Below are 72089 nucleotides of genomic sequence, written 5' to 3'. Positions count from 1 at the left end.
TTAACAAATTCAAACCTGAAATAAAAGACAAAGCAGTCATGGACCAGTTATAGAAAGATTTACATTTATAAAATAATGAAGTTCTTGGAAAAGTTCCTGAATTAAAAAAGAAATTGCACTCCATGATAAATGAGTACCAAGAGGAGTTCACCAATGACCAGTGTCATGTGGACAACATGACCTGGGACACGTTTAACATAAAGTTAATGCCTGGTACAAAACCAGTCAGACGAATTTCTTTTGTCTGACTTTAGTGCCAACCCTGCATGATAATCTATGGTTGCAGTTGGAAGTTTTGATCGGTGATCAAGTAATTGAACCCTCCAACTAACCCTGTGCATCACCAGGTCACAAAGAAGACAAGGAGCAGGAGGTGATGTGTAGATTTTCAATAAATTAACAGTAGACAATTCATACCCAATAGGGGTGATCAATATTGGAATTGAGCCAACTGCACACCTGAGGTTGCTGCATTTTCACTTAAAAAAATATCGCAATAAAATTTTTTTTTCAAAATAGTCCATAGGGTTGCAATTTGACGATTTAATATCGGAGAATTCACCATAAGGCCACAAAAAAAAAATTATTTTTCATTTTCATGTTATACATAATTTTCTTGAAAATTTAATGCTGAATTCAAATCTGAAAAGCGTTTAAAAAAAATTGAAAATTGAGTAAGTTAGAGCTAAAAAACTTATCAAAAACATTAACAAGTTAAAAAAAAATTGGAATTTAGTACCATTATTTGGCCATAACTTCTTTACATTTTAATATTTTTAAAAGTGATTTTTGAATCTGAATTCAGCATGAAATTTTCAAGAAAATGATGTATCACATTCATTTTTTTAAAATATTATTTTTTAGGCCTTACAGGTACAGCAATTTCTCTAATATTAAATCGTCAATCACTTAATTTAGTTTTTCAGGCACACAAGCAGCTAGCTGGAATTTAATTAAATGCGTTTCTTTTCAGGACTGAGTACCTCGGTCATCTGATTAGCACAGAGGGCATCTGCCTCATACCTGTATATGTGTCTAAGATTGTTTAGTGCCAACCCAAACCAATCTAGAACTGAACGTCAGTCAGCCCACATGACAAATCTTAAGGTTGCACTCCAAATGTAACCTTCAATCCTAACTTCATCTTTGATAGGATGCCTAACTTGAGCAGTACTAAAATAGAATATCAAATGTGTCCTTATGTATACAACTTTTATAAATTTAAAGATAAAATTTTTATGAATTCAAAATAAAATTGGCNAGCTGCTTTTCTACACACTTTCCATGATATTTTCTTGGAGGCAGGGAGGGGGGGCGTGTTAAACATTTTCCAGTTTTTTATTTTGAGTAGGACATAAAGGGGGGTATGGGACATCTGCCATCCTGCCATCATTCGCTATAAGTGAAAAAAAGATGGCTTCTGGTGTTCCTTCATTTTATACTGTTTCCCAGTTTAAGGGGGATTAAGGAAACCCATAACTGCACCCCTTATGCAAAATGGGGAGTTGTGATCCCTGAAAACTCTATTGAGAGAAATGCAACAGAGGAGATTTTTCAGAAGCGGGGAGATAAAGTTCTGCAATGTCGTCCTCAGAAATATTAAATTGTAATCCACACGGTCCTGTTGCTGGCTTGCATAGGCACACTGCATACCTAAACTTGGAACCCACAGGAGTCAGCATGCACATTTAGGATAATCTGGGAAGTTCAAGAAGTCCACACACGTCAGTATTTTATATCCCTTAAAAGATGCCAGCCCAGAAAACATGTTATTAACGCATGATTTAAACGAGTGGAAGATTTGAACGCTTAGAAAACCAAAACCACTCTAGGCCCGGAGTTCTATTTCAAATTCAAGACAATAGGCTAGAAACATGGGTTGCCACAAGGTAGGAGTTAATAGGATTGGCCTGGGCTAAAACCAAAGTGAAAGTTAGTTATCACGAAGGGTCGGAAGACAGAAGATTAACCTGTAATTCAAGGCGAATGAAAGGCTGAGAGTATGCCAGAGAGCTCTGACTTTCCATGATACATTAGAATCATTTTATTTTTACTTTTTTTACTTGTAAATATTTTTTCCTATACTCTGTAGATTTACTGACATAAGTTTTGGGCTTTAGATTTCCTTTATTTCATACCACATTTAAATGGTAACACTATATTAACATTAGTTATACATAGTTGATTTAAATCACACATAAAATATATTTAGGGCTGGACATGTTCCACGTTTTAGTCGGTTGTTCCACGTTTGTTAACGAGCTAAGCCCTTTACCTGGATCGTTTGTTTCTCATTCATTCTTTTCTAGAAAGAACAGATTCTTTTTGAGCTTAATTACTATGCTGGCCATGGGGGTTTTAAGGCAGGAGTAACTTAGTTCTTTTAAGTTTCGCAAGACATTTTTATATTTATTGTGTGACTCTTTTATAGTAATAAAGATAAAATGTTTAAAATTGCTGAGTATGTAATTGTACACAACATGTTAAAAGTATTCAGATATTTGTTTTAAGTTTAATTCAACAAATGTAATCAAAATTGTTTGAAAACAAAATTTGACAAAATACATTTTATTCGGGATGGAAAACTTTGATTTAAAGATCTAAAGACTAAAATGTAAACAATAATATGTGAGCTTCAACATTTTTAAATTTCAAAACTGGAATAAACGTTTTTTTTACTTTCTAAAATTCAGACCCTTGGAGCAACGCACAGCAGTAAGATTTGTTTAGACTCGATCCTAAATGAAACCATTTGAGCATTTGCATTATCTTTGAAAAAAGTGAATAACCTCTTCATTTCTTAAAAGGGATGTTAGCGGTATTTTAATTGACCGTTCATTTAAAAATGGCAATGCTCTTAAAAGCTTTGTCTGATCAAATATGCATTATATATTAATGTCTATAATTTTAACAACTGTTTATTTTTAATTGTGATTTCTCTTCAAACGTAACTAGCACATTTCTACTGCAGAAAAGCATTTAGACATTATCAGACTTTAACACATTTTAACCAAGAAAATGCAAAAATATCATCCACATTACTGATTAAAAAATGGTTGCACGGGTACTGTTGCAAATCGGGTATTGTAGCCATCATTGCATGGGGTTGGGTCACTTAAAATCACGCTTACAGTCCCTTTAAATGTTCTATAATATGAGACTAGAGAGTGGATTGAGAGAAAGATCTGAAATAATTAATCTTTTCTTCTTATTCTCTGGTTTGAAAACCCTGGATGTTTTATCTATTCTTTCAACCTGTGCTCACAACCTCACTTCTTACAATGGGGAAATTAACCAACAGGATGTGTACAATACACCCATAAAGACACACGGAGGGGAGAAAAGGGTTGGGCACGTTCAGACTTGTTCAACCCCTTCGTTAGCAGACAGGTAAACTCGCTTGAAAGACAAACGTTTCTTGTATCTGCTCGGTCTTAGCTAAGAACTAGCTGAACGTTCCGTTTTCAGTTCAGGATATTTTTTCTTCTTCTTTTTTAAGTTACCTTTCACTAACGATATTAATCTATCGATGTCACGAAGTGTCGTTAACGGTAAACATTTTAACAAAAATAGCAAGGGAAATCATAGTTTTTTTTTAATGCAAAATTAAAAATTAAAAATGTCGCCGTTAGTTTTTCAGTAGTTTCCATCCATGACTGACGTAAAATGTTTATTTTGATATGGATAAAAAATGTCAAGTTTATTTCTAGTTAAAAAATAAATTTCCTGAAATAAATTAAAATCTTGAAATAATTTAGATAGATTTATTTAAAGGATTAAGCTAAAAGGAGAATAAAAGATTTAAACATAAATGACGAAACAAAGAGCAATGCACATCTTCTGCAGAATATATATTGAGAATCATTTTCGAAAAACTTTTGGAAAACTTTTTTTTAAAAACTCTCAGAATAATAAAAAATAATATTTTTTTATTTATTTGCGTTAAATCGAGAACCAAGCAATTAGATAAATTTCCTAAGCCTTCAGACAAACTGCATGAATGTTTATATTTTTGTCCGAAACTATATCCTACACAATAAGATTTTGTAAACTTTGTTCTTTTTAAAAATAGTAATTCAAAGGATTTTTTGGAAAAAAATGTTACAGAGATAAAAATGAAAATTTTTAGACGCTATTTTTTACAAAAACTAAATGATTGATTTTTATACTATTCCGCCTTTTTGCCTTTTTTTCAACTTTAACGTTTAAAAAATAAATCAAAGAAAAGCATGCCCGACACTAGGATTAATTTGATATTTCTACCATTTTATTATGGAGCAGAATAACTATATTTTGGAGCAGAATATCTATATTATGTAGCATAAAAACTATATTATCAAGCAGAATAACTATATTATGGATCTGAATAACTATATTATGGAGCAGAATAACTATATTATGGAGCAGAATAACTATATTATTGAGCAGAATAACTATATTATGGAGCAGAATAACTATAAAATGACGGAAATTTCATTTTATGAAGCTTAAACATGGAAGCCTAGAAAGGTTCTGGGTCCAAATATTCTTATATAATTGATCTGAAATAAAAACTAAATTATTTTTAATGGTTTCGTTCATAATATTTTCCATTTTTAATATTTTACGTTTAAATTATATACGTAATTAAAAGCCCAATAATTGGTTTCTTTCTTTTGTTATTTGTCACTGTTTGAAGTTAACTGACATGTCACACATAAATATCTATAAAATGATAAGCCAATTAGTTCGTTCACTTATTCCTTCTCATTAAAACTTACTTGATAATGAAAACATAATGTATGTAATTTTCTTCCTTAGTTCATACGAACATTTTATAAAAATTCTGTGATCACCCCATAGTTTTCCAAAGTATACGACTCCCTACCTCGGTTCCCTTTTGGATGGTTCTTTATGATACCAAACACATACGCCGTATTTAACCTAAATTACCCCCAACTTTGGGGTAATTTTTTGTAACTCACTGTTAACAACTCAGTTATCTACATGTTACCCCTTGGTTACAACTCAGTTATTCACTATTTAACCCTGGATTACTGGTTGCAATTCAGTTATCCACACTAGTAACCCCCAGGATACTTCTCAGTTATCTACTAGTTACCCCCTCGTTACAACTCAGTTATCCACAAGTTACACGCTGGTTACAATTCAGTTATTCACTAGTTACCCCCGGTTTACAACTCAGTTATCAACTAGTTACCCCTAGTTACAATTTAGTTATTTGGTAGTTACCCCCTGGTTTCAATTCAGTTATCCTCTAGTTATCCTCTGGTTTCATTTCAGTTATCCACTAGTTACCCCTTGGTTACAATTCAGTTATCCCCTAGTTAACCCCTTGTAAGAATTCAGTTATACACAAAACCCCCTGGTTACAATTCAGTTATCGACTAGTTATCCCCTGGTTGATCAGCTCGTTACCCTTTGGTTACAACTCAGTTATTCACTTAATTTTTACCTTCTGGTTACAACTCAGTTATCCACTAGTTACCCTTTGGTCACAATTCAGTTATCCACTAGTTACCTCCTTGTTTCAACTCAGTTATCAACTCGTAACCCCCTGTTTACAACTCAGTTATCCACTTGTTACATCCAGGTTTCAATTCAACTCAGTTACTCAGTACTCAGTAGAAGAACCTAGGTGTTCTTTTACTTTTGAAAGATATATTCCAAAGACAGCATTTTCACAGCTTGACAATTAAGACCACCTGAAAGTCTTGAGAGTCTTGAGATTAATGACTATAATGAAAGATATAAAACAAGGTGAAAGCTGAAAGGTATGTCATGAAGCCTTTATTAGATTGAGTTTGTAAATCCCAGAAATGAGTGGAAAATGCAAATCAAACCCAATTAAAACCAGTAATTTGATATACATCATGATATTTTTCTAGGGGGGGGGGGTAAAAAAAAATCCTTATGTCTGCCCCTGGCGTCAAACCTTATAGAAATCCAACATATGGACCCACTACGTATGGCAACATGGCGTATTTTCCGGGAAAACATTTTTTTATATTTTTGAAAAATTAAACTATTAGTGTAAAGTAAATATAATTTTCATAAAATCCTTTTATGTAAAGGGTAAAACGGAATTTTATGAAAGCATTATTGGAGAATTTATTATTTTTATTTTTGAGAAATTTTTTTTTATAAAAATAAAACTGTAGATAGCATTTTCATCAAATATTTTTTTTAATAGTAACACGCAATTTTATGTATAACCATATAATAATTTTTTTATGTTGCCAGTACATAATAAAATCTAGGGGGACCTAAACACAGTAGAGCAAGTTTGCAGTACTAAATATAACTAATAACATTGATAATCATTAAACTATTTCGCTCCTTTAATGTCTAGGTGTTGACTTTAAAAGTCACTATATTAAAAGAAAGATATCTGAAATGGATATTTCTAACATTTATTTAAAAACGAAAGTTTTGAAATATTTGCATAAGACAGGGTTAAAATTGGTTGGTTTAGAAATTAACAAAGGAATTAATGATGAATATTTGTGGGCACTTCATGGGAGTGTTGTAGAGCTTCATGTTGGTGGAGCAGATCAACAGGAACTGGAACAACAGGGCTTATCAAAATTAGTAGGTAGAGATCGTGGCTTGTCATGCTGGCTTTGAGCGATTATGTTGTCTCTGGAATGCATGATGAACTGGGAACCCTCGGATATAAGCACGCCTGCTGTTAGCAGAGTATCTGTATCATCATCATGAAGGAGCCAAGAGGCTCCCTGTGTCGGAGCTGTTACTAGCTCAACTCTCCTAACCTGACTGAGGGGCTGGGATGTGTAGAGGGGTGGGGGGGGGACGAAGGAGCGAGGGTGACATGTGGGCGGACCGGCGGAAATAGATTCATACGTCTTGAAAATAATCAACGGCATCTGAGTTGGTAAAATCGTCTTTCTTATATTTCGAATTTGTGTTAACAAATGTGTTGAACTGTCTAGTTTGGTAATTGATATTCTGATATTTTTCCACAAATATCAAACTTTTTTATATTTGCAAAAAATATTTCGACATTTCATGAGCAGGCCATTATTCTGTCTCCAATTCTCTGAAACAATTATGTTTTCTCGGTCAACCTTTTCAAAATATGGAATATGTCAAACAAATGCCACAACCTTTTTATTATTATAGATTTATTTCGTACACAAAGATAAAATGTTACAATATTATGATAAAACAAAAACAAGAATAATAGTTGGAACAAAAATATTTAGTCATGGTTGCAATCTTAATATCAACAAAATTGTTTAGAACAAAATTCAGGAGTTTTTGAACATCCGTACTTTATAAATCCCAGAGATTTGGCCATAGAAATCATGGGCATATATATACAGGGTGTCCCACGAAACATGACAATAGTCCCAGCATATCCTGGTTTTCAAGTACCCCAGCAGAGATAGGGTTAAAAGAGGGTTTCCCAACAAGCTACTCTGACTAAATCAAGGTTTTGCAGCGGGCTCCCGACACCCCTGTATATTTTCTCTATAGCTTAGTTTTCTTTAACAAAGACGACATCTAAATATTCCGCGGGTTTACAGGATCCATTCCAGGATAAATATATAAACGGAAAAAGTAATTATAAATTGAAATAATTACAAATCAACGCAAGCTTTACAATTGAAACAATGTTTGTAAATGAAAAGATTATATTCCTTTTCTCCATTCTCACCAGGAAACACAAGACAAATGCACTTAAAAAAAAGTGTTGTGACAAAAACCAGTCACCTCCCTCTGACCCCCTTTAATACACTACCGTGGGGGGGAAGGGGTGGAGGACGTTTTGCATTCATCAGAAAAATGCCTCAAAATCAAGGTTTGGGGGTGTATAACTTATAATAGAAGGCGAATTTTTATATTTTAAAGATCAATTAACTTTTTTACTATCGACCTTAATTTTCGAGAATGTAAAATGAGAAAAAAAAATTTTGACAAATTTTAGCATTTGCTACATGATTCTTGTTTATCGATATTAATCAGTTTTTCAAAAAAAAAATTTGGAAATGTTTCTTTTATATTTCTTTAACACCGCCTCTACACCCTACTAAGTCCAATGCTTAAAGGGTTAAAACAAAATGACGTTTTTTGCACCTAACGAACCACATACTGGAATATTTTATTTTTCTTATTTCTTTCTCGATGATGGAAATTGTTAATAACAAGTTACATTTCCCTTCCAGATCCATCAATATCATGTATATCTATATAAATGGATGTTCTAAGTATATATATTGGGTGTTGCTGATATGTTTACTTCTAGTAAGATAAATTATGATATATATAGATTCATAAAAATATAATTATATACAGTCAGCCGCCCTCTACATACCAATATTATGTATCTATCTACATAAAAGGGTATACATGTATTTTTTTATCGAATACATCCGCAAAAAAACTAGAAATATTTTAGCTCTTTCTAGAATTGATAATAAGTGGGGTTTTTTATTTTGGTTGTCCTAGTTTCCTAGTTACAAATGTTGGTAAAAATTTCTCTGCCAACATAAAACATTTGATTAAAATTTCTAATGTCTGTCGCTTAACCCTATTCCTGCTGGGGGGGTAAGTTTATATACGGCTGCATAGGATGCATAGGATGCATAGATGCATAGACTTATATAAGAAATATATACAAGTTTATATACGGCTGTTATATTCTCTGTTAAGCAATGTATGTCTTAATACTTAAAACAGTTTTAATGTCTAAATCATCAAAGGTCTAAATATATGAGGCGACTCTAATATTCTTTTTTAAATTGTATAATTATAAAACATGCTAACAACTAAACAGTACCAAATATGAAAAATTTAAAAAACGTACCTGACCATAAACTGTTATAAATAGGTTTCAATTTTTCAAAAGAATTGTATAACAATTTTAGAATAACTAAAAATGCCTAAATTAAGTTAAGGAAAAAAACATGATTTCTGGGATACAATTTATATAATCTGCCTTTCTTTTTTCATGTTTTTTAAAGCTATACAAATAATAAAATAACAAATCCAATGATCGGAAGCTTGACTCTACAAACAGTAATTTATAATAATAACGAATAACATCTGATTTAGACAGAATTGCTGTGAAATTTTTAGTTGTGCGAAAAAACAGAAATAATTGTGTTAGTCATGAACTGTTATCTACTTACATTATTAAAGTTTGATTTGAACTTTTTTTCATGTGAATCATGAAGAAGTAGATTAAAGGGCTCAGGACATAATTTTAATCAACTTTTCATTTACAGAGTGTCTTTGTCTAGTCAAGGATGTAATGAGATATTATTGTTTTTCTTACTAAAAAGTGAAAATTGTAAGATATTGTTTCTATATAAATATTACTTGTGGAAAAAGCAGTAGAAATTAAGTAAAAAATGAAAGGGTACCATGTGATTCATGAATAGCCACAGTACGAACCTCACTTGAAACTACGTCTTCAGTCCAAATAACTTAAGTTTTTAAGTAGTTTTAAAAACATTTTCTTTACAAATAATACTTATTCTTGAAACTGGAAAGTTTTTTAAAATATGAATCTTTCAAAAGAATTTCTAACACTTAATTCATTTCCTCGTTTGAAGAATAATTTCAATGGAAAAAGCTTTTTATACATCAAAAAAAAGTACATGTAAGTACAAAATTTCATTACAGTTTGATGATTTTATAAAAAATTTTACAAAAATTACTCAATATATTACTATAATCTTTAATAATTAAAGGTTCCCCTCAAACATTGATTTTAAAATTCTGCAGGTTTCTGAACCCCAAAGCTTTCTAAAATATTAGTATTGCTATGAAGGTTTGGGGTTCTGGATGGGGTCTGTAAGAATAGAGATAATAACTTATACACTGTTTTAAATTTTTCTAAAACACCCCACTCCTCTGACGTCTTCTAAGAATATTTATTTTGATCCTTAATTTAACAATAATTGTCAACCAGTTTATTACATTTTTACTTAGAAGATTTATTTAGATTTATTTAACGTGAAAGCTAAATGCATATAAAAAGGCTTAAATTCTCCTGTAGTATGTTTTATTTATTTAAAAGTGTAAATTCGAATTTAAAAAAGACTCCTGGATAAAATGAGTATGAGGAAACACTATAAAAAGTTTTAGATCAGTGCTTAGCAAATAGATAAAACTATAAAAGCTCATATTTGGGTCTTGCATTAATAAAGGGAAGTTTTTTAAACAATCCGTCATCCTTGATCAGTCAATCATTGAATCATATACGCCACTTTATAAATGAAGGGTCACTTAAAAATTTCGCCTACAATCCCTTTAACAAAAGGAATGAACAACTTCATTTAAACTAAACATTAACGAAAGGATTGAATAAAGTACTAACTTCCAAAGCTCTGTTGAAATTTGGCGTTTGCGATTTCTAAGGATTTTTAAAAAGATGAGATAAATTTACAATTCTAATTGTTTTTTGTTTTTTTTCAAATACTTTTTATACATAATTTGTGAGAGGGGTGGTGGTATTTTCAATTTATTGACTGAGCATTAAAAAAATTCGAATATTTTACAGATTGTTTTAATGCCTACAAAAGACGAAGAAGGTTTCCAAAAACCTTACGTGTAAAAGAATTATTACTGGCAAGAAAAGAAGCTAGACATATTTTGACACATCAGCTCGAATTGACATTTTGTCCAATAATTAGGAAAATAATTGTCTCTCAGGAGATAGAAAAATTGTGCCAACAAGAGGAAACCAGAGTTGGTGAACATTTTGTCAATAGTATTTGAGAATTATAGTTTTTTAAAAAGGAATTGAGTCTTTGCCACAAGCTCAAATTTGCTGATCCCTGTATCTTTGCAGCTGATGGTTGAAGTTTCATACTTAGATTATATATTTATCCAGAATTCATAGTTTTAAATTTCTTCAGTCTCCGACATTGGGTTACAAAGACATAGGCAGTAGAAAATCAGAGATTATGACTCAAGTCCTTTTATAAAAAACAATACTTGAACTTTTCAGGGCCTGGTTATTTTCGTACATATTCAAAGGTCTTATATGAGAATCTATATTATATATTTTACACGTTTGGTCAACGGCCATAAATTATTAAGGTTTAACTTTTAAAAATTGAATAATTTAATTCATCATATTGAATAGCAAACTCCATAACAAAATATTGAAAATTACTGAAATGTCGATTTTTTGCAGGGTTTCTCTGATCAAATCAAATTATTCTCGTTTATTATCATTGTAATCAAAACATTAAATACACATGTTTCTCTCCATCTCGTCAGCACAACCGGGCACTGAAAAGTTGTATTTAATTACCCCTTTATTTTTATAATAATAAATAAAGCATAATCAATTATCTCATGCTTAAAGCTATTGATTTTAAATTTTTTTTCTAAAGAAGTACAAAGTTTTGGTTATTAAAGTTCTATCAACATTTTAATCCTCAAGAAGGTTGGAAATAAGTAAAAATAGCTAATTATGCTCTTCATTATGAACTCAAAAAAAGTTAAAAATTTAAAAGTTATATATTCTAAAATTAAAGCATAAATGATTTTTTATGTTTAAAATGAATTTCTTCAATAAACTAATGAAAACTATAAACTAAAAGCGTTTTCTCAACTTCACCCTTTCTTTGGAAAAGCCAAGTTTCTCTGAACTATAATTAAAGTTTGCAGAAAAGAAATAAAAATAAAGCTTGAGAAACTTAAAGAAAAATCTCAAGTATTTTTGTAAAAAGAAGTCTTGAACACATCCCAGGTTTTTCAGGATTAAACCAGTTGAATAAGAAGGGGAGGTTGGAGAGAGATATAAGGTTTTATAAATTAATTATATCTGCATACTTGAATCTTAGGTGCCAATAAAAATATTTACCCAGCTTCCAATTGAGAACAGATTGTAAATTGTTCTTGGAGCTTATCAAAGCCTAAAACTTTAAATATTAAAGAACGAAAAAATAACAATGTTCAACTCTACATAGTACATACAGTATTATCGTTATTAAATATTTTACAAAATTATTCACAGCAATATGTTACCTTATTATCTGATTTAAATCATTTTATTTCATAAAAAATCAGTTTTTTAATACTAATAAACTTGTATTTTTCTTTTGTATTTAAAAAAAAATAGACGACCGATTGAGGTGATTTTTATTCTGCAAAGAAAGAATGAATTGTGACCATTGTCTATGTAGTCATAAAGCTTTCTTTTTGCTCCGTATATTTCCTAATTTCTGGAACGGAATAGAACAGTTGTCACAAACTTTAACTTCTAACTTGATAGTGTTAAGCTTTAATATTTCAAACTTTAATCAAATGATCTAACATCACAACTCATTTTCTAAAATATCAAAGGTTTGAGACTAAAGTAATCGGCTTAAATTTAAGCCGCGGCTCAAATGATTGGTTTCACATGAAATTGTATTTGATGTTTCAAGATTTAAGCCGGCGCTCAATTGAAACCGGGTTTTTGGCGGATTCATTAAATTCGGACACAGTTCTTTTGCAAATTGCTAAAGATTGCAATAGTTTAAGATTCGTATAAGAATATAAATACGAAATACAAACTCCTGATTTTTAAAACTCCTAAAAGACAAACTCCTGATATACAATTTTCTGAAATTTAAACTCCTGAAATACAATTTCTTGAAATTCAAACTCTTGAAAGACAAAATCCTAAAAAATAATGTCTGCATGCTCGCTCCTTTCCTGTTCTAGCCATAGCAGTATCAAGAGCCGTTCATCTACCTTGTTGAGGCCGCAGCGTTTTTACCCAGTTCAATAAAATAGTTTCGGAGCTTGTAATATAGCGTTGTTAAAACTACCATATTTGTCCAATATAAAGCTGTATTCACAACATAACTTGGTCCTATTAAGAAAATAGTATTTATTAATGTAATACTATATAAAACGTGTTGTAACTTGTATTAGATTAATGTCAAAATATTGACGTTCTTCATTAGTATTCTGCTTTTATTTCCAAACCATTGGAGCCCACTGTGTTCATATTATTCATACAACATTTATTAATCTAGTAATATATTGCTAAGTAGATAAGAAAGCTTAAGTCAGTTTGCTTTTTATATAATTAATGTTCAGAAGTATATATTTATATATATATATATATATATATATGTGTATATATACATATATACATATTTATGTATATACACAAAATACATACACTTATTTATAGCAAGATATAAACAAAAAGGTGAAAAAAACAAACAGACATCCACATTACTGAGAAAAAGTATGTGTCAACTGTTGAGACCCGGACTTAGTTCTAGTTTTGACCTTAGTGACATATATTTTTTAGCCCTAAATATCTTAAGCATGCAAATTAGTGTATCCAGCGGAAGCAAACTTTTCCGAAAAAACTGCGCATAAATGTTCAAATTTACTTGCGTATTCCGCAGACTTTTTCATCAAACTTATTCCGTGAAAATTCTGCGAAACAGATTAACGTGGAATCCCGCGCAAAATGAGAAAATGTAATGCATTTAAACTGCCTACCGCCGGTTTGATTCACCGATTTAAATTCTTGATTAATCTTTAACGTTCATATCAGTGACAAATCTCATATTATTTGGTCCTTGAACAAATTTTTGTTATTAGACAAATTCAATTTTGCTAGGAAGCGTTTACATATCGTAATAGATAAATATGAATTATACTAGGTGCATAATTCATAACCTAAGCAAATGCAAATTTTCGAAAAGAAAAATTATAATGATAGTTTTTTCTCTTGAGTTTTGACACATTTCTCAAATATTGCAGCAAAATGTCAAAAATTTCAATATTTACATAATTAGATTTTAAATAAAAACTGAGTTAAATTTGCAAAAACAAAACTTTTATGTAGTTCATGTTTCTTTCCATTTTCTTGCAAGTTTTTCTGTCTTGTAATTCTAATAATGTCTCCCATTTGTCTTTTTTTTTGCATAATGTACAAGAGATAAGAAAATTCCGAGAACTCACTAAATTTTTAAAACAGGTGAGTTTTCAAAAGAATGTGGTTAATACTGAAAAAAATGAGTGAGTCACCCCAATCTGAACATAAAAAAAACATAAAAGAAAGGCGAAATGAACTAATTGCATGCCTCAATTTCTAATTTTTCAATTACCCGTATATTGGCAAAATGGATTATGGTACCCTTGATCAAAAAAAATGTATAGTTTGAAGTAATTAATTTTGTCTGTTACAAACTAAAAATATGCAGGCAAGCCGGTATACGCACATGATTCAATCTAGGTAACTGTAACTGTATCCATATTTTGTTTCCATAGTTGGGTTGGGACATCACTTAGAAAGTATTGCTCATGAAGCGGTTTAACGTTTTTGACCCTCGCAACAAAGCCATAACCCCCCTCCCCTTTTGGCTTACACTGCCAGAATCAACTTTTTTTGATTATTTGGGAAGCCATCGACAAAGAGAATCAAAACCCAGATTTATTACTTTTTTTGAAGCTATCCTTCTCAACCAATAAATCTATATTAAATTAACGAAAAGGCCGGCACATTTTTAAAAGAAAACGTAAACCTTAGACTGCAAAGTAAATAATTAGAAAATATACAAATAAAATATGAACATAATCAGTAAGCTTCTTGTCATATCTAAATATTTTAAAAACCTCATTTAAATCCAATGACGTACACTTCTAAGTTAAATGAGACTAGATATATTTTGTCTGATTCATGGGAGGGAAAATCTTGGAATAAATCTAATGCTTCTTTTACATTATGGAAAATTGGGCGGATATTTAAGTATATATTCCCCTCGTATTCCCCAACCTTTCCTCTACACTATCCCTAGAACTCAATATCAAACCTACTCCTAGCCAACCAAAAGAACACCCATAATATATTCCCCCTCCCCTCAACCACCCCTTCTATACCCCTCCAGCACTCCTCCCTCACCCCTCCCCGGCCTCCCCACCTCCACCCAAGTAATAAAAATATTTCCTCCTAGCGTATTTCCAAATTTTCTCTTTATATATTTCAAAGCTTTAATATTCCAATATTTGTAATCATAATTATAAATGTCCTTATGACCAATAACATTTTTGTTTTATCTTTTTGTTTACCTAAATTCATCAAAGTTTGAAATATCAAGTTTAAAAGATATAAAAATTAGAAAATAAGAGTTTAAACTGAGTAAGTGCACATGAATTCTAGGAGTTTTATGTGCATTCTGCATTCCATTGTTTCAAATCCTTCATTTCTGTGTGTAGAGGGGGGGAGATTTATAGATATATATTGCTACAACCGTAAATCAATATTACAGACAAAACAAATAAAGATCGAGGTCTAATGATGCCGGGATCTATTGATGAAGAATACATAAACATTATAGAAAGTACATTTTTAGAAACAAAAGAAAGAAAATCAGTTTTGGCATACATCCATACAATAATATAACAGTATTTGATGGTACACAACTAATTCAGATCTTTTAGATAGGTCAAAAAAACATTATTTTCATGTTTTACGTAGATTGTAGATAGATATAAAATTATACATATAGTTAAATATTATGTCAGATTTGAATCTATTTTTCTTCATTTTGGAAATATTGTAGATTAAATGGAAAGACAAGCTAGATGGTATTTGAGATGAAAGTATACTGTAAAAAAAACTTTAGAATTCATTTGATACCAATTAGATATTTTAACGGTGTACAGTTTTTAAAAAAGAGCATAAAGTCGTTTGTAATATTTCACCAGTTGTTTCAGTCAGCAGAATAAACGTTTTTTTTATTCTTAAATAGCATGGACAAAATATAAAGTTTTTCTCTACAAAACTGCTTTCAACATGAGTAAGATAAGTATGATGATGGTGAAATTGGAGATTTCAAATATGCAGCATCATGTTGAGCAGTTTTGTTTGCCAAATAATAAAAAAAATCAAATTAAAACAACAAATATTGAAAAAGGTGAGTTCACGAAAATGATAAGTTCAGAAATCAACTAAATTTCGAACGATGGTAATCTTATATGTCTATAATCAGAAAATGATCAAATCTTTCATCATTTGGACCGGCAAAACCCGAGTGTTGTATTAATAAGTTAGATCATGTAATGAGATTATGTAAATTTCATAACTTATTCTATAACATTTAAATATACAATGTGAATAAAAGGTCAGAATAACATTAAATAGCATGTTGACTGAAATACATTAATAGAAATTTCCGTTTAAGGCCAAATTGGTGCAAAGAACTGTACTTGTCTAAAAATAATAGCAAAAACACATTATGACATTTATTTCTATTCTTTAGAGTTTACATTACTTAATTTTGGTAAAGTTATTAAAAAATAATAAAACATTTTTATTCTTATAAATAAAAGAACGAGGAGTTGTGAGTTGAGTATATTTGACACATATACATATTTACAAGTCTAAATCAATTCTTCGGTAGAAAGTGAAAAATGATAAAATTTAAAATTATCAGTTAAAATTGGGAACTTTTGAATGAACTAAAAATCTTAACATAGAATCGGACAAGTTTAAGTTATTTTCAAGTCATTTGTAAATTAACTTATATTTAACGATCAAAGCCCTTGGAAGCGTTCGGAACTTTCAATAAAACATTGTTTAATGTTCATGTATAAACATCCTATACAACATTGTTCAATGTTAATGTATAAACGTCTCTATGAAGAATGTTCATTTTCACTTTGACATTCATTTTTCAAAGATTTACATTTTATTTATTTAAAAATGATCAGAAAAACATTTTGGCATAAATATTTTTACATGATTCTTGCTTCCTCAATCAAAGTTCTGAGTCACCAACCTTAAATACAAAAATTAACAATAATCAAGTGTGTTGGAATTACGCATGCAAAATTAATAATCTATGAAATCTAAATTTCTAAAGATTAGAAAAAGGAACCGACTACTTGCCTCAAACACAAATTTCCTAATTTGGTATTCAAACCTGAAAAACTGGTTGATTAAATATCAAAGTTTGAATTATCAAAATTTTACATCTTTAAGTTGCAAAGGAATTGACTCTTTGCCACAAACTCTGATTTTCTAATCCCAATATCTTTGGAACCCAATGTCGTAAACCTTTGATATCTCAAACTTATATTTTTTGATCTAACAAAAGTCATAGTTTGAAATTTCAAAGGTTTACGACGTTGGAATCCAAAGATATAGGGATTAGAAAATCAGAGTTTGTTGCAAATAGTCAATTCCTTTGCTTTGATTAGAAAATTCGAGTTTGAGGCAAGTGATCATGTCCTTTATAAGTTTCGGTGTCTTTAACCTGATTATCACAGACGATTTACAAGCAATCAACTGAAATACAGACCCATGGCAGACTTGAACATGCAAAAAATTCGCTAAATTCACATTTTTCGAGAATTCTTCAATCAGAATTATAGAAAATGTTTCAATAGATATATAACTTGTGTCTTTGATGTTTTTTTTGTATTCAATAAACGTTAAAACCTCTGAAACGACCGTAGGGGGGGGGGACATTTACCATTTTAATGAGACAATCGACTAGCAATGGCAAATTTTTAAGTATAAAATTTAAAAATTTAAATTAGTCAAACTTCATAAACAGGATATTTCTTATTGAACTGTAGGAGATAAAATTGCTTGCAGATTTGTAATTAACATAAAAAACATTTAAAAAGAATTGTAAATTGTTGTTTACCATCCTATTCTGACTCAACTATGATGTGAATGTTTTAATGTGAAAAATTAATAGCATCAGAAAATGTCCTAAGCATTTTTTATTTTCCTGTTGCACCCTTACCGATTCAATGAACACACATATTTTGCGAATTCCTGTGCAAAACATTCCTTGTAAAATTTAAAATGAATGATTTTTTATCAGTATTTTGCCGAAATAAAAGGCCAGCTATTGTTATGATTTATAAATTAGTGAAAAATATCTACAAACAACTCTACTTGTTTTTCTAAACTATAAAAAGAATTGAAAGATGTAGAAAGTAGGTGAAATAGAGAGCATCAGTGAATGCAAACAAGACTTTTAGATTTTAAAATAAATTCATTAATCATGACTTTGGCTTTCCCAGAACTGTAAAATATATGATAAAGACTTACTTTAAAATAAGTATTCGATAAAAAAGATACTGGGGTGAGGGGGTTGGGGAAAATTGAGAAAAGCCAATCTTTTGTATTAATCCAATTTTCCTTTTTAACATAGTTTATCAGATTTGGATTCTTCAGTTGAACATTAAAAAAATGCGAAAAAATATCTAACGGTAATATCTCAGGGAAAAAATTCGAACAATTCCGATATTTCGACTCTCTTCCGCGATTATTCTACTAACTGCCTGGTTGAATATAAAAAAGCACAACAATGCCCGCTTCTAATAAATGATAATTAAATAAACTAATAGTTTAATCTGTCCATGCATCCCTGGACTAAACAGTACTCTCTTGGTCCAGTGGATTGGTCCAAACTACAGTTCTCCTTAAGGGTTCCTAGATTTTAGTTAATAAACTAGAAAATAGAACCTATAGTTTAGAGGAATAAAGAAAAATAAAACAAATTCTAATGAAATATATTTTATGAAAAAAAAAGATTATATTTGAAATGACTATCTAAAATACTAAATAAATATTGATTGAAATTTTGATCTTTCACCAATTTCATTTCTAACAATTTTATTTTTTTATTTTTGTAATCCCCAATATACATAGTACAGAGAAACGTTTTCCTTGTTTTGTTTTCAAACAAACCTCAGTGAAAATATTAAACTCTAAAAGTAAAAACGTGAATGCCAAATGTTGTATTGAACTAAAGTACAACAACAAAAAGTAAAGTTGGAATACAATTTTCTGAATTTTAAAGATTAAAATAGTGTTGTAAAGTCAATTTTAATAGTAATTTCGTCTACATTGAATAAAGGTTTTTGCTTTTTCTTGTTGACATGAAAAAGATTTTCAAATTAACAACTATTTAAAGTTTCTTTCATAAAGTATGTCTTAATAAAAAGAAAGGAGTTAGCTATACATTGTAACAAAAAAATGGGTTAATATTTATCAAAGAAAAGTGACTAATCACTTGCTTTCAACTTTTATCATGTCTTCGCAAACTGTTGGTGTATAGATCTGATGCAATTTGATTTAGCCGAATTCAAGGTCTTTTATTTCAAAAGTCAGAAATATTAGAGTGAAAAATGATAATTAATTAAAGTTATCGTTTTTTTTTGGTCAAATATGTATTTAAATCCTAACTTTTAGAGCAATTTTTAATATTCGAATAATAAAAACTATAAAAAACTATTAAATACAGTGCTAAAAATATAAATAAAGCTAAAATACTATAAGAAAAAAGAAAATGATTAAAAATAATAATAATTGAAAAAGCATAATTTTAAGTTCTGACTGACATCTTTAAGAATAATACTGATATAATTTAAACTATTTAGTGATACAAAATGTAAATTTTTATTGAGACCAAAATATGAAATCCTACCAAAGGAGCACGGAGGTCTTCTGGAAGAGGAGACGGACAGCCTTGCAGAGTAGACGGAGAATTACAGTTTACACTAAATAGTCATATTGTTATATTATGCAATATAGATTAACCAAATGTATTAGTTGACGAAATGTAAGATTGCCCAAAATGTAACTTGGCCAACTGTAAATTGACCAAATGTATCCAGTCATGAAACACACACAGTCAAAAGATATACAACCTTGAAAGATACCATATATATTTCTTTAATTCTAGGATTTCTAAAATGGGGTTTGAAAAGAGCTTCTCATACTTTTCCTCATAAAAAGTATATCCTTATAAAAAAAAAGGTTTTATCTATTATTAATAAACATTTCTATTATATATTTTAAAACATATTTTTTTACAATACCTTGCATAAGTGACGCCTGAGTCATCCAATCTGTGCATCTGTGTGTATCCTTTCCCACGTGGTAAAGTTAGTTCAGCGTAGGTTACCTCTTGACTCTATAAAAAAAGCAATGAACTTAAAAAAAGTAAATGTAAAGCAAAAACGTGGTTTCTGTAAATTCATACTAAATTGAAATAAAAAATAGATACAAATTTAAGTGTTCATTTAATAAGAAAAGGGAAACCGGGTTAGGCATTTCTCTTAAAGGGAGTGACCGGCTCTAGACATGGTGGATGTGGTGAGAGTGCAGTACTTTAGAGAAATGTGTCAGGATTTATTTGAAACCTAAGAGACTTTTTCCAGTGTATAATTAATCAGCAAGAGCGCAAATGCAATCTTAGAAACACTCCCGAATTGTCCATTCTGGAGGGTTGGTTTTAAAAATTGGTTTGTTAAAAACAATTAACGCAAGCAATGCCGAACTTACACCTTTTATACGTTTGAGTAAAGAGAGATCGTTGTTTAAATCTCTTGAAAACCACTTGAATTCCAGTAAAACGAGGGGTAAGCTCAGTAGAGTGTGAAATTAACACAGCTGATGTGCAGTACTTTTGTCTAATGACATTACTCAATATTTTACAATAAAATTTGTTAAAGAAAAGCGTTTTCGATTATTACTGAAAATAAGTCCGATCACCTTGATAAGTCAAAGGGTTTAAGTTTACCGTTGTAAATCGTGCATTGACAATTTTGCATGAAAATTTACTTGAAATTACACTTACAGTCCCTTAAATATAGCTGTTGTTTACGTTATCGATTTGAGCATTTAGTAAACAAACAAATAACGGAACAAGTCTTTCCTTTGTTTACGGAATTTTTGTTAATGTTTAAAATGTCTGTTCGTTATGGACTGGGGGGTGCGCAGAATGCCCCCCCGATCTTTATCTAGATTAAGTCTTCATAGGGTTAAAAGAGTTATTTTACAAAAATTTTATTAATTTTTGCGTAAGGCAAAAATTTTCAAAAGTTTAAACTTTTAATTTCCCTAAATTTTCAATTACTTTCATTTATCAAATAGAACTTTGTATCACATATCATGCCGAAAAAGTTTTATTTTTGCAGGCAAACTAAACTAGCTGATTTTTCTCTCTGAATATGATAAACCCAGTAAAAAAGTATTTTTCATGAAGAACTAATTATTATTATCGTGTCAACTTGTCAAAGTAACTCAAATTCTCTCAAATAAGTTAAGTTCCATCAAATGAAAAGTAAAATTGTCAACACATCATTTAGAGTTTTCAGTTTAAGGACCAAAGGGAACTTGAGTAAACGCAAAGGAACTTATGATTGCTCGTCATAATCTCTGCATTTCAAGTTTATGTAGCTAAACAACATGATGTTGTAATCCTTAGGTGTTTTCAACTATGATTTCTGCCAGATCTACTAGTAAAACTATATAACTTAAGTTTTCTAAACAGGATGAAAGGAACCTTCATTCATTCAGGAAAATTCTTAATTTAAAGTATCCAAATGTGTTTTCTGTAAACTTTTTCCCACATCATTTCTGGGTTTCAGAACGACTCATTTGATATTTCTCTTTGTTTATTACTTTTTCGACTTTTCTTATTAAAAAGAAATCTTTGTGAAGCCTATTTAAAATATCTTTTAAAGAAAAACTGCAAGTCTTCCTTTTATATTCTGAAAATTGAGAATCTCTAAAATATATTCTGGTAGGAAATGCTAATCCAAGGAAAAGAAAATGTCTACCTTCCTTCCGCTGGTATTTGAGAAATATTTCAAGTTATGACAGAACTCGATTTATGTAGTTTCAAATATAAAATTCAAGTTGACATGAATAAATTTTACAAATCTAAGACACTTAATAGCGGCTGTGGTAATATTATATAAGTATAGGAGAATATCGCTTTTAAATTTATTTATATAAGACTTTATTTGAACATTGTTCTAGTATTGAACATAGGCTAATTTGACTAATCCTATTAAGATTAATCAAATCATATAATTCAAACTGGTTTGCGTATAGTTTAGTTTTGGAACACTACTTAGCCTAAAATAAACGAAGAATTTATAAACTTAATATTTGGGGCAAATCAATGTAAATAAGTTCATTGCCCACAATTAAACATACACCCAAACATAATTAATACTCTGATCGTACAGGACATTATAAGCAAAGTTGTCCAAATCACAGGCAGCCGTAGTACAGTTCAATTTCCGAGCTGGGTCAACCTTTCCGGTCCCAGTTGTACTGTACCTAGCTCTATGGACAAACTAGCCGGTGCAACAGGGTTGACGCGGTCAGACTTTATGCTTCATATAGGTTGAATTTACTTTTACCAAAGGGACAGATTTGTGTGAAATGTGACTAAACGAATTTGTTTTTCTGACATTTAGCTTTTTGTCAAATAAAAACGGGAGACATTTTATTAGTTGGAAAAATCATACCAGTATTTGCACGCTTTAAATGAGCGTTTTAGAAATCAAATCCTACATTTTTCAGCAGTTATACTTGAAACAGCTAAATATTAAGAAGACACAAATGTAAGTAATTAACTACTTCTGCTGAAGGCTTATATCAGGCTTAAAGCTAATTTCACAAAGCTCCCAAATCAAAGGTTTACATGGTACAGTTGCGAGCTCTAGTGGAAGAGAACTTTGTTAATTATTTATTTAATACTAAAGCTCTAACCACGTGCTTTGTTGTTCTGAAATGTAGACTTACATGTGCGGCACAGTCCTGAAAATATATCCATGCAGATTCCAGGCTACTCTTCAAACTTTCCTCGAATCGGGATGTTTTTGATGTTTTTTCGACGTGAAAAAAATTTTAGACATTTTTTAGGATACGAAGAAAAAGTAGGTTGGAAGTTGACAGAATCGTGTTATCCAGGGCTACCAAGAAAATGGAGGTGTGCAAGGTCAAACAAAGGACTGGAAACAACAAAAACTAAGCCCGGTCTTAAAAATTGATGATTGAAAAGCAAAACTTTATAAAACACTATATATAGCTTACCAATCTAGAAAGGTTGTGCCTGATTCCTCGCCCGCGGTCGTTCTCAACATCTGTTCTATTTCTCCCTGTAAATATTACCAAATATTTGTTCTATTTCTCCCTGTAAATATTACCAAATATTTGTTCTATTTCTCCCTGCAAACATTACCAAATATTGTTCTATTTCTCCCTGTACACATTACCAAATATTTGTTCTATTTCTCCCTGTAAACATTACCAAATATTGTTCTATTTCTCCCTGTAAATATTACCAAATATTGTTCTATTTCTCCCTGTAAACATTACCAAATATTGTTCTATCCCTGTAAATATTACCAAATATCTGTTCTATTTCTCCCTGCAAACATTACCAAATATTGTTCTATCCCTGTAAATATTACCAAATATTTGTTCTATTTCTCCCTGTAAATATTACCAAATATTTGTTCTATTTCTCTCTGTAAACATTAGGAAATATTTGTTCTATTTCTCCCTGTAAATAATACCAAATATTTGTTCTATTTCTCCCTGCAAATATTACCAAATATTTGTTCTATTTCTCCCTGTAAACATTACCAAATATTTGTTCTATTTCTCCCTGTAAACATTAGGAAATATTTGTTCTATTACTTCCTGTAAACATTACTAAATATTTGTTCTATTTCTCCCTGTAAACATTAGGAAATATTGTTCTATCCCTGTAAATATTACCAAGTATTTGTTCTATTTCTCTCTGTAAATAATACCAAATATGTGTTCTATTTCTCCCTGTAAATATTACCAAATATTTGTTCTACTTCTCCCTGTAAATATTACCAAATATTGTTCTATTTCTTCCTGTAAACATTACCAAATATTTGTTCTATTTCTTCCTGCAAATATTACCAAATATGTGTCCTATTTCTTCCTGTATACATTACCAAATATTTGTTCTATTTCTTCCTGTAAACATTACCAAATATTTGTTCTATTTCTTATTTCTCCGGAAATTCCTGAGAAATTCTCAGGACTTCTTCACTTAATTATCAAGTTCCGTTTTTCTCCAGTAGGTGTCTCTGAGGTTCTCTTCTATTATGCACTGCTCAAACTAAATCTGTTTTTCTTTGCATCCTTTTTGATAAAAAATGATAATTTACTTTAGAACCATCTTTTTAAAAAATATTTTGTAAATTTATTTTCTAATTTTTTTATTACTTCTTGACAATTAAGTTGTCTGAATAAACAAAATACATGACAACTTCAGTAAGATCAAAAACGACTATAACATTACTCTCAAGAAAACTCTTTAATATAACTCTGGTTTACCTATAGTGGCGTATTTAGTCTCATGAAAACTCTGGAAAGCTGCCTCTTCCTCGGCATATTCTAAATGAAAATATTTAGCATTTAAAAAATGTCTTGCCTTGGCACTACAAAATATATTTTTTTTATCACAAATATTTTTAAATGTTTTCAATAAAAGTTAAAAATTATAACTCATTGACAAACTTTTTATGCTATATTCGCAAGATTTATATTAAGTGCTGGAAACAACAATGCATTATTTCTGAAATAATATTTTCTTGAAACTGTCTTAAGAATAGTTGTAATGTATTATGTATGACGTCATAAATAAATAATTTGATTTAATTTAATTTAATTTATTTTTAGTGGTTATCAGCAGAACTAAAATTAGATCAAAATGTCATCTAAAATATTCACATATATTTGTTTCGTGTGTTTTTGATTGATAAAGAAAACGAAATTTTTGTTTTGATATTTTAAATTTCATTTAATAAAATCTTCCAAAGGAATTGACTCTTTGCCACAAACTTTTGAAAAAAATAGTCCAATTTGTTTTAAAGTATTGATTAGATTATATTCAAAGTTAAGTTTTAAAAGTTTGCTTAATTTTAATCAGAAAGTTTTCACTTGAAAAGAAAAATTGCTAAAATTTTGCTTCGTGAATAAAAATTAACTATTTCTATACAAAACAGCTTCTATATATTTTGCCAAGTTATAAATTGCTATTATTAGTTCAGCCTAAAGGGACTGAAGACGTAATTTCAGGTGATCTTATATTTAAAGAGGGGTGAATATAATGGATTCACAACGGTAAAGTAGAAGTTCAATAATGGGGAAGATATCGTCGCTGCTTGAATACTATTTTATTTTAACATTTCCTCCATTGTTTCTGCATCAGAAAATTTTCTAAGTTACAAACTAACAATGGAAATCTTATTTATCTTGATGACACAAATGATTTATGGGTAACATTTTATATGGTATATATATGCTACTCTGTGTAAGAAGAGTAACTTGAAACAATGTCATACAGTCCTTTTACGCGGAACAAAACATGTCAATAATTAATGAGAAATTAACCAAAATAAAAGATAAATTACGGAAAGCAGAAATATATGTGTATGAAAGACTTGAACAAATCTAAATTATATAATTAAAGGAAATCAGCTCAAATATAGTTCTGAAACACATGTTAATAAACGTGGGTGTCTTTAACGACTGTGAGATCGTTTATGCTAACTATTTGTATCAAAATATCATCAACGAACTGTCTATATTTTTATTATCAAAGACGATCTCAATTTTTTGTCTCACTTCATATGTTTTTGAAACACCCTGTAGGTCTTTTCGCGGTTTTAAACAAGTTCTTGTTCACCCATAGGTTTCCAATTCGAAAAAAAAGATTATAAATTTTATAGATTTATTTTGTCCTCAAAAGAATTTTTCGAAAGGGAAAAAGTGAATGGTAACATATAGAAAACATTAAATACTTATTTTTTTCTTTCTTTTAAAATAACTTAAATAACATGTAATAGACTTTAATATCATATTAACCTTATATGATTGAATTACTTTTATCAGCTTAAATAGTTGAGTTGTTCTTCTCAACTTAAATAGTTGCATGACTTTTATCAGCTGAACAGTTGCATTTCTTCTTATCAGCTTGAATAGTGGCATAATCTAATCAGCTTTAATAAGCAGCATTATTTTTCTCCACAGTATTAGTTGAATTACTTATGTCAGCTGGCTGGATTAGAATTTAATTACTTTTATCAGCTGGGTAAGTTGCATTACTTTTATTAGCTGGATTAGAATTTAATTACTTTTATCAGCTTGGTAAGTTGCTTTACTTTTATCAGCTGGAATAATTAAATTACTTTTTTTCAGCTGGAAAAGTTGCATTACTTTTATCACTGGATTCGTTAAGATACTTTTAACAGCTGGATAAGTTGCATTACTTTTATCACTGGATTAGTTGAGATACTTTTATCCGCTGGATAAATTGCATTACTTTTGTCCGCAGTATTAGTTAAATTACTTTATCAGCTCGATACGTTGCATAACTTATATAAGCTCGATAAGTTGCATTGCTTTTATCGGCTGGATAAGTTGGATTATTTTTATCGGCTGGATAAGTTGGATTATTTTTATCGGCTGGATAAGTTGCATTATTTTTATCGGCTGGATAAGTTGCATTATTTTTATTGGCTGGATAAGTTGGATTATTTTTATCGGCTGGATAAGTTGGATTATTTTTATCGGCTGGATAAGTTGGATTATTTTTATCGGCTGGATAAGTTGCATTATTTTTATTGACTGGATAAGTTGGATTATTTTTATCGGCTGGATAAGTTGGATTATTTTTATTGGCTGGATAAGTTGGATTATTTTTATCGGCTGGATAAGTTGGATTATTTTTATTGGCTGGATAAGTTGGATTATTTTTATCGGCTGGATAAGTTGGATTATTGCTGGAATAGTTGCACAAAAGTAGTTGGAATAATTTTAATCATTATATCAGCTCAAAAAATGTTCATTACTTTAATCAGCTGAAATCGTTACAATACTTTAATCAGCTAGATTAGTTGTATTAAATATCTTTTTTATCAGCTTTAATCAGCTGGATTAGTTGTATTAAATATCTCTTTTATCAGCTTTAATCAGCTGGATTAGTTGTATTAAATATCTCTTTTATCAGCTTTAATCAGCTAGATTAGTTGTATTAAATATCTCTTTTATCAGCTTGAAAAGATGCATTGCTCTTCTCTGTTGGAATATTTGATCAATTTGCATAGTTGCGAACTTTGTTACAAATGCCAAGATTATATTTACCTTTATCTGCTGGAATAACATCTGGATTGTTGAGAACTGGTTTATTGAGCTGTATATGGGTTTCAGGATAACCGGGATGTGATGCATTCTGATATCCATGAGTATATTTCAGACGCATCACAACTATTATACAGATTGCTACCAGCCCTATGCCGCTTGCAATAGCAATTAGGATTCCTAGAACTGGGGTCATCGTCATGTTTCCTGGCTGCCTGCTTGGATCAGCAACTGGAATTGTTGAATATTATTATCTGAATATTTTTAAAAAGATTGATAGCTAATTTGAATATAAGCTATGCTCGAATTTTTTAGAAATAGAAATGAGTCCATTTTCAAGGCTAGATTTATCGAAAGTAGTCGACATAATGAAACATCGCCTAATTATTACCACAAAATAATGTTTATATAGGAAACGACTTCTTTTCACAATTTCTGATTTTTTTATTTCCATATCTTTGTAAGACGATGTAGTAAACCTTTAATATTTCAAACTATGAATTCTGTTAGATCAAATTGTTTCAGCTTTAAATATATAGATTTTATACCATTCGGTTCCAAAGATATAGGAATTTTAAAATTTGGGTTTGTGGTAAGAACTAAGTTTCTTTAAGAAAGTTTTTTCAAAGATTTGAAGTTTCCGTTTTTTAAACTTAAGACTACCTAACCTACCTTTTTGATAAATACACAGGAAATAAATATGAATTATGTAATCTTTATTTTTCTATGCCATTTCGAAAAACGTTAAGGTAAAAACTGGAAATCATATGTGTTTGGTAGATTGTTGCATAAATATTTACCTATATGCCTGGGTTCATCACGAAGTGTAAATGCATGAAGAGTCATTGGTTCACTCCTGCCTTTATTATTCTTGGAGTAAACTGTTACAATATACCCTTCTCCAGGACTGCAAGAATCATCAATCATTTTAAAATTAATTTGAAGAAAAATAATCTTTATTTGAATTTAATATTAATAGTTTTTTATTTTAAATGAGTGAAAACTACAAATTAGAAACATGAAAAGGTCAGAACAAACTTAAAGCTTGTTTTGATTTTTAATTTAATGAAAATGTGACACACAATATAGGAAAAAAGGAATAATTCTCATGAATATTGCTAAATTTAAATTTAAATTTTAAGAGGAAAAAAAGCAAAAAAAAGTTGAGTTTTCTAAAAATCATTATCATAAAAACAATCCATTAAATATATTTCTCTCACACTTTCCATATGAACATTTTGTGAACTATAAAACAGAAACTTGGAAGCATAATTTATTTTAATGTCCATGTCTTCATATTCCATTTAACGTCATTAAACGGAGGAAACTAAAGTTTAAAGGGTCTTCAGCCCCACCTAACTTGATAAGTAAAATTAAAATTGTTTCTCAGTGAAATGATGAAAGAATATTTTATAATCAGAGCAGAGACAGTTTGAAGAAACCCTAATATGTTGTTTAAAATACGAAAAAAAAAATATTCCAAAATTAGAAATATTTTGTTCAAAATTATGAAGAACGTTTATAATATCTTACACATTTTTACATTTATAACATATTCGTGTTTTCAAAATATTTTTTTGTAATTTTGAAATGATTTCGACAAACTTTATTCGTTTGCTATAATCAAACAAATGTAAAAACGTAGGCCAAAAATCAATTAACTAATAAATCTCATTACAAATGAACTTTTTTCTGAACGATGGTGTCGTTCATAAAAATAAACGAAGGATATATCAACGTATGGATCTTTCAGAAAAACAAAGTAGCAATATTTTTACAAAACGATCGAGAAAAATAAAAAACGATCGTTTGCATTTTATTAATCGATAAAAACGCTAATAGTTCTTACGAACGAAAAAGCAATCACATTTTTATGGAATAAATAATTTTTCTAACAAACTAAAACACTATCGTTTTTACTGAACAAAGATTTGTTGAAACAAAATTATGAGGAAGCAATGGGATTTTTAATAAACGATTATTTCTAGCGAATTATTTTTTCAAACAAATATTTGAAAAAAGGATTATAGTTTGTTAACGAAAAAAAAGATGTAATTGAATGATTGCTCAGATAGAAACCGAGCGAAATAGATGGAAAATGAACGCTAATTTTGAAAACGAACAAATTTAAATGCTTACTGAAACGACCCCATTTGTAAAACTGTTAGAAATTTATTTTATTTTATATGCTTTTTAAACATCTATTGGGTTTCTAGAACTTTTTTTTGATTGATGCCTTAGATCTTGAATCAAGAAATATGGTTTTGATGAAGTAATGTTCTGAACCAGTGCATGGGAGTTTCCAGTTCTAATCAATATGAAGCCATTTTGATCAAAATGAAATATATTTTTAAAATTAAATTTAAAACCTTTTAAAATTTTTTATGGCTGATTTTGATAAGATTTTTTGCAGTTTATTTTTCAAAGTGACTTTCTTATTTATACTGCGTAGACTAGGAAGGAAATTGACAAAATTGAGAAATAAAATGGAAAATATCAAGATCAAACCAATTGTTGTGTATATCTAGGATCTTGGGTTAGGGAAATCAATTCTTTTAAATGGAAAATCAATTTAAATTATGTTGACAGTCCCTTTAATGACATGAAAATGGCGTGTTCCTGACAATCAGCTGATAAAGTTGTGGCAGTCCGCCATCAAATCCATGGCCACACGTGACCACCATAGAAGACAAGGTCTGACTGTGTACAGAGCAGTTGTGAAGAGGATCTGGTCTCCCTGATCAATATACTTTCATTTAATGGTTTCCTGATCAATATACTTTCATTTAATGGTTTCCTGATCAATATACTTTTATTTAATGGTTTCCTGATCAATATACTTTCATTTAATGGTTCCCTGATCAATACACTTTTATTTAATGGTTTCCTGATTAATACACTTTTATTTAATGGTTTCCTGATCAATATTCTTTCCTTTAATGGTCGCCCTGATTAATATACTTTTATTTAATGGTCGCCCTGATCAATATTCCTGATCAATACACTTTCATTTAATGGTTTCCTGATCAATACACTTTCATTTAATGGTTTCCTGATCAATATACTTTCATTTAATGGTCGCCCTGATCAATATAATTTCATTTAATGGTCGCCCTGATCAATACACTTTCATTTAATGGTTTCCTGATTAATACACTTTTATTTAATGGTTTCCTGATTAATACACTTTTATTTAATGGTTTCCTGATCAATATTCTTTCATTTAATGGTCGCCCTGATCAATATACTTTATTTAATGGTCGCCCTGATCAATATGCTTTATTTAATGGTCGCCCTGATCAATATACTTTATTTAATGGTCGCCCTGATCAATACACTTTCATTTAATGGTCGCCCTGATCAATATACTTTTATTTAATGGTCGCCCTGATTAATATACTTTTATTTAATGGTCGTATGCTTTTATTTAATGGTCGCCCTGATCAATATGCTTTCATTTTATTGTCGCCCTGATCAATATAATTTCATTTAATGGTCGCCCTGATCAATATACTTTTATTTAATGGTCGCCCTGATCAATATACTTTTATTTAATGGTCACTTTGATCAAAATTCTTTAATAAGGTTTACCTTGCATTCAACTTCAGTTTAGTATCTTTTTATTGGTTCAGAAATTTTACATAAACTTCTTTTAAATTTTTTTTCAAAACAGAAACTATAATGTCAATAAAAGCAAAAATGATAAAAACATAAAAACAATTAACCATACAGAACTGAGGAAGGTGAAATTTAGGCTTTTGGTGCCCCGCCCCCGTCTAGTGTTAAAATCAAAACGCGTTTGTTCTAATAATTGCAAAATTGAACTGGCCTTGAAAAAATGGCGTCTGATCTTAAACTTGATAATAATACTTTGACTATATAGTTCCTGACCACTTGCTTTAATCATCTACACCTAGCTCCCCCCCCCCTCACTTCTTAGAATTATACATTGTTTAAAGAAGAAAGGAATGATTGCAATTTGAATGATCTGTTGATTATAGGATTCCTCTGTTTTAAAAACAACAGAGTATAATTTAGTAATATATAAAAAGAACACGTAATAATCTATTTTTAAAGATTTTACATGAATGATTTTCATTCGCGAATTTCGAAAGAGCTTGACATTTTTTATAGTGTCTCTACATAGCTCTTGTACCCGACGTCTTTTAATGTTTGTCCTGGATATCAATTTTAGATGCTGAATTCCTGGAAATCCAAAATAAAAATTCCTAGCTCATATTTTGGGTGCTGCGGGTGTAAAATAGATAATGCAGATTTCTTTGAAATAACTTGTTTCTGCTGACGCTGTCAATATTTGCAATATTAGGAATTTTACAAAATTACATCAAATCTTCATCATTTGCAATCTCGAAATATTTTAAAAACTGAAATATATTCATTGTTTAACAATTTAAAAGCATAAGGTTTATTAAGTAGTGTCACTTTTTCGGTTTTTGGACTCTAAGATACATAAAACATGGAAAAACTGTTTTAGTTTGATCTTTTAAAAAGTTGTAAAAGCTTGTAAATTATAATTTTACTATTTTGAAATCAGTTCTCTTTGAAAAATGGCCAAACCGTCGTAAAATTCTTGTTAAAATTTGTCATTTTCATAAAACATGAACATGAATTGCAATTTGCAACTCGAAAAAACCTAAATTCAAAATTTTTGGGGTCCATAAATTACAATTTTACCAAGATGTTTTATATACAATCTGCTAAAAAGATGATTCCTTGTTCCACATGGGGAAGGATGCACTTAACTGTTCTTCAGTTAATTGCTAGTTTTATATATAAAAAAACAAGTGTCGGAATTTGCCGAGTCACACACACACCTTAGGGCTCTATACACATTGGTAAGAAGAAGCAAATTGTTGAGTACATATAAGTACCTGCAGGTATAAGATGGCAGATGTTGAGTACATATATGTACCTGCAGGTATAAGATGGAAGATGTTGAGTACATATATGTACCTGCAGGTATAAGATGGAAGATGTTGAGTACATATATGATGTACCTGCAGGTATAAGATGGAAGATACAGGGGTTTTGTTGTACACCAATAGAGTTTATCCCCCAACAAATCATACTACCGTAATCCAACTCAGTTCTGAAAATAAATCAAGTTTTTAATAAACAATTAAAAATAGTTTAAAAAAACTATTTATTAATGATTGATAAATAATAAATCTAATGAATCTGATAAATCACGAAAAAATTGATAATGAACAATTAAAATCAGAAGAACAGAGCATTTAAATTGTGAAAACAATAAAATGTTTAAGGCTTTAATATCTGGAATAATATAACGATCTGAAGGTTGAATTATGTCGTATGCCTTGTATAAAGTATCATTATATAATTTGTCGATATAATTAATTATATGCTGTAGTAGGGAACCAAAAAGTGAAATGTTTTCTGTACACACTGTGATTTAAAGGTGTCGAACTATCAAGCAAAATTCTATGAGAAATTTTCAAATTACTTCATAAAACAAATGCAAAGCTAACACAAGTGCTAAAATTTACATGTTAAGGGGAACAGAAAAGCATAAATGGCACTTAAAGGGCGACACTTCAAAATCGACCTTGTCTAAAAAAATTGATGAGCCTTTTTAAAGCAGACTGAATCTATGTGTACAGTTGTTTTTAAAATAAGGTTTCATTATTTCTGGATATCCCTGTAGATTCTTACCTTGGTGTGTATTCTATTGTGGATATAGAACCATCCACCTTTACTTTACTCTGGTCTATACTAATCCTAAATATAACAAACTTTATGATTATGCAATCCAAAAACTAATTTTCTATTCCTAATCTATTACAATCTAATTTCACAGATCTTTGATTTATGCATTATAAGTAAATAAATGTATCTCAATAAAAAAGTTTTTAATTCAAAAATGTGAGTCTGAGTGATTAGAACATGAGAGTTTGTGGCAAAGACTCATTTCCTTTGGTTTCTGGTTTATCTTCTTGAGTTTGTCTCTACCTGTTAGTGCTAGTGTTGAATGCCCAGTGAAAGCTGATCCCGGATCCAGGATTACTAACAACCTCACAGGATATTGTCGTCTTCTCAAACCTAATCAGAATAAAATTTAGATGGGCTCCTAACATCATTTCAAATTTTACATCCCCGCTTTCAATAGAAGTACATAGATTTAAGTTTTTTTTCTTTAAATAGGAAGAAAAAATATATCTATGTTTTAGAATGCAGAATAAATCGGAAAAATGCACTTTTAGATGTTTCTTTATTTAGAAAAGGAAAGATACGATAATAGTATGGGAATTGAAAGGGCAAAACTTCTTTACAAAATGCATTTAAGTGCGCACTATGCAAAGTAACATTCTGTTTGAACCTGATTTTAAAATAATGAAAATTGCGACTTAGCCAGTTAATTTATACTTTCTTCCTTTCTATTTTTGTTAATCCATAACATGTAAAGTTATTAAGATGTAATTTAAAAACCCATTAAAAAATCAGAAAAACAGAAGTTCTTCTCCTTACCATAAACACACAGGTTTATAAAATGCATGCGTATATATACACGGAAAATTGTTTAATGTAATTTTTCAAGATAAAAATAGTAGAATACTGACCTGGCAACTCCATAAACTAATTGCTGATCTTGTTTACAATATGGAGCATCTGTAACAAAATTTTTTTTATTTTTAATAAAATAGATTTTTCATTTTTTTCAAAATAATTTCCTAATTTTCGAATTTAGGATACAATTTCTTGTTTTCCTAATTTATAAAAGAGTGTTTTATGAGAAAATTTAAACAATATGATTTGGTCTTGGTTGGCCTTGGTTTGCCTCAAACACTAATTTAAACAATATGATTTGGTCTTGGTTGGCCTTGGTTTGCCTCAAACACTAATTTAAACAATATGATTCGGTCTTGGTTTGCCTCAAACACTAATTTTCTATTCCTAATATCTTTGACCTTTGATGTTAAACATTGCGTTATACTAGAACAATAAGTGAAGCTGAATTACCACAGATTTCTCAATCAAATTAACAAGGTATAGGAATAGAAAATGTGAGTTTGATTCAAAACAAACAATAGAGAATTCATGGAATGTTTGAATCGAATATAGCTTCAGAGCGAATAATAAACTATTTATGTTTGAATCATATAAACTTCAAATTTTTATTTTTTAAGTATTTCATTTTCAAAGATAAGTATTGACATCAAAAGTTAAGGTTTGATCGGTAAAGCATCCAGCCGTTTTAAAGAAAAATGGATTGGTATACAAACAAAATCAAGATGAACATTTTTAAACATATGAACCTTATAAATAATTAAAGAAATAATTTAAAAATTTTGCATTCACTTGATATTCTGGTTAGACGGTAGAATATATAATTGATATATTCAAAAATCTTTAAGTTAGCAATTTACTATCACGAAAGGAAAATATATAAAGAGAATAAGAAATATGTATTTATACTTTATTTCCTGTCAATGGACAATCCTTTGATTCTCCAGATGCAAAAAAAAAATATTTATTTTCGCAGATTTGAAAATGAATTTTGTTATTTTTCTTATTTGTGTCAAAAAGCAGATTGACCTAAATTGTGATCAATTTCCAACAATAATTCTCTAAATAATAAAATAACAATCAGCAGGAGTCTAAAACAAAATAAATCCCTCTCCATATTTCTATCCAAGGTTACGCATACAAGTTAAGACTTTAAGGAGAAACCTTAGGAAAATCACAAGTTAGTACCACCTATATGGTCGATATTTCAGGTACCCTTAGATATAGTACATTTAAACTCAAATAAATACTGAACTGCTTATATATACATATTTATATATATATTTATGCATTATAAGTAAATAAATGTATCTCAATAAAAAAGTTTTTAATCCAAAAATGTGAGTCTGAGTGATTAGAACATGAGAGTTTGTGGCAAAGACTCATTTCCTTTGGTTTCTGGTTTATCTTCTTGAGTTTTTTATATAGAAAATCGAACTAAAAAGTTAAAATATATGATTTAAATAAAGTTTTTACTCGTGAGTCATGATATTGATTTTTTATTTAATACTTTTATAGAATCAGATCTTAAACTCTTGATCTCGATATCCAATCTTCAATTTAAAGATGTTTGATCCCTCAATTAAAATTCTCTCTGCAGGGTTTGACCTGACTAAGGATATCGATGAAAAATAACATTAATCCGTACAGTTCCGCATAAGATGGATATCAATGCTTTATTCTTCAATTGAAGTTCTCTCAACAAGGGGGTGGAACAACTCAGGATATCGAAAAGGAATTAAATTAATCCATAGTTCTGCATTGCTTGATCCTGGAGTTCACAATACAAAGTTTTGTATAAATTATTTATAATTTATTGTATAAATTGAATGTTCTTATTTGAGTAAAAACTTGGTTAAGAAACAATTTAAATATTGATGTCCCGTCATAACATGCATGAAAAGTTCAAATTTTCTTCAAAACACTAATGAACAATTTATACTTTAGGATTTGATAAATAACAATAGCTACTGAAATGATATATATTATAGATATCTTATTTAATAAGTAATAATTACTGTCGCCTATTCTTCCATAATTTTTTATTTTTTGTAAAACCATGTATTCAAAAACAACCCATTTTAACTTCACCATTAACATATGTATATCTATATATATATAATATATATGAGTGTCTATTTTCAAGTAAAAATAAATAATATTAATTTTTCAAAGATTGGGATGTAAAATAGAACAAAACTAACCTATATTTCTTATATAAATACTTATCTTAATTGTAACCTATTTCATTTTTCGTGAATTCACCCTTTAATAATGACCTTGGACTTCACAATCTGATTCGGTCTTCAACAAAACCTAATCGATCAAAATAAGTGCAGAGCTGCAGAAACAATAACACGAAGAAATATAGGCCTCGTTACAAGCTAAACTTTGCTTTGCGGGAATAGAAGTATAATATATACATTGAGACTATAAGTCCTTACTTTTTGGAGCAACATTCTAACCTTGTCGAAGACAATATTTTTTGTTTTATTCGATAACCCCCTCCTCCCCCCCTCACCACCCTAAAATCTATTTATATTTAGTTATTTAGTTTTGTTTGATTGTTTGTATCCTATAAACGTCATTACTGCTGAACCAATTGGCCCCAAATTTTGTGTGGAACCTCCCGTGATCCAAGGGAAGGTTTATGAATGATCAAAATTTTAAAAAATTAGTGTTTAAAAGTTTTTTATTTTTATAAAAAATTTTATGAAATCCGCAAATTTTTGTTTTATACTGTGAAAAGAGAAGATGCTCACAGATAAAGCCACAATTAAAGTTAAAAAAGGAGATGGGCGCGAAGCACCATGAAAGCCTAGTAATAAATCTTTCAGCTTTCTAAAACGTCTTTAGAAAATAAAGTGAAAAGTTGAGAAAAGTTTGAGACATGAATTAAGGATTCGATGAGCAGTCTCAGAGAAAAGGGTCTCAACTCTATGATCTTAAACTTTTCATATTCTTCTTCTCACTTTTCATCAATAAAATAAATGTTATTTTTCCTGTTATCATTATAACAGCCTTTTTTTAATATTTTGTTTTGGTAATTTTATCTAATGAATTATGTTTAGAGAATGTTTGAAAAATTAGCTGTAAATATTGATATTTATCAATGTAAAAAGAATCAGTAAGAAAATGAACTGCATATTAAAACATTAAAACAAACTCAAAAAACGTATTTTGTGATCAACGTTCAAGCTATTCAAATTATTCAGATTCCTTTTTTTCTGTGATGTAAAGTCATACTTTAGGTCAATTAATGTCCCCTTTTAACCTTAAAATAGCTGGGGTTTTAATTAATCTATGGTCGGACTGTAGGGAGGGGGTTGTCCCGCCCAGTCTTTCCGGAAAGGAAAAAAAGTACTACAGAAAAAAGTTGTTAAAAATTTATTTTAAAAAAGACCAGTAGTTCAAACAGCCATTTTTTGTGTTAATATGTATTTGCCAATATAAAGGAATTGAGTTTTTACCACTTAAATATTATAATCCCTATAGTCTTGCAACCGAAGGGATTAAACCTTTGATATTTCAAATTTTCACTAATTAATCTATCAAAATCTATAGTTCGATATATGAAAGGTTTACAACTTTGAGATGCAAATATTTAGCGATTATAAGATAAGAGTTTGTGGCAAAAACTTAGCCCCTTTAAATTATAAAACAATCAAAAATATGATGTTGGTGAATCCAAATGTCAGAAAATAAACATAAAAAACTCATCTAGACGCGATATATTTTTTTCATGTTTAATTTAAAATTAAAGCTTTAGCCCGCGAGCAAAATATTTATTCAAACAAGTTATTTAAGCAGATTTCAATGAAGAGCGACTCATAAATCTGTAAAAGGAATTGAGTTTTTGCCACAAACTCTGATTTTCTAATTTCAATATTGTTGCAACCCAATGTCGTAGACCTTTAATATTTCAAACTATGAATGCTATTGGATCATATAATGTAAGTTTAAAATATCAAAGGTTTACATCATAAGGTTGCAAAGATATAGGTTTTACAAAAACTGAATTTGTGGCAAAGACTCAATTCCTTTAAAGAAGAAATTTAAGCAAAGAACCACAAACATATTTTTTTTAATGTCTGGACGGGAAATAAAGTATGAAAGTAAAAAGTCAAAAAAATGTATTTGAAAAAAAAAGAAAAACCATTACAAAATTTACCAAAGAAAATGCAAATTATAAAACAAGCAAAAAAATCATATTGGTGAAACCAAATGTTTACCAATGCACAATTTTTTTCTGCTTTTTAATAAAATTACATTTTCTTCTTTATCATAACTATACGTCTCAATTTGAACTTAATGCTTGGTTTAAGCTTAAGGAGTTCAAGCTTCAGCCTGGGAGCCAACAATTTCAAGAAGATTTCTTAATTAAAAAAAATTGGAATGGAAAGCAAAAATTTAAGTATTCCTAGGTTTTGTGCTTTTTATGTTGTTATAAAGCAAAACGTTCTATCAGGAGCATGAAAAAAAATTTATTTTGTGAACAAATACTTATGTAAAATGCACAGTTTCTGTGTTTCATAATCATGTTCCCTTATTGAAATCATAATATAAAATACTGGCTGAAGTGCCAGGCGCTGCCCAGGCTTATACTATTATTTATATTACCCACGCTTAGTTTAAAATTTCGAAATTTAATTAGCCTATGTTTATTATATAGATTGTATATTAATATATTTAAAGAAATACTTACATCTAACATTTAATGTAACTGGATTACTGACCCCATCTCCCTCGGTATTGTGTGCAACACATGTGTATATCCCTAAATATTCAAAATCTTTATAACAAATTATTTTTATTTCCCCTATAGTTTTACAAAATAATTCAAAAATATCAAAAATCAGTGGTAATATTTAACCAACTGACTCTTAAGAGGTCAGGGTTGGGCCGAGGGGGTGTTTACGGGTTAAATTATCTTTAAAACATTTTAAACATTTTTGTTTACTAAAAAAAAGGTAAAACGTTAAAACTGTTGTAAACCTTAAAAATGTGTAAGTTTATAAAAGACAAAAAAAGGATGCCCAGGAATGGATTAAACAAATGTTTCAATTAATGTAAATTGAATTATATTCCCTTTACAGTACTACAGAAAGGTTGGTTTCTACATAATATAGAGTCTCTTCCTTTTATTAAGAATAGTTGTTGCAAAGTCCCCGCATTAATCCAACTTAATTTCACACTCAAAGAATACCACTTTAATTAATTAATTCTTAAAGGAACTGTAGATTTATTTTTGGGTTATCATCCATTTAAAGGAAGTGTTCACAAAAATTTTAACTGGGTATAGGCCAATTAATTACTAAATTAATGTCGATTACTACTTATTTCACTTTTATCTGTTGCGTATATAAGGAGAAAATGGTTTTATACCAAATAAATAAATTCAAAATTAATCATTCAGATTTTACAACTGAAAAACAATGAAATAAAACCACTGCCATAAACTCTGATTTTCATTTTGTTATATCTTTGAATCCAATGTCGTAGACGTTTGATATTTCAAACTATGAATGCTGTTAGATCAAATAATTTAAGTTTGAAATATCAAAGGTTTAAACATTATCAGGTTGCAATGATATAGTGACTAGAAAATTTGAGTTTGTGGCAATAACTCAAATCCTTTCTCTCATTCTCGGATACAGGATTAAAGGTTACGAATGCACTCTCTAATTAAGGAAGTTTACTTGAAAGGAATTGGGTTTTTGCAACAAACTCAAGGTTTCCAATTTCCATATCTTTGCAGCCTGATGGTGTGATATTTAAACTATAGACTAGCTATAGGAATGATAACATCTTGGTTTGTGGCAAAACCCTAGTTCCTTTAGTCAATACACTTTACAGTTCCTTTAACAGTAGAGCTTTGTGAACAATAAAAAATGCACAAAATAAAATATTAATGAAATGTACTAGAATGAGGGTGAAAAGGTGAAGGAAAAGAAAGAAACAGACAAAAAGTTTGCTAGGTTGAATTCTAATCCTCAGTTTAAAGAATGCAGACTTAACTTTTCAATCTTTTCAATCAACGGCGGCTTTTGAACAATGGTTAAAAGTATTTAAATCTTGTTTTTTTCAAGCTAAAGCAAAGAAATGTTGGAAAATAAAATGATGATACCTGACTGGTGTTTTCCCACTCGTTGTATAACTAGACTCTGAGTACTAATTATTATCCCTAATCCTAGGTTTTGAACTAACGGAGTCTCCTAAAAAAAGTGTTTCTTATAATTTTATTTTAAAGGAATTTTTACGAATTTCAGCTTTGATGTTTGAATCTCTTCAAAAACTGCAAACTTTTAAATTGAACATATTTCAGTCTAATAGGCGAATCGGAAAATTCTGAGAAAGAATATTTGAACTTGTTTAAAAATTAAAGACCAACATCATGAACATATTTGGATAATCGCTTTCTCTTGGGATTAAGTTAACAGTTATTTTTAAAGTTATTTTTGGAATTTATTTTGAAATTTTGTTTGGATGTTTACATTTTGGATACATTATTTGTTTAAAGGCAAGGAAAATTGAGTAAGGTTTGGTTTTTAAGCCAACACATTGCAGATGCCAATTTAAAACTATACAGAGAAAATTAATATTATTAATATTTGGCATTTTAAACAAATCTAAAATAATAAATATGATCTGTTTTTAAAACAAACTATGATCTGAGTGGTCTCAATTTTTAGATTTATGCTTTAACGTGGTTTTCTTGAAATAACAAGTCTTATGAAGTTGATCACTAATCTATTATGAAGTTGATCACTAATCTTTTAAGAAATTTAAGAACACTATTTAGATCTTTTGTAGGCGGGGAAGAAATATCTAGAACTTGGAGTATNGTTGAAGAAATATGATACATAATAAAACTGAAGAGAGTCTTGAACAACGACCTCTATCAGACTTGGGGGGAAACAGCAGAAACTGGGGTTGGGACATATGGAGGGGTGCTTGAAGAAAGGGATGGGGAGAGGAATGCTCAAATATTTTAATGGTTTTTGCTCATATTCCATATATTTGGTGAAATTTGATATTTTTTTCCAAAAACAGAGGGTCGGAGAAAGTCGGCCCGGCGCCTAAGACTAGGTTCCCGACTCTAAGATTCTACTCGGGATAGTGACAAAAACCAGTCACCCGTCCCCCTGACCCACTAAAATAATCCACCGTGCACCCCGAGATTTACAAAAGGACACCAACAAATTTTCATCGGAGGCCCTAAGATTTTCATCCAATACCCCGAGATTTAAATGAAGAGATTTGGTCTCCAATTAAAATATGAGGTGACCATTGAAGAGATTGGAGTTTCCAGTGAAAATATGGGGATTTACGATGAAATGCGTGAATGTCCCATGGTCTCCAATGAAAATCCGGGGTCTCTGATAAACAGTTTGGGGTTTCCAATGAACATCTGGGGGTTCTACAGTGATGATAATATTTTCTCGCGCTCAAACTTTTTTCTAACCAATTCTTTTTTGACTGTCTGTAACATCGGACAAGAGTTTAGTAAGCAGGTTATTACAAATCTCGCTGTTTCTGTTAAAACCATGGGGTTAACACAACTTATTTAGATAAGGTATAAAGAATGTTAAGATGTGAAAAGAACACATTATATTGTTTATGGAACCCTACATTTTTATCTTATTCTCAGATCATTCATAAAGATGATGATGTATTCATTATTTTCTGTTTGGTTGTCTATAACTGTTATGGTGTCTATATATTTTTCGGGTGCTTATATATCTGTCTAAGTGTCTATCTAACTGACTGTGCGTGTAGTTGTCTTTCTGTCTGTTGGGTTTCTATCTTTCTGTCTGTTGGGTTTCTATCTTTCTGTCTGTTGGGTTTCTATATTTCTATCTGGGTGTCTATCTATCTGGGTGTCTATCCTTATGTCTGTACATCTATCCCTTTAGTATGTGTCCTACTGTCTCTATGGAGGTGTATCTATCTATCCGTCTGGGTGTAGATATATAACATAAAAATATACAAGGTTGTAATGCAAGGAAAGTTAATTGCGGTGGTGTATACTCTGCGTACATATTGAAACCAGTTCTCTTTGGGCAGATTTTGTAAACAAGAATAGATGCATCAGTGTTCGTTTAGTATCCGAGGAGGTTAAAAGCATTAAATTTTGATAATTTTGATAATTCACATAATAGTTTCCTATGACCAGAATATATCATTGATTTTTTATGTGAAAGATGGATCCCATGTCAGGCTTTGACATCCGTCTTGTGTTTACATTACCGCTCAGAGACAGTACACTGCAGTACAAAAGATGTGTACACTTCTGAAATAACTTTCCTTGCATTACATCCCTGCATATATATATGTCTAGCTTTTTATCTATCCTTCTAGGTTTCTAACTATTTCTATGGAGTTCTATGTGTCTAAATGGGTTTTTATCTTTTTGTCTGGGTGTCTATGTATCTGTCTGTATATATGTCAGTCCGTCTATCTATCTGTCTTGGTTCCTGTCTATCTGTCTTAAGTGTAAATTTTCCATTATTATAGGAGAACTAATAGTAATGAATAAACGGACTCGAACCTAAAACTAATTTTACTTACATTTCTTCTCCATGTTATCTTGTAAGGTCGAGGGTTTGATCTAGAAAAATTATCTCATAAATTATCATTGAATCAGATTGATACTTATTCATAGAAAACTGTCTTATAAATATGACTAGTTTACAATTAGAATAAAAAAAATGCAAAAAATAAAACTTAACGGCATATATTTTATAAAACAGTACCAGTATTCGAAACAATAAAAATCCAAATAAAACAATTCAGCTCATTTATGCATATTTTTTTTTGCTTTTTCTTTTTGCGCCTAGAAAGATATGCAATGTGGTGTCCAGAAGTACTTATTTTTGGCTTTATACATTTCCAATATGTATAGACACTGTACATATTTTTAGCACCATTTGTTGGCAAAAATAAATACATTGGAATTCAGATTATCTTAAAATATTTTGGTAAAGTATTTAGGTTCAAAGGTCATCAAATAATTACAACCATTACTAAACTAATACATTAACACTGTAAAAGGTTAAACCAAACTTCAAATGGTCTGAAATTCTTCTTCGTAAGGTCAAAATTAATCGAACTGAGATTAAATTTACAAAACTGAGGATTCTTAGAATTCATTTAAAATTTGTTAAATCAAGATTGCTCTACTCCACAGATATATATTTTAAATTCTTGAAAAATGATGAAATCATATTATACAATAATAGCAGAAACCTAGAAACAAGACTGTTTGTTAAGTAATGCAAGCATTTTCTTAAATTAAATAAACTGTGATCATAATCTAAACTCCCCCCCCCTCAAAAAAATTAAAGGTCAACTGTTCCATATAATAAAAAGAAAAAAAACATATTCTAAGAGATAATGGGAAAAAAGGTGGAAGCTTTATTATAGTTAGTGTAAATCCTTCCAAAAAGCACTAATATTTTATTTATTTTTGAAAGATTAAGTTAATTCATTCTGAACATGAGAAATAGTGATAAACCACTTTTTTTGCGAACTGAGCACGTAATCGTTATATTCAAAGTTTCCACTATAGATATAAAGTTCAGTCAAGCATAAATAGCGCCATTTAACACAAAAGTTTCTTACCATGTTTTTTGTTTTTGTTTCTTTTGTTTACCTGACAATGCACTCAAAATATACATCATCTCCTTCTCGAATATTCGAACCATTTAAACTAGAACCAAGTCCTAGAACAGTCTGGGGAACGTCTAGATAAATATTTTGTTTTTTAAATCACTGATCGAGGCCTAACGCTTCAAAATTGGAAAATTCCATTTTGACGCATTTGTTATTTTATTATTTTTACTATGTTTGTTTTCAAGTCGTAACAATACAAAACAAACCATAAAAAATAATCAATAATAAAAAAATGTAATACAAAAATTATTCACAATACTTCAAGCCTTTCTAAATGATCAAGTGTTATTATATTTATTTGTTTCGTAATATATTGTTTCCCATAAAATAAACAGTGAATTTTACAAAGTTTGAGCTTAATAAATGACAGTGAAAAGAAAAAAAGAGACAATTTATCTTTAGTTTTCAGGAATTCTTAAGAAAAAAAATGTTTCAAAATATTTAAGTTATGTCATGGGTTCACAGTTAATAAAACAATGGTGTCAAACTAATTAGAATAAAAATGCATATTTAATGCAGTTTTGAACAAACAAATGATATTATTTCTTAAAGGGAGTTTTTTCGAAAAATTAAAGGAGGTAAAGATTGAGGTCGAATTGAATTCGATATTGATCGCTACTAATTTTACTTCTATCTGTTGTCTGTTGCCTCTATACAGAGTAAATGATAAAAACGAGTCATACCGAAAAGTACCCGTTACTCCATCGGAGGGATGGTAATTAACACTCAGGACACTAACTACTCCAACAGACAGAGGGATGGTAATTAACACTCAGGACACTAACTACTCCAACAGACATAGGGATGGTAATTAACACTCAGGACACTAACTACTCCAACAGAGGGATGGTAATTAACACTCAGGACACTAACTACTCCAACAGACAGAGGGATGGTAATTAACACTCAGGACACTAACTACTCCAACAGAGGGATGGTAATTAACACTCAGGACACTAACTACTCCAACAGAGGGATGGTAATTAACACTCAGACACTAATTACTCCAACAGAGGGATGGTAATTAACAGGACACTGATTAATCCAACAGAGGGATGGTAATTAACACTCAGACATTAACTACTCCAACAGAGGGATGGTAATTAACACTCAGACACTAATTACTCCATCGGAGGGACGGTACATAAGAATCAGGACACTTATTACTCCAGCGGAGGGATGGTAATTAACACTCGGGACACTAATTACTCCAACAGAGGGATGGTAATTAACACTCAGGACACTAATTACTCAAACAGAGGGATGGTAATTAACACTCAGGACACTAATTACTCCATTGAAGGGATGGTAATTAACACTCAGGACACTAATTACTCCAACAGAGGGATGGTAATTAACACTCAGGACACTGATTACTCCATCGGAGGGACGGTAAATAAGAATCAGGACACTTATTACTCCAGCGGAGGGGTGGTAATTAAAACTCAGGACACTAATTACTCCATCGAAGGGATGGTAATTAACACTCAGGACACTAATTACTCCAATAGAGGGATGGTAATTAACACTAAGGACACTGATTAATCCATCAGAGGAATGGTAATTAACACTCAGGACACTAATTACTCCAACAGAGGAATGGTAATTAACACTCAGGACACTAATTAACACTTGGATCATATAGAATAAAACTATATTATGAATATAACTCTATACGAATGCATCGAATTGAATTCGACAATTGTAGGTTGAAATATGTAAATGAGTGATTTTAAATTTTATTGAATTATTCAAGGCCTGAGTGGAAAAATGCAATTCCGTGAATTTGTATGGACGCTACGCACGTACTTAGGGACGCAAGAGATAAAGTAAAATTAGCAGCGAACAATTCGTTATCAACCTATACCCCCTTTTATTTTGGCTTACAGTCACTAACTCAAATTTTCTAATACCTATATCTTTGTAACCTGATAGTGTAAACCTTTTATATTTTAAATTTTGACTATTTAAAGTTTAAAAATATGAAAGTTTTATAACATCGGGATGAAATGATACTTCTTTATTTCAGAAATTCCTTCACCCCCTTTCCAGTGTTTCCGCTTTCGCTAGTTCAATTTAGCTGAATCAAACTTCATGCTGATTTTCAGAAAAATTATTGTTTTGTCGATTTGCACAAATTATTAGAATTTATTTTATTTTAGGAAAACAATCGGTTTAAATCCAGGCTTAAAGGCTTTATATTTGCAGCAATAGAATTATTTAATTTAAAGAAAACTAAGCTTATTTGTTTCATTGTAGTTTTAACTATAGAATACAAACCACTAGCTGAGTATGAAATCTTTTTGAGCATCAAGACATTTGAGATAAAAAAGAGAAAAAAGAGAGCGACATGAAATGCATAAAATGCATGAATTGCGTGAAATGCAATCGAAAAAAGTATGAAGTTAAAATAAAACTTATTCCAATATGATATATCACTTGTTTCATATTATAGAATACATTTATTCTGCGATATTTTAATGATAATACCGCATGGCGAGCACATGTTTCAGATTCTGCAAAGGAATTGAGTTTTGCCACAAACTCCAACATTCTATATAACCTATATCTGGGCAACCAAATGTCGTAGAATTTTGATATTTCAAACTATGATTCATATTAAATAAAAAAACTTAAAATATCCTCGGTTTACACCATCAGGCTACAAAAAAGGTGTTAGAAAATTAAAGTTTGTGACAAGAACACAATACATTAGGAAAAAGATTGGCTCTATTGACTGTTCGATATACCGATATGGTTTCGTTCCTTTGGATATTATTTTGGTTACCCACAAAGGATCTTACTTTAAAGACGACCTAAAAATCTCAAAATATGACGGCCCCATGGTTAAATCAAGTCTTCTGCCTTGAATATAGTTTTTTAATAGGCTATCAAATGATTAAGCAAAGACAAATTACATGTTCTGGGAATACTTAATGTAGTTTGAATGTAAACAGAAGTAAATGTTTGTAGATTTTTAGTCAGCAGTGCAATAGGGATTGGAGTGGGGCATGGCATATTGATATTATGTATTACTTACAATTTACATTTAGTTTCCATCCATCTTCTTTACTTCCCTCTCCAGTTTGTTGGTCAGCTGCCCGGCAGCCCAGAAACTTTCCAGTGTCCTGACATATATTTATTTCAGATTTTTTGGAAAAATTATTTTTGAAATATGTTCCTCAGCACAGAATTGAGTATAAGGTGTCAAAAAGAACAAACTTGGCAGTTTATGTCCAATTTTTCAATTTATTTTTCTTATTTTTTCATTTTTGTTTCAAGAAGAATGAAAAGATAAAGAGAAAATGACCAAGCTCCTTAATGTTTATAAGATTGAAAACCCAGCTGGCTATGACTGAAAAAAAGTCCAGCTAGTCTTATAAGAATTTTTAACTTAAGTTAAGAACATTCACATGGCTGCCAAATTCTACCGAATTCCCCCAAGCAAAATTTGAGGCAAATCGGTCAAGATATCATTTAATTGTTATGATCATACATTCAAAAAACAATAGACAAACAGAGAATACAACTTTATAAATATATTTCAAGTATGCTATACGATAAAAGATTCTTTGGAAAGTTGCTGTTGACTATCATTAAGCGAATATTTATTGTTATGAGAATATTAATTGAATATAAACTATATAAACTAGAGTTTAAAAAAGGTGTGAAAAGCTGTAACGCGTAATAGACCATAAGGGGCTAGACATAGACATCAGCAAAATAAGCACAGAGTAGACAATGTCGTAATCTTTTAGTAAGCTCGCATCACAAATAGTTTGTTATGCATTTTAATAAAATTACTCTGTACTCTTTTAGTCCCTTTTAGAAGCCTGAAAAGACGCACGCTCTTTAGGTACTCACATGCACACACAAGACATTTCAGCTCCCAATGGTAGAAAAATTATCAAGTGATCAAAATTTAGTCCAAAAAAGTGTACATTAGCCATTTTTTTTGGACTAGTATACCGTACTACAAACGTACTTAACACATTGCAGTTACGTATTCTCTGCGTACATATTGAAACCAGTTCTCTCTAGGCGGAATTTGTAAAGGTGAATTGATGCATCAGTGTTCGTTTAGTATCCGAGGAGGCTAGAAGTATTACATTTTGATAATTTTGATAATTCCTTTGACCAGAATATTTCGTTGATTTTTTATGTGAAAGATGGATCCCATGTCAGGCTTCGACATCCTTCTTGTGTTTAAATTACCGCCCAGAGACAGTACACTGCAGTACTAAAGATGCGTACACCTCTGAAATAATTTTCCTTGCATCATAACCCTGGGTGGCCCTGGAAAAAATAATCCACTCTAAACTCAGCTTTTGGTGTGTACTGCAGTGATCTGCAGTATTCTGACCGAATGAATTGTGGGGTTTAGTAGAGAGTGAAACCTTTATGCACGAATTCACTCTACAAACGACGATTTTTACGTTTTAATGTTCAATCAAATAATAGCTTTAATTCCCTTCATACACGTTTTACGGTCAATTGAATAACTTCATAAAAAGAATAACTTACAACAGGGAACTTCCATATCTGATTCATCAATTCTGTGTACTGAGGCCGTTCCTTCCATAAACTACATTGGTCGACAACTTGACGTGTACTATATTGGTCGTGAAATGTACGGAGAAGTATCTATCTATCAGATAAGAATTTAGCACGAGACATCTAGCGGCCAACATATCGTCCCCGAAAGTGCGTGAAATACACGACCACTTTCTATGGAGAGAATGGGCTCTGCAGTGGGAGGATATCAAAACAAAGAATCCAGGGACAAAACATCATTCATGTGTGGGGGGAAGAGCTTATCAAGATCTGCTGCTTAAAATCGTGCAAAGAATGATACTATACAAAGAATAAATCAATAATGATTTTTTCGATATTATCTGTCAGGACACAAGTTTGAAAACATGACTAGCGTTTTTTACACCTCTGGTTGTGGGAGGATTAAGTTTGATTGTTTCCAGATAGTACAGTTCACAATTTGCGTACTTTTACCATTTCAAGTGGTAGGAAATTAGGAAATCTAAACTGATGTGAGTAAATATACAGAGTACAGGACAAAAGTATTTACAAGTAAAAATTAAATAAAATGATTCTGATAAATAAATCATGTAAAGCCGGAGCTCTCTGATGGACTCTCCACCTTTCATTCGCCTCATACGACGAGTAAATATTTTATCTTCAGAATACTATAACTTTCTTTTCAGTTTTAGCCCAAGCCAATTCTTTTTCCTCCTCCCTCATGTCAAGCCTTGTCTCATGCCTATTGGCTTGAATTCAAACTTAGAAAATAAAATTCCCGGTCCAACGGTGGCTTTGGTTTTTTGTGTTTAAACATGAGTTCTAAGAATTCTCTGGGTTGGAATTTTTTAACGACTGAATCTCCCTTCATGATAGAGATGGGATGACTTGTTATCCGTCCTACTGCTATCATTGACGACAGTTTATTATTACATACTTGCAGTACAACTGAGTTGGGAGTTCCTAGTGTAGTTCCTTGCTACAGATAAGTCTTTTCAGACTTAAAGGGAATGAGAAAAATCATACAAAGAGAAACTCTTGTCTTTCCTCTATATAATTTTTTCTACTGTGTGGTAATCATTTTCATTTTATATTTTTTATCTATTCTATAGAGGGATGTTTTTCATTTTTTTTTTAAACGATCGTTTCGTTATGAAAACGACGATGAAAAATCGAAAACGAAACGACCGTTTTTAAAAAAGTTCGTTTTTTAAAAATGGTCGTTTTTAAAACTATCGTTTCTAATTCTATACAAATAGTCGTTTCGTTAACGATCGTTAACGAAGAGAGGTAACCGATCTGAAGGGCATCTGTACTTATCATTGAGTAGTTTTTAAGAAAATATCAAGTTTTAGCTCCGCCACAACTTGTTAACTTTATGTAAGACGACATTCAATAAAGTTACATGTAATTTTTTTTAAGTTCGTCGTTTCGTTAACGATTAACGACAATCCTTCGTTAACGACGACCCTTTTTTAACGATATTTAACATAATTGTCAATATTTTTTTTTAAAAACGATCGTTTTTTCAAAAGCGATCGTTTTTTAAAAAACAATCGTTTAAAAAACAGTCACAAATCGTTTTTAAAAAAACGATCGTTTTCTTTAAGTTCAAAACGAGTGGGTCGTTTTTAAAAACGATCTTTTTTTTCCAAAAACGAAGCGATCGTTTTTGAAAACGATTGAAAAACGAAACAAAAAACGATTGTTTAACGATCGGTTCCAAAAACGATTAACAACCCTAAATTTCTATATATATGTTTTTTTTACCTGAATAGTTGGTATATAGGTGATTGTACTCAGAGTCACATTTCCATCTGGAGAGGTCTTAAAAGTATTTGAATATTTATTTGAAATATATTTAAATTATTTGAAAAGAAAGAGATTATTCAACAATTTCAATTTGAAAATATAATGCTTTAAGTTGTTGTTAAATATAAGTATGGATTTTTTTTTAATTTTTAGAAGAAAAAATTAATCGTTTTGATCAAATATGATTACTTATTTAAGTTAAGTTAATTTTCGAAAATCTCTGTTTTGTTAACGGAACTTTGCCCAGCCCTACACAGTACAATAGGGTACTCTACAAGTTCACGGCATTTTACACAGCATTGAAGAGATATGTTTATACATAGGATTATCTTGCCCCAGAGATGATCAGTCAATGGTTTAAAGATTACAATTGAGAATCGGTGATGTCCATTTTAAATGGAAGGTTGCTTATAATTATACGCTTACAGCTCCATTACGCTTCCAAACTCCAATGTTTTAAGTGAAATGTGCATTTTAAATTGAGTGATCAATCTCTTAAAATATAGGGTTTTTTTTACATGAACATTGTCTTCTTTAAGAAATGTTATTTTGGCGTATAGTTAGAATATGCCACAGTTTCTAAAAAAGTTTAAAATAAAACTGGAATGAAACAATAATTGCAGAGTTTGAATTGAAAAAATCAATTTGCGTTATTTTAGTTGATAGTGCATTTAATAATAAGAATGTTACTTACATGTGTTGTAATATTTTCTCTAATTTGCTGAGCCCCCCTCCACCAGGTTACTCTAGATAATAGAACATATTTTATCCTAATTAAAATAAATCAACGAAAATAAAACATTTAATAGAAAGTTCGGTAGAGGGAGAGTGAAGTCTGAATGTAAAATCTTGCTAAAAGATTTAGTAAAAATGAAATTTTGCAACATCTTTCGATTAAAAAAAGGTTTTCGCAATCCTTTTTTAAAAAAATCTATTTTTATTATAAGAGATGTTGTTTTACATGTATATACTTAAAACTATAAACCTGTTCAGAGTTTTATACTTATAGTTAATATTTATTTAGGATTATTCATTTGATTCCTATGGCATTGGTTAAGATTTTTGCTCAATATATTTTGAATACTACTTTACTTATTCAGGATTTCCAATTACTCTATCAAACCATTTTTCCTTAATTAAAATTGAATACATACTTAATTAATTCTCCCAACATTTGTATAAACAGCTCGAGATAAAATGGAGTACCGTCTGCAAAGCATGTATAATCATATGGTAGGGCGAACCGCGTCAGTTGTCTCTCCCTTCTATTCCTTACTCCCTGGTCACCTATCTACTTTCTTAATAAGGATATCTGCATAACTTATTTACTGCAGATGTGTAAATATTTGCTTTTTTCAGTGATAAAATATATACTCTAGTCCATTTACTAAAATCGACTTTGTCACTTTAATTATACATCATGTCCAAGAAAAATCGTTATTTTGACCCTCTTCATAACAAAAACAAGACTTCAAATAAAATTAAAAGACTCCCAACACCCCTAAATACCCTTTTCTGGAACATCCTGTTTGAAGGTAATCTAGAATAGGTATATTACCTTGGAGGGGGTCGGGCCCCAATAACTTCACATTTGGCTTCATAGCTTTTTCCAGCAGATAGAGATTCACGTCCCTTTACCAATCGGACTGTCAGGGGACCAACTAAACGTTTTTAGTTGTAGCATCTTCATCATTATCATCATCATCATCATCATTATCATCATTTTTATCATTATCATCATTGAAATCATTGAAATTATTATCAATATTGTCATCATGACAATCATTGTTATCATGATCATACTTGGGACCATTATTACCATCATATCAATTATAATAATCATCATCTGCAAAATCGTGATCAACTTCATTATTATCATATCATAATAGTAAGTATCATCATCGTCATTGTATCCAATCCGCACATCATTCACCATTACTATCAGGGTCAATGTTATGGTTGGGGTCAACATTTAGGACTAGGCCAAAAGTCAATGTTGATGCCATGACAAAATTCTAAAAAACAAATTGTGGAAAAAATTCTGACAATGTGATCTCCTAAAAGAACTAAAAGAAAAGAAAGATACTATGGAATAATTAAATTTCGAACAATTATAAAAAATAATGCTTTTACATATTGTTTGTCTTAATTAGGCCCCAACGGATACAGGAGGGGGGGGGGGGGAGCACTTCAGGGAATAAAATCCAAAATTTTATCTTTTTAGGAGAAAATTAATACTTTCAGGGGTTTATAGTTCAGGACGTTTTCTTTTAGGAGTTCTATATAGCGCCAGATATTATTTAGACTTACAGTGCATGTCAATTTTCACAGAGGTAGAGACAGGAGTACTCAGATTGTTATTAGAAGCCTGAAATAAAACATAAAGCTAATTTTTTGCATTTAAAGTTTAATTCACCTTAAAAAGTCGCAAAAATTCAAATCTGTACCAAACCCTAGACTTAAGTCACAGCTTGCTGAATCTGTTTGACCATTGACATATTGATTTAGATGCATATTTGTTATTCTATCTGATCCAAAAGTTGAATTTCAAATTGTTTTATCTTTTTTACTCTTCTGTTTTGTCAAATTGTTTATTTGCTATTCTGAGTTATCCAATTTGTTGTTGTTTGTGATCAAATTAAAGCTGATGTACTTAGTGACATTTATACATACTTAACAATATTTATTAATTAAAATTATTAAAATTTTAATTAAAGACCTTTTCAATTTCTATTTACTTTCAAACCCAAATAATATTCTATCAAAAATGTCAAATTATTTTTTTCACAAGCAATATCATAAAGTAAATTAAAGCAACATTTATAAAAGAAAAAAATTGAAAAAACCAAAACACATTAAGTAGTTAATGATTTTAAAAAACAGCGAACATAAGGAAAGGTCAATTTTTCATTTTTTTCTTCAAAAAATGTTGACACATAGATAGATAGTTCTTGCTGCCTTTGCTATTTTATTGGTCTTGAGTACTCACGTGAGTAAACATGATTGGATCAAAGGCTACTAGACTTGTAAAACTACTGTGGTACGGACAGCCTTCTTTCTTTATATGTTCTTCATTTTAAGATTAGATAAAGTATGATGTATCTAAATTTTAGGGAGGGGTAGGGGCCGTGCTAGCCCCCCGTCTTACCCCCCCCCCCTGTACACACACGACCTTGTTAGAGGTCTTACTTAATTGATTCTTTTGCTTGCTAATCTTTATGATGTAAACATGTTTATTTTCCTTGATTCTCTACCTGGCAAGTTATTATTGAATGAAGATCAGTTCGTTCTAGTCTCTCCAGAACCAGAACATTTACCACCTGGAACACAAGGAAATGCTAATTCTTTTACAATAATAAAAAAAAACTGTTTCTGTACAGGTGGTCATTAACCATTTAATAACAGTTATGTATTTGCATTAATGAAACCAAATTTATAGTCTGTGTTATTATGTAAACCCCTCCCCCCCCTTTCTTTTACTTTCATTGAATTAGAACGATGTTCTAACATATATATGTCATTATACTTATTTCTATTGAAAACAAAATATTTTCCTTTTTTAAGAAAGCCAAACCAAGCCGAAACCAGGCTAAACCAAAACTTTTTTGAAAATAAAAAAATGTAAAATATCCTAAATTAATTGTTCTTTCTTTCGAGTATTTTAAGTCTAGTATTTACTAAGTTAGGTATTTACTTGGATATCAATTAATTTCTCCAAAAACAAATGGCTTCATTGGCCCTATAACATTTTCTTTATTACCTTTTGTGCCCCTAGAGTTTCATAACTAGAATCAAGAAGGGAATGATCTCTCCACCAGAAAAGCTGTGGTGAGGGGGATCCTAGAAAATATGCAAATTTATGTGTGAACTTAAAAGAAAAGTTTTAAAAAATTGAAAAAACGCTACAAACTTGCCGGTTTTTATTTATTTTTTATTAACCTTCTCCAAGTTAGAACAATAATAATTTTTTTTATTGGTATTTTTTATTAACAATTTCTCCCGGCTATAAGACAAAATTAGCCTAATCTAAAGAGAGTCAAATAACGCAGGAATTTGGGTTTAAAATGCTCGCCATCAGTAGTTTTCTACCCATTTTTGGAAGTTATATGTTTACTTGAGCCTTCAACCTGGTTTAAAATTTGAAATGTCACATATTGTCAGAAACCAAATAAAGTGTAAAACGAAAAATTGCAAAATACTTTTCTATTAAATAGAATAAAATAAGAATTTATTCCTACGAATAAAATTTTCTAACTACCTAAATACCCATAGCCCTTTCTTTCGATATAAAACCGGGATTTTATACTAACTGCCTAAGTCTTCAGGCACACTGCCTGAATGATTATTTTTTCCTGTAGCAAACTAAATCTTTACTTTGGCCCATTTTCAGTTGTCACGTCATATTTTGATATTGTTAAGCTTTTTTGGGAAGCCTATAACATTAGGAAACGGATTGCACAGTTTTGCGAAGAAATTTTTCAAAATTATTTTCATGTTCATTGGTCAAGGGCTTTTTAAAAATTATATTTTATAATTTTTTTGACCTTTTCAATTTTGCAAATTTGCATGATCTCTGAAATTTGCTACAGTAAACAAAAGAGTGCCTATGTTAGTCGCAAGGACTGTCCTAGTCTCCTTTTTAGTCCCAAATGGTCCACTCGGGAGATTATTTCTGCGACTACTTAGGTCACACCGGACTAACCAGAGTTAGCAGCATTCGGTTTCTTCTATTTGAAAACAAACGTGTTTTGGTCTTTAATTCAATAATCATTTACTTTACGGGTTTGTTTATTTTATACTTTTTATTCAAAATGCATATGCTAACAAAAAAAGGCTAACAAATTATGTTTAATGGGTCAAATTGTGATCGAAAGTCACAGCTTTCTGGAATGTAGATAGAACCGTTAAATCCACGTGAGGTTTACAGGGTATTATTGTGAATACGAAATATTACTTTTAAGAAAAAAGGTTTATGTAATTTCAAGAGATCCGAGCTGTTAATTATTATACCTCCCCAGGTTTCACACTTGATCACAACCCTCTCCCCTATTCTGTAGGGACCCAGAGATATATTCTGCTCTTCATCACGCTCATTGTAGATCCGGGGCTTCTCAGGGGGAACTAAACATAGCTAGATAGAGAATAGAGATATGATACATAATTATAATAGATAGATAGATAGATAGATATATAGATAGAAACAGAAACATAAATTACAAATAATATTTTTAATCTATTGATGTAAAACTTTACCTATAATATGAAGAGAAACTCTAGATATTTGAGTTTGTGCTTTAAAGAAATCCACTCGACACTTGTACATACCAGCATCAGAGGCCTGTACACCATCTAAACATTGTATACATGACTAAACCTACACTTGTACATACCAGCATCAGAGGCCTGTACACCATCTAAACATTGTATACATGACTAAACCTACCGAGTCATGGCTCTCTGCGCCAAGGCTTAATGGTGGGGATCTTTTCTTAGAAGTTTAAGTTAATTTACTCTAGTTGTAAGTTAGAGAATGTAATTATAAATCGCGCTTGTCTAAAACCAAATCTTATTTTAAATGAACTATGTTTGCCTCCTCCACTAAAATATCTGTTTTGTTTTGTAATTCTTTGAACGAATATATCAAATCATACTTGTTTCCTTATTCTTATTTATTTAATCTTATTATGATTGTTATAAAATTGTAATTCAATTTTCTGAGATACAGTTGAAAACATTTTTGAAAATTATGTTTCTTTGTGAGGTTTGAGATGTAAATCTAAATTAATATATAAAATTATTTTAAAGTTAATATATCATTTATCAGTGCATGGCGTAAGCCTAGATATAATTTAGAATGTCAGTAGCTTATTTTCCTGAATTGATATTGGATTGTTTTTCTGTAAAACTGGCAAAGAACCTAGGACTAAACATCAAGCAGTAAATCTTTGTTATTTTCTTTTAAAATTACTGCAGTAATTAGTATTAGTTTTACCCTAACTTCAGACATTTAAAATTTTAAGCGGGGTCGGTAGAGAATATATTTTGGTGCATTAACTTTTTAGTTATTGCTATTCTATAACAAATGTTTTATTATTAACTTTGAAACTTTTGAAAAGTGGTTGTCCTTTATAATATATCCCCCCCCCCCACTCTAAATAAAAAGCTTTTTCTCCTTCTTTTTTCCTCGTAATCTCTCAGTAGATATGTTTGGAAATAATACAGTTATTATAGTAATAAAATAAATAAAAATAAATAAAAAGGACGCACGAGGTTACAGAGTCACACCAGTAAAACTTGAAGTGTTACCTATGACAAGCACACCGGTAGTGTCTCCTCCTCTAAAGAATGCACTGCCAGCTAGAATACAAATATTAACTCTTTAATAAAAATATTTTATTGGACATGAATTTAAACTAATATCGTTTCCTTACACAATTGTCAAAAATCGATAAAAGACAAATCAATTTAAGGAAACCGGTTCAAGCTTATTTCCTCTTCCCAATAAAAACAATAAAAATAAATTATGGAGTATATACAAAACATGTCATAAAAAACATACCGTCACAAAACATATCAAATAGAATACTTATCAAACAATACATGTCTCAGATAATTACAGAAAGAATATCGTAAAATCTTAAAATAAATGTTTTCATCTGAAATGTTTTGTTTTGGCATGGTTTGTGATGATATATTTTGTAATGATGATATGTTTGTATGTGGCCTTAAATTATTTAGTCAACTCTATCTCAGTTCGGCTATTTTGAATGACATTATTGCAGGCGGGTGGGGGAGGGGCACCCTAAACTAAGCAGTAAACTGACCGAAGAAATGGTGGGTCTTTGTAGAGATTATACCTTGGAGAGAGTGACATGACACAAATCTAATTTTAATGGCTTACTCATCTCTATATATATACTTTACTCATCTCTATATATACTTTGCTCATCTCTACATATATACTTTGCTTGTCTCGGTGTTTGGTTCTAATAAACGTCAAAACGGCTGAATCGATCGGGTCCAAAGGAATTGAGTCTTTGCCACAAATTTGATTCTATAATCCCTATAACTTTGCAACCAAATGTCGTTGACCTGAGATATTTCAAACTGTTAATTCTGTCAGATCAAATAGGTTGCAAAAATATAAGGATGAGAAAATTTAAGTCTGTGGAAAATACTCCATTTCTTTTGTGTGGGACCTTTCGGGACCCCAGGGAAGGTTTATATATGATAGAACTTTCAAAAATGTGCGTCTAACAAAATTCGATTTTTGAATTTTGGAAAATCTGCGAAATTTTTTGCTTGTTTTTATTTTACAATGTATACATAAAGAAAATGTTCACAATTGAAAAAGAGCCTGAAAGCCTAGTTTACTGGAAAATTGTGTTTATTTCTTAAATGTTTAAGGTATTGATGAAGTTATTTAAAAATCAAAAATCTAATTTTTACAAATATTAGCTTGCTTGTGTAACACATTTTTAATTGAATGTTTTAGAACTCTTCGTAATTTAGGACCCGTAGCTCACCAAGGAAAAATTCGGTCAAGGTTTTTTAGATTTCTTTATAACCCACCACATTAATAAACAAGTTTCAAATGGTTTGAAAATTTATCATATTGAGACAACACAAACCATATAATCCTTTTCCTGATTGTTAGTCTTGATCTGCTACAGAATGCATTTTAGAGATAAGACAGGCTTTATTGAACTTCGATATCAAAGCTGTAGAGAATAAGATGCAATATCCAATTCCTTATTTATTAACCTAAAGAAAGGTTTTTTAATGTACTTTTTAAACAAGAGATGTTAATCTGCATATCATTTTTCAAATAATTCTAAAACCTATCTATTAAAACAGTTCATGATGTTTGTCCAAATTATTTTACATTATGGAAGATTATGTTGATTCATAAAATGACCTATAAAACTTATATTGCAACTTAATACTATATTTGAGTCTATAAGGCCTATCTGAGGCCTATGTGAAGACAATATACTCATGTAAATCTGAAATTAGTGTGGTAGGTTTTAAATGAACTGTAAGCATAACTTAAAGAGACCCTCCATGCAAATATTTCACCGATTAACAACGGTACCCTTAAACCCTCTATCTTCTCAATAATGGAATTTATTTACGTTTTTCTAGGTTTAAAAGGATTTAATTCTGACATTTTTTATATATTTTCCATCAAAACTTTTGAGCAGAAACCACATTTGAAAATAAGTTTTCAAAGATATGTACATTAATATCTAATTCTATACTTTATTAGACAAAGATTTGAATGGTACAGTTGTGAATCAGACATGGCCATATTTGCATGGAGGGTCCATGGACTATAATGCTAAGTTAATATATGTTCCTAGAGCTGATGTATTGGACCAGTGTCTGGCTGTAGTATCACCATTACTTCGAGTATCATAGGTGTACAGAGGTCTAAAATTGTTTAAAAAACAATATTTTGAAAAATAAAAATGTATTTTTTGTAATCCGTTAAAATTTGTATTAATAGCAAGAAAATGTAAAAAGTATTTGTAAATTTTAAGAAGAAAAACTATCTGCTTTTGAAAACTTTTGGTTTCAACAGATTACATTTATTTATAAATAGTTGAATAAAAATATTAATATTTGAATTTGCAAAACCAACCTGTTTGAATCATCTTTGAACCAAAGAACCAATTTAACTCCATCCCTTGTGTCTCTAATTGCATAATTGACAATTTTAATCTAATTCTTATTGTGAAATTTTTTTGAAAAGATTATAAATGTTTCGAGTTTCTTGTATCACACTAGAAAAATATTTTATTTTGGGTAGTAAATCAAAATTAGAAGAATTGCGAGGTCGTAAAGTCGTTTCTGCAGTAAATCAGCATAAATGAATTGAGTCTTTTTCACAAAATCAAATTTTCTATCCCTATATCTTTCCAGCCTGATTGTGTAAACATTTGATATTTTCAAACTTAAATTATTTAATCAAGCAGAATTAATAGTTTGAAATATTTAAGTTCTACAACATTGGTTGCCAAGAAATAGGGATTCGAAAATCAGAGTCTGGTAAGCCTGACTTAGTTTTGCATGGCATCTAAACTAAACTGAACCGCAAATGAAAATGTTATAAACTATTTATCTTCGCAACCTGATAGTGTAAACCTATAAAGGGACAGACCGGCTATGTAAGGTAGTTGAACTGAGTATGCACTGTTGTGGAAAGCTTCTTTAGGATTCATTTGAGACATATGAAACTTTTTAAAGATCTGTAAATCCTGAGTTTGAGCGCAAATTCGACGTTCAAAACTCCCACTTTGGGGGTGGATACATTTTTAGAATCGTGGTTTTTTAAATTACTAAATAAAAACGACGAAAAATAAAGTATTAATTAAAACAGTAAAGAAAGCTGCAAAAAAACTGCAGTGAATGATGAGAAACTAGAATAATGAGAATATAGAAACTAATAATTGAACAAGACTACTTGTTTTCGATGATAAGATTAATTTTTATTTTCTCAACCGGTTTCTAAACAACTAATTAGTTTACTGTAGAGTTTTGTTTACATTTTTTGTCGTCGTTATTTAATAATTTAAAAATACCGATTCTGAAAACGTATCAACCCCAAAAGTAAGAGTTTTGAACGTCGGATTTACAGATCTTTAAAAAGTTTTATACGTCTCAAATGAACCCTAAAGAATGATAAAAATGATGGTTCAGATAAAAACAAAGAAAATTCATTGTGAGCCAATTGAAAATATAACGTTTGATAATTTGTAATAAATTGATAATATGGCTATTAGAAAATCAAATACTGTTGCAAAAGCAAAATTGCCAGATGAATATTGAAAAATTGCCAGATGAATATTGAAAAATTGCCAGATGAATATTGAAAAATTGCCAGATGAATATTGAAAAATTGCCAGATGAATATTGAAAAATTGCCAGATGAATATTGAAAAATTGCCAGATGAATATTGAAAAATTGCCAGATGAATATTGAAAAAAAGCGTTAACCAATTCGACTTGTTTACGATTTGTTAGTAAATGAAATGAAAGTCTTTGTACTCTCATGTGTAATACTTTTAGCAGAGGGAATTTGAACTCTCCCTGTAAACAAACAATTTCAAGTTTGTCGAAGTAATTTTGACTGCAGGAATTCAGATATCTTCACTCAACTCGGAATTAATGATATCCAAGAAGTACAGTGTTCCCCACAAAGAATGAGACTTTAATAAGGACCTGTATGAACGCTTGGGTTATGACAATTTACGGGTGAATTAAGCTATTATCATAGACCATAAGGGACAATTAAAGCTGTAGGAGGCCATGTTTTGAAGAAATGAGAATGACAAAAATACGTAAAGTTGTCTTTAAAGTCTCATCCTTTGTGGGTAACGCTGTAGTGGAACTAGGTATAACTACGGTTGTTAATCGTTTTTGAAAACGATCGTAAAACGATCGTTTTTTTCGTTTTCCTTTAGTTTTTTTTTCGTTTTCCGATCATTTTAAAAACAATCGTTTTAAAAACTTTTTAAAAGAAACGATAGTTTTTAAAACGATCGGAACACGAAACAAAAAACGATAGGAAAATGAAAAAAAAACGATCGTTTTTCAAAAAAATGAAAACATCCCTAGGTATAACAAGTTAAAACTTCTTTGCGGCAATACGGCCACATTAGAAAACTATTTATAAACGGTCATACAAATATAAACATTTTAATACTTATATTAGTCAAAAATTAGTTTACCATAATCTTGAAAACTTGTCATGATCTGATCTGGAAATATCTCATTTGAGATCGGAGACAATTCCTTGTAGTTGTAAACCTTCTTATGGATCATCAGGCTTGAATCCTGCACCTAGATATGGGAATCGTTGGGGATCATATTGAATCTACATTTTGAACCTGGCGTTTCAGCGTTTTGAAAATTCAAACTTTTATTTTTAACAAATTAAATTTTTGAAATTATGCGAAATATTGACTCTGAGACTGAATATAATGCTTAATAAAGCCAAACCTGTACCATTCGTTAAAAATTGGTTTGAAAAAGCTACTTTAATAACACTAGATATGACTAATTACTTTTTTCAACCCTTTCTACTTTCTGAGAAGTTCCATACACATTTGAAATGTTCATTATATTTCTTTAACTAGGTTACAACATGTTGCAAATATTTTATCCTGAAAAAAAGAAAAAATGACAGAACAACAATAAAATCGATTGATTTAAGGGACTGAACACATGATTTCAATCAACTCTCCATTAGAGGGTGGCATATCTGATTCATGGGTGCCGTTACATTACAACAACAATTCATTTAAATCGTTAGAAATATTATTTTGATAAATATCTTTCAATGGAGTAAAATTTGGCACGAGATAACAACAGAAATCTTTAAAGAATTCAATTTTGAAAAGTAAATAACTCTCAAATTCTTTTGAAGCGTATTAACCGTTAAAATAAAAGGGATTGTATAAAAATTTCAGTTAATATGATCACTGGCTTGTCTGTATTACCATGGTACCCCATACAACTCTATTTGTTTGAGTAATATCTAATTCATCATTGATCAGACAAAGGTTTCTAGGGTACCATATTTTGACTGAGATTGCTATTTTGTAAATGAGATGTCATTTAAAATTTTGTCAACAGTTTCTTCTAATTAAAAAAAATCCCATCTTCTTTACCTGAACCTCGTTGCTGCTCTTCAATGAAACCTGGTCCAAACATAAACTTACGAGGAACACAATTAGATGGTGAAACATTTTTGATTCCATTTCACGCAATTTTTCTCTATATTTTTCACATTTTTTCACTTTAATTACGTCACCAAATAGTTAAGTTTGCACTACTAAGCTCCTCTGAAAAAGAACAAAATTGTATTTAGATTCACACTGCTCGTTTCTTGATCTGTAAAAATGTCAGATGTCAAATTCGAAATGGGGAAAAAACGCTTCTCACTCTCTCGAAAATTCTGTTAAACTTTTGTATTTGAATTATTAAAACATTATGTAAAGCAAGGTTAAAAAGATCAGCTCCTAGAAGCGTTCTAAATCCCTCGTACTCCAAGTTGTCCAATAAACATGTGAAAATTGACAAATCAAAACTAATGATGTTTTCTACTGCATTAATTATTATCATCATCAAGGCTTGATATCAATATTAATGGCTCTTGAACAAAACCTTCCTATAAACTTTAATAAAATCGACCTGATTTGATAAGAAACACAAATAAGAAAAAAGAACAAAAAAGAAAAAAAATTAATATTAATCAGGGAAAAGAGCTGATCACTCTTTATTGATTCTATATTTTTGCGAATTCATATAAAAAATAAAAGCTATGCAATGCAATGTTGGGCCGAATTATTTTTGTAAAAGTTTACAAAATAAATTATAAAAATGATTATATGTAGGAGGTATTCTTGTACATGCTGTGCTGTGGAAGCCTGTGGTATGAGATAGATAGCAATAAAGCTTGTCAGAGAGATTAATGAAAATGCACATTGAGCAAAGTGCATCCAATATTTGTAAAATAAAACTTTACAAGAATGTATTTCCATAATCAATGCAATATTTGTCAGAAATGAATATTATTAATTAATAATTTACAAATATTGTTTTTCAAGATTGTATTGTGGCACGGCATCTTAAATTGAAAATTCTTAATCAATAAAATTTGATTGTATATTTATGTCAAACAAAGTTCCATAAGACTCTAATTTAAATATTTTGTGTTACTTTGAATGTATTATTTTAATCACAAAAAATGTTTAACTTTCAAGTTAAAAGACATCATGTTAAAGCTTACTTTCGATTACATTATCAACCCTAAAAATTTTGAATTCAAAGACAAAATTGGAAATTGGAGAACAATTTCTGTACACAATATAATATTCTGAATTCTATTTTGTTCCTAGAAGAAAACTCAATGGAAAACAAAATGGGATTGTTTTGGCAAAACATATATTCTAGAATCCAATAGATGCTCATTTGCATCAGGAGCTGTTTGGAATTCATTAATTGTATCTTTTTATTCGAATATAAAGGAGACACAACAAATATAAAGTAAAATAATAATTTTTTAAGGAATGTAACTGTTATAAAATGATTTAAAAATTAATGGAGGATTTTTTTTAATTTGAAAACATTTAAATCTTCAAAATTGTAGATGTAATAAAAACTTTAGATATTAGTTTCATCAAATCAAAATCAAGTATATGCCATAAACATGCTATAGATGGATTCTCGGAGAGGGCACATATAAATCCTTTATTTTATTTTTTCAACAGAGGTATATAGGATGTCGAATCCTGTCCATCAGAAAAATTTATTCCGCCATTTCCCATTTTATCTTTACCAACAATTTAACATTTTTTTTGAGGAGGGAAAAAATTTATTTATCATTTATAAAATGTACTTTTATGAAATTTATTTCCTATTTTTATCATTCATACATAATGTATCATCCATTAGAAGTATCATTCATAAAATGTATCCTCCAGACATATGTCATTCATAAAATGTATCCTCCATGACATATGTCATCCATAAAATGTATTCTTCATGACATATGTCATCCATAAAATGTATCCTTCATGACATATGTCATCCATAAAATGTATTCTTCATGACTTATGTCATCCATAAAATGTCTCCTCCATTAGATATGTCATCCATAAAATGTATTCTTCATGACTTATGTCATCCATGAAATGCATCCTCCATGACATATGTCATCCATAAAATGTCTCCTCCATTACATATGTCATCCATAAAATGTATTCTTCATGACATATGTCATCCATAAAATGTATCCCCCATTACATATGTCATCCATAAAATGTATTCTTCATGACTTATGTCATCCATAAAATGTATTCTTCATGACTTATGTCATCCATAAAATGTATCCTTCATGACTTATGTCATCCATAAAATGTATTCTTCATGACATATGTCATTCATAAAATGTATTCTTCATGACTTATGTCATCCATGTATCATCAAAAAGAATTTGAAAATAAGTTACAAACATTTTCTTATATATTATTTAAATCCACTTTTAACGGATTATAGTTCGGAAACTGTTGAAATTCGAAAAAAGATAAATCGAATTTGGATTTCGTTGAAATACTAAAGAATCAAAAATAAATCCTAGAAAAATAACTTCATAGAACTGTTATGTTATCAAAGTGCATTTAATAATTTTTCATTGCCTGTATTCTTTCTCAGTTTTGACTAGAGAAAATATCCGTTCAATTAAGTAGACTAAGTAAAAACACATCTACTGAGCGCCAGTTCAAATTTAAAAAAGATGGTTCAACTCAAAGTCTACGTAAATAGTTCAGAGACTTGCTGCAATTTTATTTTTATTGATTTAGTCTTTGTCACAAAATCGAATTTTTCTAACCTGCAACCTGACGTGTAAAAGTTATAATTGAAAAGTAAAATTATTTTATCTATACAGAATTAATAGTTAGATATATCTAAGGTCTCCGACATTGGGTTGCAAAGATATAGCGATAAGAAAATCAAAGTTTGTGGCCAAGAGTCGATTCCTCTGATCCTCGATAATTTTTGAGAAGGGACGCATTCAGAAATTTGTCCATGGAGTACTCTTTTCCAGGGGCCGGGGCTCACCCCTCTACAGTAAAGTAAAATACAATATTAGTTTTGGTTCAGGGGCTCTACTTAATTGTTTTACCCTGTTTATTTGTAGGAACACATTCTAGCTATGTTTCTAGATCTGGATGCAAGAGATTGAATGTTTGTTTTAACAGAAGTAAACAGATAAATAAAGTAAACAAGACAAACAAACCTGTTATAAAACACCAGAAATTAAGAGAGCTCGACTGAAGAAAGAATTTTTTTAAAACTCATTTTTCCTGGAATCATTGTTAAATGGTTCATTTTGGCTAAACAAATGTAGTGGGGGGGGGGGCAGAGAAGAGAGAAAAAAGGCGAGGGAGGAGGAAAGTTGATGGACTAGGAGAAAACGGGAATGGGGGAATATTTAACGTTTGTGAACGAGCGATATTTAAAAAGTTAATTCTGTTATTTACCATTAATTTCAAAATATTCCAGATTGTTTGTTAAATTTTTTCGTCCGTAGAGCAAAAACGGGTTTTGAAATTTCTGTGTGCAAGTCTTTTCTTTCTTTCATTTTCGTTAATGTTATTGACAGGACAGGCGGGGGCCACGGGGCCAATCTCTACGGCCAGGGTTTTGGTAATCATTATTTATAACGTATAGAAAAAATTGTATTTAGAAGTTATCGCGATGCATAAATTGCACTTATTTTTATTTGTATATGTCTAGCTAGAATATCTTCGGTTAGGAGTACTGCAAATTGTATGCAGAACGCAGCGAAAGCTAAGTTAAGGGTCTACACCTACATTCAAGAAATAGAATATTGTTATAAAATGAGAAAACAGTGAATGAATGAAAGTAAAAAGTCATGTTAAAACGTTATATTAGACCTGAAAAGTGGTCTAGGGAAGTTTTCTACCTGTCAGAGAAGTAATTAAGGTTTATTGAACTAATTAAATGAAAGGCCAGACTGTTTTTCTTTAGAAATTTTATTTCATAAAGAGTGATCGGTAGGAAAATTAAGAACTTTAAAAACAATTTTTCAAATAATTACTTTCCAAGAGGCAACCTCCCAAATGTTATACATTTCCCCGAGGAAAGAAAAACGACAGTTTTCCCACACGATACGATAATCTATAAATAGGGCCAGAGATTTAGAGCTAACAATCCTTAGAAACTGATTTAACCCCTTGTCGACTCGTTTGCAGAAAACAAATACTATTATAATATATACACAAAACAAAACCATTTCTTTAATCAGTTTAGCAGTTATCTGTTACAGAAACAGTACACTTAACAATATATTTTCATTAATAAAATTAACAATTAAAATCGTTAGAACAAAACATTCCCAAGTTTCCCAATGCATTTATCTCATTTATAAAATTATTAAAGTTATGAATTAATGTAATATAATATTCTTTAATGAGTTTGAAGCAAAACTTTTAGATGAAATTTTCTAGAATAATAAATTAATTTACAGTCTCAGTGATTAAGATTTTCAGTCAAATATTTAGTGAATCCATATTTTCAAACCTATATTCTTCTAAAAAATAAAGAGTTTCCGTATTTTCTTTTCTAAACATTTTTTTGCCATTTGCCTTGAATTAACTTTTAAGTTTTATACGCTATATTTTAACGCATGCAGGATGCAATGCATCACCATTTCAGAGAACTTTGACTGCAGCGCCGGCACCATAGCCTCGCCACTCATGGTCCTAGCCACAGCGATCGACCCACAGCCTGTCCTATCCGTAGCGCTCGCCCCCAAAAATTTTCGTGACCCAGCCTAATCATATTTTTTTTTGTGTAAAAATACTTAAAACTTGCTGGGACATAATCATTTAAAAATTGTAAAATTAGTTCAATTGAACAAGTATGTTTTTCTGAAATATCAAAGATGAACACCATCCGGGTGCAAAGATATTATTTTATGCAAAATAATCGAACATTTTGTCCCTCTGAGATATTTTGGAGTAGTGTATAAGGTTGTCAGTTGTTGACAGTTGTCACTTCAAAGTTATGAGTTATTTTAATTTGTGAAAAGTTAGGGTTTACAAATCTAAGTGAGCTCAAATCTTATTAATCTTCGCAATGTACATTTTTGCATATCAGTACATTTATTACATTGTTTTTATTATTCTGTGTTGAGGTGTGGCTCATAATTTTACTTTAAAAAGTCCAAAACTTTAGAGTACACAGTATACACTGTATCACAAGCAAGGAATGGGTTCCCACTGATTTAGAGTCCGAGGTTTCACTAGTTTACTGGTTCCTCTAGTTCCTAGTAGTTTGCTCCGAACGCCATTTCTCTAGTCCTGGTTTACTCCGGCCCTACGGTTTCTCTTGATCCAATCCTCCGAACCCAATATTTATAAACGTATTACATAGACATTTCATAATAGTTTTATTCTATCATGTCTGCCTGTCTGTTTAGTTTATTTGTCTTTTTTCTTATATTCCTAAAAACTTCTACAAAATATTTCTCCAGAAATTCCTGAGAAATTCTCAGGACTTGGTCACCAATTTTACAGATTTTTGGGGGAACGCACCCCCACACAGTGAATGTCTTGTCCTTCCGGAACTTTTACGGTTTCTAGTCAAAACAATTAGAGCAACTTTAATTTTTCGGATAAAAAGAGTGGTTAAAAATATAATGTGCGCTTGTCAGCTTTATCGAGTTTTCTGATGTAATACGGTAATGACCATAAAACAATAGAAAAGTAAGAAGACATTTTAGCAATACTTAATTGCAATTGGTGTTGTCTGTCACAAAGCAACGGTGAGTCATAAGAGAATTTATTTATTGTACGAAAAATAATGAACTTGGTTTCGGTAACTAAAACTGGTTTAGCAGTCTGTTTACAAACAATCTAATTAGGCTAATGAACAGGCCAGCTAAAGAGGGACGTTTTTACGATAGGTTTTTAGAGTGCCATCTCACGGCCACGTGTTGAATATAATGCTCATTCAGGGGTTAAGTTTTAGAACTTTTAAAGAAATACTCCAATTTTAAACATGAAACATAACTTTTATGAATTTCAGTTTATTTTAGAAAATTTTGTGTTCCCTATCCAAAGGATCCTTAAATATCCCTGAATATACAGATATTTGCTGATTGGTCGTGTACAGTACTTGTACACAATAGAACATGCTGTGGAAAATATCGCATATTATAGGTTTCAATTGATCTCTGTAACTCTCTTATCTCGAATGTAAACCTTAAATATTTAAAACTATTTGATTGCAAGTCGTAACTTCTGAGTGGAGTATCGTCAATTTTTAACGATGAACGATTCCAACGCGAATATGAAACTTGAATTGAAATAGTAAAACATCATTCTTAAAGGCCACTGTATAGGAACATTCTAAAACAAATTATAATTGACTTTTAAAATCGAATTTTTATCAAATTAATTTTCTAAAATATAGTTAATAATTAATTTTGAAAATTAATTGTGTTTCAATTAATTGCATGACTTTCTTGTAACAAGGTTCTGTTTAAATCTATGAGATCTCATCAATTCTGGAATGAATCAGGGATTCAGAAAAATAGTGTCTTTAAAAAATTGGTTGCTCTTTACCTGTACATTTTTGTAATTGTTATTTTCTTTAACTGTAGTCGTACTTTAAATATAACTTTTCATTTGAGATATAATTAAACAAAAATATGCCAGGGTTGTCAAATAAGTATTTTTAGATTTGTTTATTGAGGGCCAAAAACTCGACTTTAGATTTTTAAAGTTAACAAATGCTTAATTTTACAATTAATATACTTTTCTTTCATATATTTTCGAAAAAAATAAGGATTTGTGCGGATAAGGAAATTATTGACGTTTTAATTCCAAAAAAAAAAGTTGTCTGGCAAAAGTGTATCTGTAAGAGTTGTGCATACATCGAGCAATTATCTTATTTTTGACTTGACATTTGTACTCAACCGTACAAGTCGGATAAGAATGAAAGTATTGAGACTATAAAGATGTACTAAATAAGAATAAATGTCGTCGACACAAAAAATTTCTTTTTGATAAAAACATACACATAATTTTGATGAAATATCTCTTTATTTTTATTCAAAATCCTCTGCACAACGAAATTGTTTAGCTTTGATATATTTATAAAAGACGACATTACTGTTTGTCTATCTTACAATACAAAGCAGGTAGTTTCCATTTAAACTCCCCACCTTTCACAGGTGTGGAGACAGTTTCCAAGATGAATTTATCAATATAAAAAGTTATTGTATTGAAAGGAATCAGTTTCAGGTTTCCTTTCAATAAGACCCATGACACTCTCTCCAGATTGACTCATCACAACATTGATCATGATAACAATGATGATGACCAATCTGATGATGACATCTCTGACCATGATGATGATGATGATGATGATGATGATGATGATGATGATGATAGCAACATGCCAGGTAACAATGATCTTGTGTCCCCAAACAAATCACAGAGAGCAAAACTCCAGGTAAAATTTGTTGCTGATGGAAATCAGAAAATTGTGGACTTCAAAAATCTTGGTAAGAAAAGACATTCCTGAATTATGATGTGTATTTTGGTGTAGATAATAAGTTTATTTTTCTTTTGGGTTCAGGAATTTATTTTTGCTATGATTTACTCAGCTGCCAGAAAGACAAAAAACCCTGAGTCATAGAGCGAATGTGGAATGTGTATTTTAATCTAGATATTTGTATTTTGTAAACTCAACAGTTATTAAAACACTGTTCATAAGTAATAATCTCAAATAATTGAGTTCACACAACTAGTATCGTATTCTAGTTTGTTTGTTTTTTCCTTTTGTGTTTTACTATCCTTAAGATCTAATTTAAAATATTTTTGAGAAAAACATTTTAATTTACTCTTGGGGGGGAATGTTTAGCTTTGATATATTTATAAAAGACGACATTACTATTTGTCAATCTTACAATGCAAAGCAGGTAGTTTCCATTTAAACTCCGCACAGTTTCCAAGATGAATTTATCAATATAAAAAGGTAATAGTTGTAAACCTTAAATAACCTTTAGATTGTATGCATAAGTGTATGCATATTTATCAAGTTATATATCTTAACTATTTTCTATATTTCAGTTATGTGCATTTGACGAGTGTTTAGTGTAAATTAGAATATTATCAAAAATTCATTCTTATTCTTATTCCTAAACCTGGAAATTATTAAATACAGTTTAGGAAAGTAATAAGGGGAACAAAATAAAGCAGGTCCAGAGAAACACCATTCATTAAAGTAGTTTAAAAGATACTGCATATAGCTCTTCTCGTGAACACAGTTTTGTTGTGAACATTTGCATACACTCAAGTTTACTTTGATTTTTCTATCGTAATATTTATAATTTTTTTATCTTTACATAGCTTTGCGCCCATCTTTTCTCTCAACTTTTTATTGTTGCTCAATCGTTACGCATTTTTTCTTTTGGATTTATAATTTTCGACTTTCGTGGATTTTCAAAATTTAACGAAATTTAAAATTTTTGGAGACTATTTTTTTGTAATTCTGAGCATCCATACACCCTCCCTGGGTCATGTGAGGTCCCAAAAATTACTTCAGCTGAATCGGTTCAGCCGTTTTGACGTTTATTGGATACGAACGAACCAACAAATAGACAAGGAAAGTATATATAATGATTTTAATATCGAAGGTCTTATAAATTGGGTTGCAAAGATATAGGGATTAATAAATCAGAGTTTATGGAAAGTTTGCGACAAGAAGTCATTTCCTTTCCTTGCGAAATTTGCTACTTGCAAGGATTAAGGGACGCTACGACATTTGCTATGTGGCCATTTGCTCCAGTTCCATTTGCTCTATAGCCCATAGTTCATGACGTTTGCTCTATCTGCTATCTTCTCTATACATCACTTGCTTTATGACTGAACATTTTCTCATTTTACGACTGTATTAGTCCATTTGTTCTATTCAACTTTTGCTTTATGAGCAAACACGCCATTGCATGGCTCTATAAACATTTTTATGACTTTTTTTGAATACTTTCTCTTTAACTCAAATCCATATTCCATTAAATGTTAGAAAGGCCAAGCCTTTTCAAAAAAAAATTTATTTTTTTTATTTTGTAACATCAAGTTTATACATATTAGGATTAGAAAATTAGAGTTTGAGTAATTAATTGAGTTTACTATTGTAAAATGTTCTGCATCTTTTTAAAAATGTCTGACGTCTGAATATGTTGGTTAAATGAATAAATTATGCAAATTCCCCATTTTTCCATTAAATTCACTGATGTTAGTATTGAGGAGAATTCGTGTGTAAAATTGGATTCCCTGCCATGAATTGGTAAAAATCAGAGGTTTAATTTTACCGAGAATTTCATATTTTCAATTTTTTACTTTTTTATTTCCCAGAGCTGAAAAGGTTTTGGTGAGATCAAGTATTTTATCTCATCCACATTATAAGAAGAAACACTAACTTGCGTTAGAATTGCCGAACAGAATGTTTGGACGGATTATAAAAACTTTGTGAAAATTCCCTACAAAGGAATTGAGTTTTTGTCCCAAATTCCAATTTTATAGTACCAAAATCTCAACAACCAAATGATGCATTGTCATTTGATATAAGGAACAAAATGTATAGAGGGTTTCTAACAGGGAAGGAATACCACTTTTTCGATCTTGGTTGATTGTCTGAACTTCCTTCTTAGCAAATTATCTTGAAAAATCAATTCATGAGAGGACCTAAAAGTGGCTATAAGTTCAGGTGACCCTGGATGAAGCTCCATCCATTACTATATTTTAGTTTTTTGTAAATCGCATTTAAAGAGATTCATTCTTTGTTGGTAAACTTTAATGGAATTAAGTAAAGGGTATCCGGTAATAATATAACCTCCTTTGTGCAATCTAAATAAATAATTTTCAATAATTATATATTAATCTTAAGTCTAAAAACTCTATAGACATTTGTGATGTGGATTGTGGTCACAATAAACGAGAATTTTAAATTTAAAGAAAATATGCATAGAGATATGAATTCAGAAAATTTGAGGTTATATTCAGCCAGGACAGAATTTTCATCTGACCATGAAGATGAAATTAAAAATACAGTTAAGGAAGAAACTAATTTCTAGCCTCAAATTTTAATTTGTTAATCTTTCTATCTTTGCAACTAGATTTCGTAGATATTTCATACGAAGTCAACAAGGCGTATTTTCCGGAAGAACATTTTTTATATTTTTGAGAAACGTTTTTGTAAAACATTGTAGCTTATCATTATCATTATCATAATTTCTATTTTTTTAACATACCCTAGACATTAAAGGAGCAAAATAGTTTATAATATGTACATTTGTACTGCTCTCTATTGTGTTTAAGGTACCCCAGATTTCATTATGTACTGACAACATAAATGAATGATTATATGATTATGTATGTTACTATTTTAAAGAATATTTCATAAAAATGCCATCTACAGTTTTATTTTTAGAAAAAAATTCTTAAAAGTATAACAAAAAGTTGTCCAGTAATGCTAATATGATTACATAAAATTCCGTTTTACCATTTAAATAAAAGGATTTTATGAAAATTATATCTACTTTACACTGATTATTTAATTTCTCAAAAATATAAAAAAAATGTTCTCCCGGAAAATACGCCTTGTTGATATACGTAGTGGTTTCTATACTTTAGATTTCTATAAGGTTTGACTTCATTTCAAACCTAGTATTTTGACAGAAAGCTTGACAAATCAAACATACTTCTGAGCCGCAAAGATATAGTAATAGAAAAATTTTAATTTTGGGTCAAAGTTCTTTTTTATTGATTTAGTGTTCAATAATAGATTTAGAAAAGTTTTGAATGATACACACAAAAAAGGTAAATTAAAAACTTACATAATACTTTCAGTCATTATTCATAATACAACAATGTGACATTGAAGAATGTACATTCATAAAAGGAAAAGAGACAAGTTCGCTTAATCTCAATTAAGTTGAGCAATCTTTTAAAATTGAGCTCATTGCAAAACAAATTCTTTTAGA

General features: G+C 30.2%; 1 protein-coding gene and 1 long non-coding RNA gene across 2 annotated transcripts; both read right to left on the bottom strand.

The window, feature by feature from the left end:
- Nucleotides 1–16232: 16232 nt before the first annotated feature.
- LOC111702983 (hemicentin-2) lies at nucleotides 16233–58198 on the bottom strand. The gene is made up of 31 exons (XM_023474811.1): nucleotides 58149–58198; nucleotides 57864–57937; nucleotides 55811–55861; nucleotides 54758–54853; nucleotides 54515–54625; nucleotides 53265–53344; nucleotides 52759–52824; nucleotides 51815–51872; nucleotides 51063–51165; nucleotides 50199–50250; nucleotides 49463–49519; nucleotides 46200–46287; nucleotides 43140–43230; nucleotides 42056–42095; nucleotides 39612–39699; nucleotides 38190–38261; nucleotides 33538–33586; nucleotides 32930–33019; nucleotides 32633–32698; nucleotides 31957–32048; nucleotides 29558–29675; nucleotides 29175–29246; nucleotides 27739–27845; nucleotides 26942–27169; nucleotides 24131–24190; nucleotides 22847–22911; nucleotides 19834–19928; nucleotides 19440–19512; nucleotides 18378–18442; nucleotides 17250–17281; nucleotides 16233–16772 (listed from the first exon to the last, which is right to left on the bottom strand). The coding sequence occupies exons 4-29, from the start codon at nucleotides 54825–54827 to the stop codon at nucleotides 18383–18385; spliced, it is 2151 nt and encodes a 716-aa protein (XP_023330579.1). The 5' UTR covers nucleotides 54828–54853; nucleotides 55811–55861; nucleotides 57864–57937; nucleotides 58149–58198; the 3' UTR covers nucleotides 16233–16772; nucleotides 17250–17281; nucleotides 18378–18382.
- Nucleotides 58199–60243: 2045 nt separating this feature from the next.
- Nucleotides 60244–64379, bottom strand: LOC111702982 (uncharacterized). The gene is made up of 3 exons (XR_002765538.1): nucleotides 64311–64379; nucleotides 61180–61353; nucleotides 60244–60349 (listed from the first exon to the last, which is right to left on the bottom strand). It is a non-coding gene; the product is annotated as an uncharacterized LOC111702982 (long non-coding RNA).
- Between the last annotated feature and the right edge of the window lie 7710 nt (nucleotides 64380–72089).

This window comes from Eurytemora carolleeae, unplaced genomic scaffold, assembly GCF_000591075.1.
Source record: "Eurytemora carolleeae unplaced genomic scaffold, Eaff_2.0 scaffold474, whole genome shotgun sequence".
Lineage (NCBI taxonomy): Eukaryota > Metazoa > Arthropoda > Copepoda > Calanoida > Temoridae > Eurytemora > Eurytemora carolleeae.
The sequence above is the reverse complement of the archived record's forward strand: the minus strand, read 5'-3'. Positions and strand labels throughout refer to the sequence as shown.

Excerpts from the sequence above, each read along its gene's own strand:
- LOC111702983 (XM_023474811.1), bottom strand. The coding sequence starts at position 54,827 with ATGTACAAGTGTCGAGTGGATTTCTTTAAAGCACAAACTCAAATATCT. Across the intron at positions 53,345-54,514 it reads CAAGTGTGAAACCTGGGGAG|GATCCCCCTCACCACAGCTT; the intron begins GTATAATAATTA and ends CATATTTTCTAG. Across the intron at positions 33,587-38,189 it reads AGTTACATTAAATGTTAGAT|ATGCTCCATATTGTAAACAA; the intron begins GTAAGTATTTCT and ends ATTTTGTTACAG.